Source organism: Dipodomys merriami, unplaced genomic scaffold (genome assembly GCF_024711535.1).
Source record: "Dipodomys merriami isolate MVZ:Mamm:240054 unplaced genomic scaffold, mDipMer1.0.p SCAF_345, whole genome shotgun sequence".
Lineage (NCBI taxonomy): Eukaryota > Metazoa > Chordata > Mammalia > Rodentia > Heteromyidae > Dipodomys > Dipodomys merriami.
In genome coordinates this window covers 824,228-885,175 of record NW_027204993.1, presented here as the reverse complement: position 1 = coordinate 885,175, position 60,948 = coordinate 824,228, and the positions used below count along the sequence as shown (strand labels likewise).

The window sequence follows — 60,948 nt, the reverse complement described above, 5'->3', positions numbered from 1 at the left end:
ACACACACACACACACACACGTTAATGTGCATTTCCTTATTGCTCTTACACCTTTTTCCTGAATCAATCTTATCCAATTCAGGCCGTACATCCTCTGAGTTTCAGTTTCGTCTTCCGGAACAAGGCGGGGCCCTGCTTGGTTTTGAACTGCTTTGTCTCCAGATATGCAAATGCTCCCTGACTGTCCGCCCCTCCTCTCTCCCCACAACTGAGGGTGAGTCACCCTACCTCCAAGCCGGTGGCACCCCTGGGGTACAAAAGTTCAGAGGCTGCTGGCAGCAGTCTTCAGATCACTCAGCGCCAGCAGGAGAGAGAGGAGTCTGGAGAGAGCGAGAGAGAGCAACATGGCTGCGGGACCAGGTAGAGGGGGGCCCTGGGTCCCGAGAGACCCCATTTTCTTTGGGGTTCCATTTTGGTCTTTCCTTGTGGTGTGTGCTTGCTTTAGGAGACTCACTTTTTGCTCTGTGGTCTCCAACTCCTGGCCCGAGATGACTCTCTTCCTGCTTCTTGGAGTAGCTGGGATTAAAGGTGTATGCAACCACACCTGGTCTGCTGCATATTCTGTGTGTGTGTGTGTGTGTGTGTGTGTGTGTGTGTGTGCTGATCCTGGTGGGGCTTGAACTCACAGCCTGGGCGCTGTCCCTGACCTTCTTTTGCTCGAGGCTGGCGCTCTACCCCTTCAGCCACAGCTTGACTTCTGACTTTTTGGTAGTTAGTTAATTGGAGATCAGGGTTTCCTGGACTTTCTGCTCGGGTGGGCCTCAAACTGCCATCCTCGGCTCTCAGCCTCCAGAGTGGCTGAGATTAGGGGAGTGAGCTGCTGCTGGGGGCATTTTTCTCAACACTTGGAGTGTGGTCTAACAGCCATTTCTTGGTCAACAGCTCCTGCGTCTGGAGATGACACTCTAAGGTAAGACAAATACTGGCTCAGGCCATGGAACAGAAGCAAGAGGAAATGGATTTATTTAAACATAAATTGAGGAGGCTGGGCAGGTGGCTCAGTGGTAGAGTGCTCGCCTCGCATGCGTGAGGCCCTGGGTTCGAGTCCTCAGCACCACATAAGCAGAAAAAGCCAGAAGTGGCACTGTGGTTCAAGTGGTAGAGCACTAGCTTTGAGCTGAAGAGCTGAGGGACAGCGCCCAGGCCCAGAGTTCAAGACCCACAACCAACAAAAATAAATAATAATATAATTCTTCTTTCCTTCTATGCCCTGTTACCATTCTTTCGTTTTGTCTTTCCAAATTAATTTTGTAAGATGATTGTGATTTATCTCTGCTCCTGTGCCCTCTGAATTCTTCCTTCCTTCCTTCCTTCCTTCCTTTCTTTCTTTCTTTCCCTTTTGTCGGTCGTGGGGCTTGAACTCTGGGCCTGGGCGCTGTCCCTCAGCTCTTCAGCTCAAAGTGAGTGCTCTACCACTTGAGCCACAGCGCCACTTCTGGCTTTTTCTGCATATGTGGTGTTGAGGACTCGAACCCAGGTCCTCATGCATGCGAGCGAGCACTCTAACACTGAGCCACCTGCCCAGCCCTCCCTCCCTCCCTCCCTCCTCTCTCTCTCTCTCTCTCTCTCTCTCTCTCTCTCTCTCTCTCTCTCTCTCTCTCTCTCTCTCTCTCTCTCTCTCTTTTGTTCCTTTTATGCTGGTCCTGGGGCTTGAACTCAGGGCCTGCGCACGGTCCCTGAGCTTTTTCACTCAAGGGTGTGAATGACTACAGGAACCACAGCTCCACTTCTGCTTTTTGCTGGTTCATGGGAGATCAGAGTCTCAAAGACTTTCCTGCCCGGGCTGGCTTTGAACCACAACCCTCAGATCTCAGCCTCCTGAGTCGCTGGGATGACAGGCGGGAGCCACTGGTACCTGGCAAAAACACACCGCTAGCTGAATTGGAGGCTGGAACCCTGTGGTTCCAGAATAATCTTCAAACATCCTGACTACAAGATGCATCTCTGGCTCTGTGTGGGAGAGAGACGCCGACCATTCGAACAGACCCATGCCCATAAGCCGGAGATGGAACAGAAAAACCACCGATGCCGGGCACCGGCGCTCACGCCTGCCATCCCAGCCACTCAGGAGGCTGAGATCTGAGGATCGTGGTTCAAAGCCAGCCCAGGCAGGAAAGTCTGTGAGACTCTGATCTCCCATGAACCACCAGAAAACCAGAAGTGGTGCTGTGGCTCAAGGGGTAGAGCGCCAGCCTGGAGCTGAAGAGCTCAGGGACAGCGCCCAGGCCCCGAGTTCAAGACCCAGGACTGACAAAACAAACCAATGAAAGAGAGAAGAGACAAAGCTCCTGAGGTCTCATGTTTGGGGTCAGCCGTGTGGGGGAGGGGGGCATGGATTCCAGGTGTGCGCAGCGAGGGGTGTACCTGGTGTGTTCCAGGAGGCGGATCGAGCCCTGGGAGTTCGAAGCGTTCTTCAACCCGCAGGAGCTGCGCAGGGAGGCGTGTCTGCTGTACCAGATCACCTGGAGCAGCCACAAGGTGTGGAGGGAGACCGCCAAGAACACGGCGGACAGTCACGTGGAAGTGAACTTCATCAAAAACCTGACCGCAGGGCGGTACTGCCGACCATCCACCCGCTGCTCCATTCTCTGGTTCCTGTCCTGGAGCCCCTGTTCCTCCTGTTCGAAGGCCATCAGGCTGTTCCTCAGCCAGCACCCCGGTGTGTCTCTGGTCATCTATGTCGCCCGGCTTTTCCAGCACATGGATCCTCAAAATCGCCAAGGGCTCCGGGAACTCCTTCACAGTGGGGTCACCATCCAGGTGATGAGGCCCCAAGGTAACAGCCAGGGGTGGGGACAGGGAAGAGGGACAGAGGAGAACGGAGGGAAGCGTAAGCTCAGAAGAGATTGCAAGCCGGGCTCTGTGGCTCACGCCTGTAATCCCCGCTCCTCAGGAGGCTGAGGTCTGAGGATCACGGTTCAAAGCCAGCCTGAGCAAGGAAAGTCTGGGAGACTGTTAGCTCCAATGAACTACCAGAAAACCAGAGGTGGCGCTGTGGCTCAAGTGGTAGAGCACCCGCCTTGAGCAAAAAGGAAACAACAAAAAAAAAAGTGAAGTGAGATTTTGGATTCCTGAGTTCGAACCCCAGCAATGGTTCAAAAACACACCACCACCACCAACAGCAAAATCAAACTGATTCCTTTCTCTGCTCGTACCCCTGCAGCCTCTTTAGCTTTTGTAGGAACTGTAAAGCATCTTGTCAAACCAACGGGACTTGTTTTGTCAGACCTGGGGCTTGAACTCGGGGCCTGGGCGTTGTCCCTGAGCTCTTTCACTCAAGGTGGGTGCTCTACCCCTTGAGCCACAGCGCCACTTCTGGTTTTCTGGTGATTCATGGGAGATCAGAGACTCACTGACTTTCCTGCCCAGGCTGGCTTTGAACCGGGATCCTCAGCTCTCAGCCTCCTGAGTAGCTGGGATGATAGGCGGGAGCTACTGGTGTCTGGCTTACACAAGCTGTGTGTTTCCTTAGAGTATGATTACTGCTGGAAGAATTTTGTCAACTACCCCCCTGGGCAGGAAGAGCACTGGCCAAGATACCCCATCCAGTGCATGGCGCTTTACAATTTGGAACTCTACTGCATTATTCATGTGAGTTTCCTGGAAAGACAAAGATTCTCACTGCACAAATTCTCCTCCTTCAAACTCCTCTTCTGCTGTTCTGGTGTATAACCATCTGTCTGTCTCCTTTTGTCTTCTATATTGTTATTAACTTACTTAAGTATTGATCCATCTGTTTTGTGCCGGTCCTGGGACTCGAACTCAGGGCCTAGATGCTGTCTGTCCCTGATCTTCTTTTGCTCAAAGCTTGGTGTTCTACCACTTGAGCCACAGCTCCACGTCTGGTTTTCTGGTAGTGCATGGGAGATAAAGAGTCTTATGGACTTTTCCTGCCCTGGGCTGGCTTCAAACCTGGATCCTCAGATCTCAGCCTCCTGAGTAGCTGGGATTACAGGGGTGAGCCACCAGCGCCTGGCTATGCGATCTTCTTTGAGTTCTAGGTCAAATACTGACTTATGGCAATAATTACATTAATTAAAATACTTATGCTGGGTGCTGGTGGCTCCCCCCTGTCATCCTAGCTACCCAGGAGATCTGAGGATCGCGGTTCAAAGCCAGCCCAAGCAGGAAAAGTCCAGGAGAGATTCTTCAATGAGCCACCAAAAAGCTGGAAGTGGTGGCGTGGCTCAAATGGTAGAGCACCAGCTTTGAGTGGGAAAAGTTCAGGGACAACGTGCACAGGTCCTGAGTTCAAGCCTCAGGATGGACACAAACCAAAGTACTGATCCTAAGATGAAAGGAATCTATCTTTCTGTTTTGTTCTAGAATCTTCCACCCTGTGTACGGATTTCAAAACAACGTCAAAACCAGCTTACATTTTTCTCACTTCGGCTTGAGAATGTCCACTATCAGAGGATCCCACCTCCGCTTCTTTTGCCGACGGGGTTGGTGTTTGTGTTTCCGTGGAGATGAAGATGATATTGTCACGTGTGGACCATTTCCACAGCAAAAGAGATCTTCTTTTCTGTCAGTCCTGGGGTTCGAACTCAGGGCCTGGGTGCTGTCCCTGAGCTTCTTTGGCTCAAGGCTGGTGCTCTACCACTTGAGCCATAGCGCCACTTCTGGCTTTTTTTGGGTGCTTCATTGGAGATCCGAGTCTCATGGACTTTCCTGCTTGGGCTGGCTTCGAACAGTGATCCTCAGATCTCAGCCTCCTGGTTGGCTGGGATGATTGGGGCCTGGCTTTCATTGAGAGTTTTTAGACTCTGGGCTGGGCATGGTGCTACACCTCTATAATCTTGGCTCTCCAGGAGAACACTTAGTTCTGGGTCTGAACCATCTACAGAGACTTGGTTTTTTTTTTTTGTCTTTTCTTGGTGCTAGTCCTGGGGCTTGAACTCAGGGCCTTGTGTGCTGTCTCTGAGCTTTTTTTTGGGTCAAGGCTGGTGCTCTACCACTTGAGCCACAGCTCTATTTCTAGCTTTTTTTTTTCCAGTGGTCTATTGGAGATAAGAGTTTCATGGAGTTTCCTGCCTGGGCTGGCTTTGAACCAGGATCTGCGTCTCTCAGGATCCTGAGGAGCTGAGATTACAGGCGGGAGCTACCAAGCTCTTGTGTCAAAACAAACAAACAAACAAATAGAAAAGTTCCTCTCCAGCCATATCCCCGATTGTATCATTTCCTGCCATCTCTCCTAATTACCCCACAGCTTCCCGTCTGAAAATAATAAATATTTATTATGGTGTGCAGTGTGTCGGGCAGCCGGGTGCCGGTGGTCACTAGCTCTAACGGAGTAACTTGGCGCCTTGGTTGATAGAAGCTGGGTACTTGTGCACAGTACTTGGTGTCTCTGCAGGGTGCTGACAGGCTGAGTGCTCTGTCTGTTGGAGCCAAGAGGGAAGCTTCTGATCCCCGGCTTTGGATGCTCCTGTTGGGGTTTTCTGTGTGTGTGTGTGTCTGTGTGTGTGTGTGTGTGTTAGTACTGAGATGTGCACTCAGGGCCTGCGCTTTTGGCTCAAGGCTGGCGTTCTACCACTTGAACCACACCTCTAGTTGCAGCTTTTCGCTGATTCAGAGGTGACCAGAGTTCCACGAACTTTTCCTGCATCCGGCTGGCTACACATCACCAGCTTCTGATCTCAGCCTCCCTGAGTAGCTAGGATTACAGTGTATACATTTTCCTTCCTTCCTTCCTCCCTCCCTCCCTCCTTCCCTCCGTCCCTTCTTTCCTTCCTCCCTCCTTTCTTCCCTCCTTCCCTTGCTTCTTTCCTTCCTCTCTCTTTTCTCTTTCCCAGTCCTGGGACTTGAACTCAGGGCCTGGGCGCTGTCCCTCAGCTCTTCAGCTCAAGGCTGGCGCTCTACCACTTGAGCCACAGCGCCCTTTCCGGCTTTTTCTGTGTATGTGGTGCTGAGGAATCGAACCCAGGGCTTCCTGCACGTTAAGCAAGCACTCTACCACGGAGCCCCCTTCCCAGCCACATTTTTCTTTCTTTGTGCCAGTACCCAGGCTTGAACCCACGGCCCAGGTGTTTTCCCTGAGCTGATAAGGGGTGAGCCTTGAGGTTTTAGCAGGTTTAAGAAGCTCTGAGTCCTTCTGGGCCGGCAGCCTCCTCTCCACCGCTATCTACTACTTGTAGATACAGCATACAGCTTAGTCCGCCATGATGAAGCCCGCCTGTCATCCCAGCGACTCAGGAGGCTGAGAGCTGAGGATCGTGGTTCGAGGCCAGCCTGGGCAGGAAAGTCCGTGGGGCTCTGATCTTCAAGGAACCAGCAAAATGCTGCATGCGAAGCTGTGGCTCACGTGGTAAGAGCGCTAGCTTTGGGCCTACAAGCACTAGGCCCTGAGTTCAAGACCCAGGACCAACTCACACACACACACACACACATGCTAACTTCAGCGTCATGGATCTTTAGCAGGCTTTTGCCAACTCCTACAATTCACCAACTTCAATGTCTTTTGTTTCCTCTCCGCTTGGTTTAATTTTTTGTTTTGGGGTCAGTTTTGAACTCAGGGCCTGAGCATTTTTTGCTCAAGGCTGGTGCTCTACCCCTTGAGCCACAGCACCACTTGTGTTTTTTTGGTGGTTCATGGGAGATCAGAGTCTCACGGCCTTTCCTGCCCAGGCTGGCTTTGAACCGAGATCCTCAGATCTCAGCCTCCTGAGTAGCTTGGATTACAGGCGTGTGCTACCAGCCTCGGGCTCAGTTATGGGCTTCTCTAGAACTAACCAACCTCTCCTTGGGGAGTCTTGAGAGTCCTGTGTCCATTTTCTGCTCCTTTATTAAGGTCGCCTGGAGGTGACTGTGCATAGCACCCCCATCCTCTATGTACAAATATACAAGCATGCTGCACACGAAGAAAACACCCCGCTCAGTGCGGGCCCAGGGGCAGGATGGGACAGAGGCCAGGAGCTCCAGGAGACGGTGGTGTGGCACTCACCAGCCCACCAGGCTTCTGCCCTGCTGGGTGTATGTGTGTGTGTGCACGTGCGTGTGCGCACACGCATCAGTACTGGGGCTTGCACACGCAGGGCCTGGGCACTGGCCCTCAGCTTTTCTGCTCTTTGTGTGTGATTCACTGGAGGTAAGAGTCTCCCGGATGTTCCTGCCCGGGCTGGCCTTGAACTGGGATCCTCCCCGCTCAGCCTCCTGGGTGGCTGGGATGACAGGCGTGCGCTATGGGTGTCCAACTCCTTCTCTGTTTCTCTGCAGGTGTTGCGCTTCTTTGAGAGTCACATACGTGTGTATGTACATGTATCAGCTATGTGTGTAACATACACACACAGATGTGTGTATCGCGTGTTCTCCTCCGCGCGGGAAGGACGTCGGCGTGGGGGGAGCCCCGCGCAGCCGGCGTGCAGGGGGCTCGCTGCGTCCGCTCTCGGAGGGGACAGGCCGCGGTGTCCCCGCCGCTCCTGTCAGAGCCCCAAAGTGCGGAAGGCGTCGCGCAAGTCGTCCACCTCGTACAGAGGCTGTGGGGGGAGAGGGACAGGATGAAATCCTGCACGCACACGCGGGACTCAGACAGCCCGGGACAGACGGAGGCAGACGGAGAAAGAAGCCCTGGGGAGAGACCATCGCCAACCGAGCAGCAAAAAGCCAGACTGGAGGCGTGGTTCAAAGGGTGGAGCGCCCGCTGGGGTGGAAGCAAAGGCAGGAAGGCCTGGGGAGGGAGAGGATTCTGACGGGAGGGAGAATCACCCGTCCAGTAGGAAAAAGTACAATCACCTGCCACATGCATCGGTATCAGCTAAACAAATGCCAGGTAGTATATGATGACAGGTGACATTACACAGTACGCATGTGGTTTACATGTCACAAACATGCGGCCGCATACAATGTGTAATGTAAATTATACCACTTATATAATATGAATTATGCATGTATAACAATCTAAATTATATGCAGAGTATAAAATGTTATAGGTATATTAGCCAAAGTGTAATCTGTAAACTAGTAATTATAGTCTAGAAAATAACATAGACCACAGCATAAACTATATGTATAATATGGATTATAAGTATAATATGTATATATTATATGTATAATATGTATGACGTGTATAATACGTATATATTATATGTATATGTATGATGTGTATAATATGTATACATTATATGTATAATATGACATGTATAATACGTGTATATGTATAATATGTGCAATACATATATGTATATAGTATGTATTATAAGCATAATACGTATATATTATATGTATAATATGTATGATATGTATATAAACTATATGTATAATAGGAAATATAATCTATAAAATAAGTTATATGCATAAGTCTATGTGATACATGAATATAAATCATATAATAGAAAATACTATAAAGTAGTGTCAGCGATATGTGTAATAGGAAAGATGCCATACGTAAGATGATACAAGGCCTGTGCCACGTGACATGTCAACGCCGCACGCCAGAGGGCACATCTGGCACGGACCCCTCCCCCTCCCCCCTCCTCCCCCTCCCCCTCCCCCGCCTCCCCCCCCACGCGTCCTGGCGCGCATGCGCGCGGCCTACCAGGAGGATGCGCCGCAGCTGTCTGGAGAGACGCACCGAGTTCTCGTGCAGCCCATCCCAGGGCTTGAACGCGCGCTCGTGGTTCTCCACGAAGGTGTTCCAGCAGTAGAAGTAATCTGCGCACACGACGCACGACACGGGACACAGGAAGGGGCGGGGCCGGCAGACGCCCGCGGTTACCAGGGGAACGGGAGCCACCCGCCCTCCCCCCCCCAGCTCCTCAGGAGGCTGAGCTCCGAGGCCCCGCGTGGCACACGGCGCAGGCGCGGGCGGGGCGGGGCGCGGGGGCCGCGTGGGCGTGGGCGTGGCGCATGGCGCAGGCGCGGGCGGGGCGGGGGGGCCGCGTGGGCGTGGCGCATGGCGCAGGCGCGGGCGGGGCGTGGCGGGGGCCGCGTGGGCGTGGCGCAGGGCGCAGGCGCGGGCGGGGCGTGGCGTGGGCCGCGTGGGCGTGGCGCAGGCGCGGGCGGGGCGGGGCGCGGGGGCCGCGTGGGCGTGGCGCATGGCGCAGGCGCGGGCGGGGGCCGCGTGGGCGTGGCGCATGGCGCAGGCGCGGGCGGGGCGTGGCAGGGGCCGCGTGGGCGTGGGCGTGGCGCACGCGCAGGCGTGGGCGGGGCGCGGGGGCCGCGGGGGCGTGGGCGGGGCGCAGGGCGCAGGCGCGGCGGCGCAGGCGCGGGCGGGGCGGAGCGGGCCGGGGGCGTGGGGGCGCGCGTGGGCCGCGTGGGCGTGGCGCACGGCGCAGGCGCAGGCGCGGCGGGGCGTGGCGCACCTTTGAAGGTCATGACGGCGATGCGCGCGCCGGCGCGGTGCAGGCGGCGCAGGCCCTCGGGCTCGGCCTTGTGCTCCTCGCAGAAGTAGAGGCGCGCGGTGAAGATGCGCAGGCGCAGGTTGGGGTTCCCGCGCAGGAAGGCGGCCACGTGCCGCGCGCAGTCGTAGCACGGGCTCCACGACGTGAACCACGTCACGCGGTAGCAGCGCGCCGGGTCCAGGTCCCAGTCGGACACGTAGCGCAGGAACAGCAGCTCCACGTGGCAGCCGTCCTGCGGCGGGAGCCGGTTGGGGCTGAGGGGCTCGGGGCCGTCCCTGCCCGGGCCGGCTTCCTGCGCGCCCGGGGGCTGTAGGTGCACGCGCATGCGCGGCTGGGAGGTGGGGGGGGGGTGTTCCAGGCGCACGCGCATGCGCGGCTGAGGCACTGTGGCGGGGGTGGAGGGTGGAGTGCTCCATGCGCACGCGCGTGGCCGGGGTTGTGGGCACGCGGCTCTCCCGTGGCCCGGGGCTTTAGGTGCACGCACATGCGCGGCTGGGGGAGAGAGGGATGTTCCTGGTGCATGCGCATGCGCGGCCGAGGCACTGTGGTGGGAGGGTGGGGGGCGCAGAGTGCTCCACGCACATGCGCGTGGCCGGGGTTCTGGGGGGGGGGGGCAGGTGTGCGCGCATGCGCGTGGCCGGGGTTCTGGGGGGGGGGGCCAGGTGCGCGCGCATGCGCGTGGCCCGGGTTCCCGGCGCGCGCCCTCGCCCGGCCGGAGCTCGGGCCCAGGCGCTCGCGCATGCGCAGTCCCGCCCCGCCGCACCTTGTTGCGCAGGTGGCCGAAGTCGAGCGAGGTGGAGGTGGCGCTGTCGCGCCGCTTGACCACGTAGCACAGGTAGGTCTCGTGCCGGCCGCGCGCCCAGCGCACGTTCTTGAAGTGGTAGATGAACTTCCTCTGCTTCATCAGGAGGCTGCGGGGCGGGCGGAGGCTCGGGGTGGAGGCCGCGACCTCCACTGCCACCCTCACCACCATCACCATCACCACCACCATCACCACCATCACCATCACCACCCTCACCACCATCATCATCACCACCATCACCATCACCACCCTCACCACCATCATCACCATCACCATTACCACCACCACCACCCTCACCACCATCATCATCATCATCATCACCATCATCACCATCACCATCACCATTACCACCATCATCATCATCATCATCACCATCACCATCACCATCACCATTACCACCATCATCATCACCACCACCATCATCATCATCATCACCATCACCATTACCACCATCATCATCATCATCACCACCACCATCATCATCATCATCATCATCACCATCATCATCATCACCATCATCATCATCATCATCATCACCATCATCATCACCACCACCACCATCATCACTATCATCATCATCATCATCACCATCATCATCATCACCACCACCACCATCATCACTATCATCATCATTACCACCATCATCATAACCATTACCACCATCATCATCATCACCACCACCACCACCATCATCATCATCATCACCATCATCACCATCACCATCACCATTACCACCATCATCATCATCATCACCACCATCATCATCATCATCATCACCATCATCATCATCACCACCATCATCATCACCATCATCATCATCATCATCATCATCATCACCATCATCATCATCACCACCACCACCATCATCACCATCACCATCATCATCACCATCATCATCATCACCATCATCATCATCATCACCATCATCATCATCACCATCATCATCATCACCATCATCATCATCATCATCATCATCATCATCACCATCATCATCATCACCATCATCATCATCACCATCATCATCATCATCACCACCACCACCATCACCACCCTCACCACCATCATCACCATCACCATCACCATTACCACCACCACCACCCTCACCACCATCATCACCATCATCATCACCATCACCATTACCACCATCATCATCATCATCATCACCATCACCATCACCATTACCACCATCATCATCATCACCACCACCACCACCACCATCATCATCATCACCATCATCATCATCACCATCATCATCATCATCATCATTACCATCACCATCATCATCATCATCATCACCACCATCATCATCATCATCATCATTACCATCACCACCATCATCATCATCATCATCACCATCATCATCGTCACCATCATCATCACCATCATCATCATCACCATCATCATCATCATCACCATCATCATCATCATTATCACCATCATCATCACCATCATCATCATCACCATCATCATCATCACCATCATCATCACCACCACAGTCAGCATCTTCCCGGCCTGGCCCAGCTGGCTTTGAACCGTGATCTTCAGCTCTCAGCCTCCTGAGCAGCTGGGATGACAGGCGGGAGCCACTAGCGCCCATCTAAGATGCGCTTAGGTCTTTGGCAGCACTGGCCTCTGACCTTTATGACCTTCTGCCCGGGCTGGGCAGGTGGCTCCGTGGTAGAGCGCTCACCTTGCATGCATGAGGCCCTGGGTTCGATTCCTCAGCACCACAGACACAGAAAAAAGCCAGAAGTGGCGCTGTGGCTCAAGTGGTAGAGCACCAGCCTTGAGCTGAAGAGCTGAGGGCCCTGAGTTTAAGCCCTAGGACTAGTAATAAATAAATGAATAAACAGATAGATAGATAGATAGATAGATGAATGGATGGACAGACAGGCTGACAGACTGGCAGATAGATAGATGGATATATAGATAGATGAATGGATGGACAGGCAGACGGATGGATGGATAGATAGATAGATGGATGAATGGATGGACAGGCCGACAGATAGATGGATGGATAGATAGATAGATGAATGGATGGACGGACAGACTGGCAGACAGATGGATAGATGATAGACAGATGATTTATCTTCTCTCAGTATCTGCGCCTCCCGCGGGTGCGCTGGTGCTGCCACCCAGTGGCGGCGCGGGGAAGTGCGGGGACCGGGTGGCGCTCAGCCCTCTCCCCCCCAGTTAACACGTCCACCAGACAGCTCCAGACGGGCCCTGTGGCTCCCGCCTGGCATCCCTGCTTCTCCGGAGGCTGGAATGGTTGGAAGCCAACCAGGGGCCAAAGGAGAGCCCGTGACAATCTTATCTCCAACCCCAGCAAAAAGCTGCAGGTGGAGGTGTGGTTCAAGCGGAAGAGCACCCACCTCGAGCAAAAAAAAAAAAATGGCGAAGGGACCGTGCTCAAGCCCTGAATTCAAACCCCAGTCCTGGCACACACACAGGAACCTCCCCCCCAAAGGCCACCCCCAAACCCAAACCAACAAAACCCTGAACTGTATTTTTCTTTTAGTTGGTTGTAGGACTTGAACTCAGGGCCTGGGCGCTGCCCCTCAGCTCTTCAGCTCCAGGCTGGCGCTCTACCCCTTGACCCACAGCGCCACTTCTGGTTTTCTGAGTGGTTCATGGGAGATCAGAGTCTCATGGACTCTCCTGCCCGGGCTGGCTTTGAACCACGATCCTCTGATCTCAGCCTCCTGAGGGGCTGGGATTACAGGCGTGCGCTGCTAGCATGGCTCTTGACAGCCTGGTGTCTCACTGGTGTAGGAAGGACTTTGCCCGGGCACTGTGCCAGGCTGGCACGGTGACAGTTGCTCAAACAGCTGTGTTCTCTGAGGCAGAACGCCCCATGCGTCACTGACAATGCAAACCAGAGACACACGGGCTAAAAATAATCCTCAGCTCCAAAGAGCGACTGGTCCCTGTGGCTCCCGCCTGGCATCCCAGCTACCCAGGAGGCTGAGATCGGAGGATCGCGCTTCAACGCCAGCCCGGGCAGGAAAGGCCGTGAGACTCTTGATTTCCAGTGTTCTAGCAAAAAGCCAGAAAGTGTAGCTGTGGCTCAAGTGGTAGAGCGCCAGCCTTGAGTGAAAAAAGCCAAGCAAGAAGGTGAGGTGCTGAGTTCAAATCCTAGTGCCGGCACACACACACACACACACACACACACACACACACAGAGCAATGCAACACACATAGCAAACTATGAATTTCCATAGCACAGTGAATAGTTTCAGCAAAGTCTCCTAGGAACATTTGTTTTTGAGTCTTTCTCTCTCTTTTTCTCTTTCTCATTCTCTCTCTGCCAGGATTCAAACTCTGGGCTTTGTACTTCTAGCTCCCCCCCCCCCCCCAATGCTCTACCATTTAAGCCACAGCTCTACTTTCTGGCTTTGTATCATTGCTTTATTGGAGATCAGAGTCTCATGGACTTTCCTGCCCGGGCTGGCCTTGAACCATGATCCTCAGATCTCAGCCTCCTGAGGAGCTGGGATGCCAGGCGGGAGCCACCGGCCATCGTTATGATGAGGATGAGGATGAGGATTATTAGGTAACATTTCCCTGCGACCATTTCAGGATCTGAGTCTTTATCAAGACTGGCCGGGCTCCGCGACGGTCTGTGGAGAAAACCTTTTGCAGCTGAGGTGCAGGAACCAGCACCGTCGCGCAGCACATTAATTTCGGAGTACAGAACAGAGAGCAAAAGCCCCACGGAGACCCAGCAAGCGGCCGGGGGGTGGCCCGTCCTACCTAAAGCCAGGGCTGCGAGACATTTCTAGAACAGAAAACGGAAAGCCTGCAGCCTCTTCCGACGAGAAAGTGACAGGAGAGAAAGTCACGTCGAGGGGCTGGAGAATCAGAGCACCTGCTCCCCAGGCGGACCCCCCTTACCTGTCCATGGTGTGTGCCGCGTGCGCCCCGCTGTAGTCCCGGACAGGAGTGAAGCTGGGGATGCCAGCCTCCAGCTATATCCCTGCTCAAGCATGGGGCCCCCACATTCAAATTTGGGGCTCCTCCCCCTGTCCCCTCAAGGTCTCCGAGCCGTGGGGCTGGGCCAGGTGTCCCGGGCATGGCTGACTGACAGCGCAGTCACTGGGTTTATTTTTTATTTGTTTTTCGTGTCAGTCCCGGGGCTTGAACTCAGGGCCTGGGCGCTGTCCCTGAGCTTTTTCACTCCAGGCTGGCGCTCTACCACCTGAACCACGGCCCACCGCTTCTGGCAGTTTGGGCAGTTCATTGGAGAGTGTCACCCATTTGTCTTCTTGCCTGTCTTCCAACTGCGATCCTCAGATCTCAGCCTCCTGCGTAGCTGGGATTACAGGCGTGAGCCACCAGTGCCTGACTGCTATGCTCATGAGTCTGAAGCAACAGATTCAGCTCTTCAGCTCGAGGCTGGCGCTCTACCACCTGAGCCACAGCGCCACTTCTGGCTTTTTCTGTGTCTGTGGTACTGAGGAATGGAACCCAGGGCTTCATGCATGCGAGGCGAGCGCTCTACCCCTGAGCCACCTGCCCAGCCCCCTCATTTTAGTTTTATTTATAGAGCACTTGGATGAGAATCAATGTTTAGCTGATTTTCTAGAAAGCATGACTGCTCAAAAAAAAAAAATGTATATCAGGGCACTGGTGCACACGCCTGTAATCCCAGCTACTCAGGAGACTGAGATCTGAGGATCATGGTTCGAGGCCAGCCCGGGCAGGACAGTCCATGAGACTCTGATCTCCAAGGACCCACCAAAGAGCCGGAAGTGGCGCTGTGGCTCAAAGTGGTGGAGCAAAATAATAAAAATCTCAAGGACGGCGCCCAGGCTCCGAGTTCAAGTCCCACCACTGACCCCAAAAACGAAACAACTGAATGCAGCGCAGTCTGTTTAGTTGATTCCTTTTTGTGTCTTCTCCATCCAGAGTGGTTCTCTTTTGAATGGCACAGTAGAATCACCTTGGGAAGAGTACAGAATACATCGATGGGAATACTATACAGCGATGAAAAAGGAGCGAGCCTGAGGACGGAAGTCCGGAGCCCCGGGGTTAAAGCCGCCTTCGTCTCTGTGGATTCTTCACCGGAGAAGCACGTGATTTGGACAATGGGCCCAGTTGTTTTCCACATCTGGATTTTACTCCTGAATATTCATCCTGAGAAGGCCAGGTGAGGTTTTGTTGTGGCCAGGGCAGGGTGGTGGGGTGAGGCGGGCGGAGGCCCAGAGCCCCCTGGGAAATCTCCAGGACCTTTGGGCCCTGTGCCCAGGGGCGGGGGGCCCAACCCCTCCACAGCTCCTCCCAGGCCTCTATTTTTGGTCCCCCAATTCCATTGCTCAACCTGATACTTGGTTGTTTTTAAGAGAACTCCCCCCCCCCCCAAAAATAAGGGGCCGGCGTGGGTGAAAGTGTGGTTTTGGGATTGCTTCAACTTCTCCATTCCCCGATTTTTGTTTTTCTCACTTAGCTGCCAAACAGGTTACTGAATTTTCTCGGGGGGTCTAAAAACAGTTGAGGGACCCTAGTGACAAACATACAGGAATTACTCAGCTTCTGCCCCGCAGAGGCCGCGGCCTCCTTGCTCCAGAGAGAGACCTAACTGGGGTCGAACAAAAGTGTTTAGCTCCAAGGCCCAGTGCTGGTGCGCACGCCTGTAATCCCAGCTACTCAGAAGGCCGAGAGCGGGAGGCCAGCCCGGGCAGGGAAGTCCCTGGGATTCTTATCCCCAGTGAAGCAGCAAAAAGCTGCCAGTGGATGGAGCTGTGGCTCAAATGGTAGAACGCCAGCCTGGAGTGAAAGAGCTAAGGATCAGCACCTAGGCCCTGAGTTCAAGCCCCGGGACTGGCACAAAAGAAAGAAAGAAAGAAAAGAAAGAAAAGAAAGATAAGAAAGAAAGAAAGAAAGAAAGAAAGAAAGAAAGAAAGAAAGAAAGGAAGGAAGGAAGGGAGGAAGGGAAGAAAGAAAAGAAAAAGATCTTACAAAGAGCTCAAGAAACAGGTTTTCTTGCCTATGGTCTTACTTGACTTTTTTTTTTTAGCCCGTGGTAGGGCTTGAACTCAGGGCTGGGCGCTGTCCCTGAGCTCTTCTTGCTCAAGGCTGGCGCTCTACCCCTTGAGCCACAGCACCACTCCTGGTTTTCTAGTGATTCATTGGAGATCAGAGTCTCACAGACTTTCCTGCCCAGGCTGGCCTTGAACTGCGATCCTCAGATCTCAGCCTCCTGAGGAGCTGGGATTCTAGGTGGGAGCCACCAGCACCCCGGACTCCACCATAGTGTGAGTTCTGTCTCATGGCCCATATTTCAGTTGGTCCATATACAAAAGGTGAACAAATAATACTCACAATCTTTTTCATGGCTGTATACTATTCCCGAAGCCCAAAGCTGTAGGATCCCATTGATACCCGTGGGGTAGGAAATACGGCCCTCACTTTGCAGACAGGAATGTCTAGGCAGTTACCTGGCAGGAGCCGAAAACAAGCAGGTGATTCTACACTCAGACTCACGGGAGACAGAAGCAAGACTCACGTGAAGTATCGTCTGCTGCGGTTGTCATATGGAGAAGTCAAGTGATTGCAAGGGGGAAAAAAAAAAGTTGATCCAGGTATGATGGGGTATACCAGGGGTGTCAGCACTTGGGAAACTGAGGCAGGGAGGTTTCAAGTAACACAGTGAGTCCCTATCTAGGAGAAAAAGAGAGACGGGGGAGGAAAGAGACAGAGAGAAAAGGAGGGAGGGAGGGAGAAAGAAGGAGAGAGGGGGGGAGACAAATAAAACAACAGTTGTCTGCTCCCACGAGTGACAGTTTTCTGATTAAATGACATGTGAAGCCGGGCACCAGTGGCTCACGCCTGTAATCCCAGCCACTCAGGAGGCTGAGGTCTGAGGATCCAGGTTGGAAGCCAGTCCAGGAGGGGAAGTCTTCATAAGACTCTTATCTCCAAAGTAGCCAGAAAAATCATGCTGAAAAGTGGAGCTGTGGTTCAACAGGTAGAGCGCCAGCCTTGAACAAAAAAAGCTCAGGGACAGCACCCAGGCCCTGAGTTCAAGTCCTGATACCAACACACACACACACACACTCAAATGACCAAGAAATCAAGGCAGAGAGAAAAGAGAAAAGTACTAGAGATAAGGAAAAGAAAGAGAAAACGTGGGAAATCAATAAACTGAAGTGATCAGACATTGAAAAAAACAAGAAAAAGAAAACCGACCAAAAAAACAAGAAACCACAGTGAGGGTTTGAAAGCGAAGCGAGTCTCGCTTTGAGAGCCACAGACGCCAGCGCCCGGCCTATTTATATACACAATATTTGCTTTTACCTCCTGCCTTCTGCCCAGAACTGCTCATACTTCATGGCTGGATGGTTTGGGGTTTTTTTTTTTTTTTTTTTTTTAAGAGAAAAGAAAAAAAATCAAAATAGAAAAGAAAATAATAGGAAAAAAAAGAAATCAGGGAAAAAAGGAAAAAAAAATCCACCGAATAATAGAGAAAAACACAAAAGAGAACATGAGAGAAAAACTCAGAAAGAAAAGAATACAAAAGAGAAAAATAATAGCAAAAAAAGAATGTAAAGGAAATAGTAGAAAAACAATAGAAAAAAGGAGGAAAAAATAGCAGGAAAAAGAATAGAAAAAAAATAACAAAGGAAAAAGAATAGAAAAAATAATAAAGGAAAAAGAATAGAAAAAATAATAAAGGAAAAAGAATAGAAAAAAAATCGGAATAGAAAAGCAAAAGTAATGGGAAAATAGAAACGCCAAAATACTAGAAAAATCATAGAAACAATCGACAAAAGGAAAATTCGTGGAAAAAATAATAAAAAATAATAGAAAAGAAAAACAATAGGAAATAATAATAATAATAATAATAATAGTTCCTCCAGCATGGAGAAACTCAGAACATACTTTCTCTGGTGTTTCCTTTGTGAATTATGTGAACAGATATAAGGCCATGTATTTTGTTTCTGTGTGTCTCTGCCTGTCTGTTCTGTCTGTCTGTCTGTCTCTTTCTTTCTTGTCCTGAGGCTTTTTCTTTTTTCCTTTGGTCGGTTGTGGGGCTTGAACTCAGGGCCTGGGCGCTGTCCCTCAGCTCTTCAGCTCAAGGGTGGTGCTCTACCACTTGAGCCACACCTCCACTTCTGGTTTTTTCGTGGTTCATTGGAGATAAGAGTCTCTAGGACTTTCCTGCCCGGGCTGGCTTTGAACCAGGATCCTCAGATCTCAGCCTCCTGAGCAGCTGGGATGACAGGAGGGAGCCACTGGCGGCGCCCAGCTCTGGGGCTTGAACTCAGGTCCCTGAGCTTTTGTGCTCAAGGCTGGTGCTCTACCACTTGAACCACACCTCAACTTCCAACTTTTTGGCGGTTCGTTGGAGGTAAGGGTCTCCCAGGTTTTCCGGCGCCGCCCATTGCTCCATTTCCTAATCTGCCATCTGCTTCTGGCAGGTTTCATCCTTCCTTCCCCGTAACACAGCCCTCGCAGAGCCAAAACAAGAACTGCATGCTAGGAGTCTGTGAGATTCCATCTCCACCAGAACCAGCAAAAAGCTAGGCTGGAGACCTGTCTCAAGTGGTTGAGCACCAGCCTTGAGGGAAAAATTAATGAAGAGGTAGCACCCAGGCCTCAAGTTCAAGCCCTAGGCCTGAAGAAAGAGAAGAAGAAAAGGAGGAGGAGGAGGAAGGGGGGGAGGAGGAGGAGCCTTGAAGTTCCCATGCTGTGTGCACTCCGGGCAGCTGCACACTGTTTAGTTGAACACCTACTTACTCGCCAAGAGACAAAGCAGAGAGGAACTTGTGGCTAGCAACTTAGGCTGCTTGAAGTAATCAGAGGACCCAGGGGAAGGAGAGTGGAAATCGACTGGGGTTTGCACCATGTTCTCTGGTGTTAAACAAACAAAAAGCCAAGCACGGTGGCTCCCGCCTGTCATCCCAGCCACTCAGGAGGCTGAGATCTGAGGATTGTGGTTCAAAGCCAGCAGACGCAGGATAAAGTCTTTGGAGATGCCATCTGTGAAATAATGAGCGAAAAGCTGGGCTGGAGGCGTGGCTCAAGTGGTAGAGCGCCAGCCTTGAGCAAAAGAAGCTCAGGGACAGTGCTGCCCAGGCCCTGAGTTCAAGTCCCAGGACTGGCACCCCAACACACAAAATGATATTGACTGAAATGGAACTCCAGGAAATGGAAACAAGGGCTTTGTTGTTTTCTTTGCTCTGTGTGTGTGTGTGAATTGTGGGTCTTGAACCCAGGGCCTGGGCGCTGTCCCTCAGCTCTTCAGCTCAAGGCGGGCGCTCTACCCCTTGAGCCACAGCGCCACGCCTGGTTTTCTGGTGGATCACACGAGATCAGAGTCTCACGGCCTTTCCTGGCCAGGCGGGCCTTGAACCGCGATCCTCAGATCTCAGCCTCCCGAGTAGCTGGGATGACAGGCGTGAACACCGGCGCCCAACTGCAGAATTCCTAACCTCGGGGTGCGGGAGAGACCTTGCGCCCCATCTCTGGAGCTGACAGCAGACGACCCCATAAAAAGATGACGCAGGTTTATTGTGTCGTCCACTCTGTGACCATTGAGGAAGCAGTGGGAAGTCATGCAGGAGTCCAGATCAAGAGAAGCAGCAGCGGGGCTGGGCACGGGTGTGAGATGGGGTTAGGTCAGCCTGGTGTCTGTGGGCGGGCTGGGCCGGGGGCTCTCCCCTCCTTGCTCCCCGGGGGCGATCACAGGCCGCGGGCCCCGGGCAGGTCCGCGTCTTCACAGGGAGGGAGACGGAAGTAGTTGGAGCGGCGGAGGCGCCGGGGAGGGAGGCCGGCCATCTGTCTGCACAGCTCATCTGGAAGAGAGAAGCAGAGGCCACGGGCCTCAGCTCCGGCTGGGCGGGCGGCTCCCGCCTGTCACCCCAGCCCCTCGGGAGGCTGGGGTCTGAGGATCGCTGCTGGAGGCCGGCCCAGGGCCAGGATCGTGGTTCAAAGCCAGCCCGGGCCAGGAAAGGCCGTGAGACTCTGATCTCCCACGAACCACCAAAAAGCCAGACGTGGCGCTGTGGCTCAAGTGGTAGAGCGCCAGCCTTGCGTGAAATCGCTCAGGGGCAGCGGCCAGGCCCCGAGTTCAAGTCCCTAGCATGGGGGGGGCGGCCTGGGTCTGTGTCCTGGCTGCACCCCCATTCCTTCTCTGTCTCCCTGTCTTCAGGTCTGTCCGCTTGGAGATCAGAGGCCGGCAGCTCAGTGTGGTGAAATCCCCCAAGCTTCTAGAGAGTTCCCCCTCGCAGGTGGCCCCCCCCCCCGTTCTTTCTGCGAGGTTCACTCCAGCTCTGACTCAGCCGCAGCCGCGCGGCCAGCTGAGTCAGAAGAGCCCGCGCCCCATGCCCCAGCACCCCAAGTCACCCCGTTCCTAGAATAACCGACCACGGCCCGAGACCACAGGGCACCCAGTTCCCAGAACCCCGATCTTCATGTCCTGTCCAGATAGCCAGCCGCGGCTAGCCGTCCATCTGTCTGTCTGTCTATCATCCATCCATCTGTCTGTCTATCCACCCATCCTCAATCATCTATCAATCCATGCATCATCCATCTGTCCATCTATTGATCTGTCTATCGTCTGTCCATCCATCCATCTATCTGTCTGTCCATCCATCCATCTATCCATCTATCCATTAATCTATCTATCCATCCATCTATCTAGCCATCCATCCATCTGTCCATCTATCTATATGTCTATCTGTCCATCCATCCATCCATCTGTCTATCCATGTATCCATTAATCTATTTATCCATCCATCATCTATCTACCTATCCATCCATCCATCTGTCCATCTATCCATCCATCCATCTATCTCCATCCAGCATCTAGCCATCGCTCCACTAATCTATCTATCCATCCATCTATCTGCCTATCCATTCATCTGTCCGTCTATCAATCCATCCATCTGTCCATCTATCCATCCATCCATCTGTCCATCTATCCATCCATCCATCTGTCCATCTATCTATATGTCTGTCTATCCATCCATCTATCTATCCATCACCTATTCATCATCTATGTATCTCTCCATGCATTTGTGCATCATCTATCATCCATCTGTTCATCTGTCTATCTATGATCTATGCATCCATCTGTCCATCCATCCATCCATCTATCTGACCATCCATCTGTCTATTTACCTATCTAGCTATCTTTGTGTCTATGTATCTGTCTGTCTATCTATCTATCCATCTATCCATGATCTATCCATTCATCATCTTTCTTTCTTTCTTTCTTTTTTCCTTTCTTTCTTTCTTTCTTTCCATCTATCCATCATCTGTCAATTCATCATCTGTCCATCTATCTATCATTGATTCATCTATCCATCTATCAGTCAATCTACTTATCATCTATCTATTATCTATCCATCATCTATCAATCAATTTATCAATGTATTTGTCATCTATTATCTATCTAGCATTTCTGTCCATCAACTGTCTCCATCTCCATCTCGTATCAATCATCCATCGGTGAAGCATCGATCATCTCTATCTCCATCAACCTATTAATCTATCATCTATCAGTCAGTCAGTCTGTCTGTCTGGCTGGCTTTTGTGCCAGCACTGGGGCTTGAACTTAGGACCTCACGGTTTTGCTTGGCATTGGGCTCAAGGCCAACGCTCTGCCACTTGGGCCACACCTCCCCTTCCCGCTTTTTGCTGATTCCTGGGAGATGAGAATCTCTTAGATGTCTCTGCCTGGGCCTCAGACCTAGATCCTCAGCTCTCAGCCTCCTGAGTAGCTGGGACGCCAGGCGTGAGCACCGGCGCCCGGCTGCTGCTCATTCCCTAGGAGCCCTCTCTGCTGTCTCCGAGTGACTGGGAGTGCGTGTGTGTGCACACGCGTGTTCTTCGTGGCGCTATAAACAGCCCCACACGTAGAGGACTCTGGATTCGTGTGGACACCCCACCCGCCCCACCATTCCCCAGTTGATTGTTCAAAGGCCCAAGCTGGGGCAGAGGAGAAGCTCCGATCTGGCTGGAACCCAGCATCGAGGGGGGCCTGTGAACCCCAACATTAACTGGGCATTGCTGATTTACTGAGATGTCTGGGGTAACTCGTAGCAGGAGATAATGGGAGCCAAGAGGCTCCCAACCAAGCTGCTGGGCCATTCACGGCAGGATCCCATGTCATTGTGTGGGAACCGACCATGCATCCCTCCTTTAATCCCGGACACCGACTCACCTTTCATCGCTTCGTGTTCTTTACACACCAGGCGGGAGCAGATCTCGTTGTTGATGATGTACATGCGACGCAGACTGCCCAGACCCCGAGGTCACCACAAAGACAGAGACAGGAAAAAGTCTTTCATTGTTGTTGTTGTTGTTGTTTGTGGCGGGGCTTGAACTCAGGATCTGGGCACTCTGCCTGAGCTCTTCTGCTCAAGGCTGGTGCTCTACCGCTTGAGCCACAGCGCCATTTCCATCTTTTCCCACGGCTCATTGGAGATAAGAGCCTCATGGACTTTTCTGCCCCGGGTGGGTTTCGAACCACTATCTTCAGATCTCAACTTTGTGACCAGCTGGGGTTACAGGCGTGAGCCACTGGAGCCTGGCTGGTGACTCTTCCTGGCAATTTATGCATTCCAGGGAGAGTCACACTGCTGCGACTTTCCAGCACTTTCTGCCTGAAGAGCTGAATCTGTTGCTTCAGACTCATGAGCATAGCAGTCAGGCACTGGTGGCTCCCGCCTGTCATCCCAGCTACTCAGGAGGCTGAGATCTGAGGATCATGGTTCAAAGCCAGCCTGGGCAGGCTAGTCTGTGAGACTCTGATCTCCAATGAACCACAAAAAAAGCCAGAGGTAGAACAGTGGCTTAAAGCGGTAGAGAGTTAGCTTTGAGCGGTAGAGAGCTAGCCTTGGATGTAAAAAACGGTAGAGAGTTAGCCTTGAGCACAAAAGCTCAGGGACAGTGCCCAGGCCCTTAGGTAAAGCTTAGTGTACACACACACACACACACACACACACACACACACACACACACACACACACACACACACACACACACACACACACACTACCTTGGTCCTTGTGTGTCTTGGATCGCTTACCTGGTAAAGCAAACCTGGTGGACACATTGCTTGACTGGCCGATGGACCGAGTAGAGTCTTGTACAAGCAAATTTCTCGTCTCTGCACTCTAGAGAGCCCAACACAAAAATCAGAGAGGCCCAGAGAGAAGGAAATGAACACAGGATTTCAGGGCAAGAGAGGGAGGATAGAATAGAAAAAATATGTATATCTATATCTATATATACAGAAGCTGGGCACCGTGGCTCACGCCTGTAATCCCAGTGACTCAAGAGGCTGAGATCTGAGGATCGCAGTTCAAAGCCAGCCCAGGCTGCAAAGTTTGGTGAGACCTTTGTTTTGTAAATCTCCAATGAGTCGGCAAAAAGCCAGAATTGTGGCTCAAGTGGTAGAGCACCAGACCGTGAGCAAAAAAGCACCCAGGTCCTGAGTTCAAGCCGCAGGATGGGTGCACACATGCACAAACACACACACACACACACACACACACATCAATAAAACCCTGAAAACACAGAGTAGTCTTTTCAGGACATGGTTTTTCTGCTTGCTAAATACAGAGCCGGAGAAACTGACTCATGTAAAATTTAGGTGCTTTCCAACCCAGAAGCAGAAATAGAGACATTAATCTCCAAGGACGCTCCAATAATGACTTTCTAGGACTCTGGGTGTTGATATGAAATATCGCATTGACACACTGATAGAGAATACAAAGGTCTCCGTTTCTCTATTCTAGGTCAGAATCGCCGGTACGATTGGGAAAGGTGTGTGTGTGTGTGTGCACGTGTGTGTGTGTGTGTGTGTGTGTAATTGAGGCTTGAACTCAGGTCCACCATTTTCTTGCTTAGCCTTTTCTGCTCAAGGCTGGTGCTCTACCACTTGAGCCACGCCTCCACCTCTGACTTTTTGGTGAACTCGAGACCACAGTCCCCCAGCCTGGGCTGGCTTTGAACCTTAGCGCCCATCTGGGAAAGCGATTTTAATGCTGAGGTCTAGGCTGGTATGGATTCCTGTAGTCCCAATCCAAACAGCCTGAACCCAGCCAGGTGGACAGTAGCACACGCCTGTAATCCCAGCTACTCAGGAGGCTGAGATCTGACGATCACAGCTCAAAGCCAGCCCAGGCAGGAAAGTCTGTGAGACTCTTTATCTCCAGTGAATCACCAAAAAGCCAAAATCTAGCTATGGCTCAAGTGGTAGAGCACTAGCTTGGAGCAAAAGAAGCTACAGGTCAGCACCCAGGCCCTGAGTTCAAGCCTCAGGACCAGCATATAAAAAAAGAAAAACAAAAATGGGAAACAGCTTAAGGAGAAGATACAGAGGAAGTAGCCATACCTGCTGTGGTGTTTCGGTCATTGGTTGAGGCTGGAAGAGAGAAATTATTGTTATTATTATTACTGTTATTATTATTGTTATTATTATTTGGCCAGTCCTGGGACTTGAACTCAGGACCTGGCTGCTGTCCCTGAGCTTCATTTTGCTCAAGGCTGGCGCTTTACCACTTGAGCCACAGCGCCACTTCTGGCTTTCTGGTGGTTCATTGGAGATCAGAGTCTCATGGACTTTCCTGCCCAGGCTGGCTTTGAACCACGATCCTCAGATCTCAGCCTCCTGAGTAGCTATGATGACAGATGTGAGCCACTGGTGCCTGGCTTGGTTGTATCGTGAGTGTGTGTGTGTGTGTGTGTGTGTGTGTGTGTGTGTGTGTGTGTTAGTGATCAAAGCTAAAACAAACAGGCATGAGCCTAGTGGCTCCCGCCTGCCATCCCAGCCACTCAGGAGGCTGAGATCTGAGGATCGCGGTTCAAAGCCAGCCCGGGCAGGAAAGTCCGTGAGACTCTGATCTCCAATGAACCAGCAAAAAGCCAGAAGCGGAGCTGGGACTAAGTGGTAGAGCACCACTTTGGCCTAGGACAGCGCCCAGGCCCTGAGTTCCAGCCCCAGGACTGGCGCATGTGTGTGTGTGTGTGTGTGTGTGTGTGTGTGCATGCACATGCGTGCGCATGCGTGCATGTACACACCATTCACATTGAACTACTGGAGGAAGGTGCCCCTCATCCGTAACCCTGTCTACTTCGGGTATTGCAACCGCTGGCCACCCTGCATTTCAGATGTAAACTCACCCAGCTCGTCCATAGAAGGTTGGATGTCTGCCAGAACTGAAAGGCACAAAGTGGTAACATGAGGATGTGTGTGTGTTTAAGGTTAATGCTCTACCACTTGAGTCACAACTGCACATCTAGCTTAGTTTGGTTTTGGCTTTGATTCTCAGGAGATAAATGTCTCTTGAAAACTTTCCTTCCCCGGGCTGGCTTTGAACCACGATCCTCCGATTTCAGCCTCCTGAGTAGCTGGGATTACAGGCGTGCACCACAGCGCCCAGCTCCTGAGCAGGGATGTGAATTCCAAGTAGGACTAGGGGTGACATCTTTGTCAGGACAAGACTACTGGTGGCTGATCCTGAAATCCCAGCTACTCAGGAGGCTGAGACGTGAGGATCTCAGTTCAAAGCCAGCCAGGGCAGGAAAGTCCGTGAGACTCTGATCTCCAAGGAACCAGCAAAAAGCTGGAGTGGGGGTGTGGCTCAAGTGGTAGAGCACCAGCCTTGAGCTAAAAAGCCAAGGAAAAGTATGACATTCCGAGTTCAGTTCTCAGTACTGGCACACACACACACACACACAGAGAAAACACACACACACACACACACACACAGAGAAAACCCCAAAAGCCCAAACACCAAAGTTTCTGGAAAACCTACCAGTTTCATCTGTATTAAGTTCACTGAACAGATCTGCAAAGAGGCAAAATATGGAATGAAAATTCAGGTGGGAAAGCCGGGTACCGTGGCTCCTGCCTGCCATCCCAGCTACGCAGGAGGCTGAGATCGGAGGATCACGGTTCAAAGCCAGCCCGGGCAGGAAAGTCCATGAGTCTGATCTCCAATGAACTACCAGAAAACCAGAAGTGGCGCTGTGGCTCATGTGGTAGAGCGCCAGCCTTGAGCTGAAGAGCTGAGGGACAGCGCCCAGGCCCTGAGTTCAAGCCCCAGCATCAAGATAATAGAAGGCGAGCTGTATATGCATCAAAGATGGACGAATAGACTCAGTGGGAATTCACTGCCCACCCTTTCCCCATCTCTACTGATAGCCAGCCTCTAAAAGGCCATTAAACAAAGAAACAACAGCAGAGAAACAGGAGCTTACTCGGGTCATCTGTGAACGTTTCTTGGCTCATATCATCTGGAAGAATGAGAAAACACATGGTCAGTATTCACCGCCTCACCCCACCCCTGCACCCCCCCTCATGAGCCCGGACAGCCCTGCAGACAATGATGCTGAGGAGCTACCTGGCCTGTCTGCGATCATTCACACACGCTTGTTGCACTAGCCACGTCTTAGTATTTAAATCAACGTACGCCTGTCATCCCAGCGACTCCGGAGGCTGAGATCGGAGGATCGTGGTTGAAGGCCAGCCTGGGCAGGAAAGTCTGAGACTCTTTTTTTTTTTTTTTTTGGTTGGTGGTGGGTCTTGAACTCATGGCCTGGGTGCTGTCCCTGAGCTCTTCAGCTCCAGGTGAGCGCTCTACCCCTTGAGCCACAGCGCCACTTCTGGTTTTCTGAGTGGTTTATTGGAGATCAGAGTCTCACGGACTTTTCCTGCCCGGGGTGGCTTTGAACCGAGATCCTCAGATCTCAGCCTCCTGAGTCGCTGGGATGCCAGGCGGGAGCTATTGATGCCCGGCTCCAAGAGACTCATCTCCGATGAACCACCAAAAAGCCAGAAGTGGAGTGTGTGGCTCAAGTGGTAGAGCGCCAGCCTTGAGGGAAATAGGCTACGAGAAAGTGCTCAGGGTGGAGTTCGAGCCCGGGACTGGCATAATCACAGTTAAATTGCCTTTCTTGGCTAAGAACATTTAATACTCCCCGTCATGACCCAGGGCGACCACGAGAGGGCAGCACACTCGCGGTTTGCTTTGACATTACTATTACTGTCATTGCTGTGGTCGTTGAGATTGTTATTTTAAAAGCTGATTCCAAGTTGCAGATGGAATCAGTGTATTTCTAAAGCACCTCTGGAGTCGTCCGTGGTTGTTAAGGAAGAAGCATTGCATGCATTTTGTAGGCGTGTTCTGTTCTTCTCTACCTCTTAATTCCAATGGAACAAACAGAGCAAATCCCAAAGATTCCTATGTCCAGTGACCCAGTAAAAAGGCAGAGACCCGGAGGCGTGGCTGGGGTGTTTTCGGGCCGCTCTGGAGTCCAAGGCCAAGCATTGAGAGTAAACAGGATCCTGAGTTCAAGTCCTCTCCTCCCCAACCCATGCACAAAGTAGTAGCTAACTTTTTCTTCTACCACTCGATCCACACCTCTCCCTTCCTGCCTTTTGCTGGGGAATGGGACATGAGGAGTCTCGTGGGACTTCCCTGCCGGCGGGGCTGGCCTCCAACCTCGATCCTCCGAGCTCAGCCTCCCGAGGAGCTGGGCCGACCGGCCGCGAGCCACCAGTCCCTGGGCCTTCTCGAGAACTTTGATGCCCCGACTGGCCTCCAACCTCGATCCTCCCCCCTCTGCCTCCCAGGCGCAGGCTGGATTCCCTGCTCCCAGCTCGGGGCCCGCTGGGCGACCAAGGCCTCCACGTCCCCCCTCCCAGCCTCCTGGGCGAAATCCAGGAATGGTTTCAGGCGGGTGGGGAGGGTGGAGGAGGGATCTGCCCTCCCTCCTGAGACCCGGCCGCATTCCTGGGCAGCCACGCCAGCCAGGCAGGGGTGACGTCAGCCGGGGGACACCCCAGGGCCTGGGGCTGTGTGGGGAGGGTCTGCTCAGAACCCCATTGTGCATGTGCGTGTGTGCGTGCGTGTGCGTGTGCGTGTGTGTGTTCTCTTTTCCTGCTCCCATGTGCCACGCTCAGACCGCAGCGGGAAGACCCCGCGCTCACCTCCGCGCTGGCCCTCGACCCTTCCCAGGGTGATCCAGTCTGTAGCAAAGGAAAAAAAGAAGAACATGAGTGGCCCAGGCCGGGCGCCGGTGCGCACGCCTGTCATCCCAGCGACGGGAGGCTGAGGCCTGAGGATCGCAGTTCGAGGCCGGCCCGGGCAGGAACGTCGGTGAGACTCTGACCTCCAATGACCCAACCCCAAAGTCAGACGTGGAGCTGTGGCTCAAGTGGTAAAGCACCAGCTTTGAGATAAAAACAAACCTTCAGGCCAGGGCTTAGGCCCGGGGTGGGGGGGAAGGGGGGCACAGGGGGGACACCTCTCCCCTCCCCCACCAGAAATGGGGGCCACCCACAGAGGGGACCAGGCAGAGCGAGTCTTCTCTGTATCCATAAGAGAGAGACGGGGAGGGGGACAGAGAAACAGAGAGACACAGACATATAGAGATAGGCAAATAGATGGCAGAGACAGACAGACAAAGACAGAGATACAAACAGAGACAGAGACACAGGCAGAGACAGACAGAGACAGATAGACAGAGATACAGAGACAGACAGAGACACAGAGACCGAGACAGACAGAGACACAGACAGACAGACAGATAGATGGATAGATAGACTGGGATAGAGTCAGAGAGACAGAGAGAGACACACAGAAACACAGGGTTATAGAGAGACAGGCAACTAGATGGCAGAGACGGACAGACAGACAGACAGATGAAACTGGGGAGAGTCAGAGAGAGAGAGACAATTAGAGAGAGACAGAGAGACAGACACAAAAAGAGAGGAAGACACACACAGAGACACAGATATAGACATAGATGGCTAGATAGACAGACAGATGATGGCAGAAAGACAGACAGACAAGACTGGGAATCAGAGAGACAGACTGACAGAGAATTAGAGTCAGAGACAGACAGACAGAGAGAGACAGAGAGACAGAGAGAGACAGAGAGACAGAGCAGGATTCTTTAAGGTTCTATGGCCAGCATTCTAGTAGACTCTATGCGATCCGGAGATTCGCTTTCCGTGCGTGGGGTGGGCGTGTATTTCTTGCACACACGTGAGCATGCTTGTGGGTGCACTTGTGCACGCCTTTGTTGGTTGTGTTTATTTTCCCACCGTGTTCCTTCAGGACTGAAATTTGGTCCTGTCTCCTATTACGCGGCCTCTGTTTGCAGCGATGTATGTCCATTAACCTCTTCTACCTTTAGTTTTAAATTTTAAATTAGAAAATATATATGTATATATTTTTGGGGGGTGCCGGTCCTGGGGCTTGAACTCAGGGCCTGGGCGCTGTCCCTGAGCTTCTTTTGCTCAAGGCTGGCGCTCTACCACTTGAGCCACAGCACCACTTCCAGCTTTTTATGTCTACTGGTTGGTTTGAGAGTTAAAAAGTCTCATGGCCTTTTCCACTTGAGGCTGGAAACCTCCAACCTAGATCCTCCAAACCCTCAGCCTCCCGAATAGCTAGGATGGCAGGCAAGGGCCACCAACCTTCCCCCGCCCCCCCCCCCCAATTCCCCTTGGCTTTTCCTCTGTTGGATCTTGATCTTCTCTCCTTGCCCATACCCTCCCTGGCCCCACTCCCAACACACCTAGAGCTGAAGTACTATACAGGAGAGAAAAAGGATCCCAGGAGGAACGCACTCACCGGAGGAGATGATCACAGCAGCAAGGCACAGCATGGTCTGGGGCGTCAGGAACGGCATCGCTAACGGGGCAGGGAGACAGAGGGTTAGAGCTCAGTGTATGGTCTCCGCAGCCCTGGGGTGGGGGTAGATGGGAGGGGAGGCGTTTTATTCCCAGGCAATGGCCCCCGCCCCTCTTTCCCCCAGGAGCTTCGCCTTAAAACTCCAGCCCTTGATTTTCTTCTGAGTCACCTAGTCCCGTATTTCTCATTTGTTTTCCTGCCAAGTCAGATTGTGAGTGTGTGTGTGTGTGAGTGTGTGTATGTGTGTGAGAGACAGAGACAGAGACAGTGTCCTGGGGCTTCAGCTCGGGGCCTGAGTAGCTTTTTGACGGCTCATTGCAGAGAAGAGTCTCTTGGACTTCCCTGCCCGTCCCGGCCTCCAACCTCGATCCTCCGATCCCAGCCTCCTGACCCCGGGAGATGATGACAGCCCTGAGCCACAGCCCCTGGCAGAGGGAATGTTTTTCCTTTGGGAGCCTGTGGTCTTAGGCTGCTTCTTGAACCTCCTGACTCGCGGGGGCTGCAGGCAGGCACCACCGAGCCCGATTTGGGAGCACACTCTGAATTCTAACTAGCGCGTAGCTGGCCCTGCCCTGTGACCCCTTTTATCTCTAATATCTCCTCCTCGTCCTCCTCTTCTTCCTCTTCCTCCTTCTTCCTCCTGGGTCTTTTTATCTTTTGGTCGGTTGTGGGGCCTGGGCGCTGTCCCTCAGCTCTTCAGCTCCAGGCTGGTGCTCTACCCCTTGAGCCACAGCACCACTTCTGGTTTTCTGGTGGTTCCTGGGAGATCAGAGTCTCACAGACTTAACTGCCCAGGCTGGCCTTGAACCACGATCCTCAGACCTCAGCCTCCCGAGTAGCTGGGATGGCAGGCGTGAACACCGGCGCCCGGCCCTCCTGTGTCTTTCAAGGTCTGATCATGTCTCCTTTGAGTCCCACAGGTCACAGAGAGATCCGCTCAACTCTGAAGTTGAGGGACATTGCCCATCACCCCCCCACCCCTCTAGCACACACGCACACATACATGCACACGCGTGTGCAGCATCACAATCAAACCACTCACTGTGGACCGGGGCACGCGCGCGCGTCCTTCACTGTGGCGTCCGCTGCTTGGTGTGGAGAAAAGAGAGGCTGAACCACACCCTGGAAGGACTGGAGATCTAGCCAGAGAGAGGGGGGAGGAGAGAGAGAGAGAGAGAGAGAGAGAGAAAGGGAGAGAGAGAGGGAGAGGGAGGGAGGGAGAGAGAGAGAGGGAGAGAGAGACAGTGAGAGAGAGAGACAGTGAGAGAGAGAGAGAGAGAGAGAGAGAGAGAGAAAGGGAGAGAGAGAGAGGGAGAGAGGGAGGGAGAGAGGGAGGGAGAGAGGGAGGGAGAGAGAGAGAGAGGGAGAGAGAGAGAGAGAGGGAGAGAAAGAGGGAGAGAGAAAGCTCCAATCAAGAAGCAAAGAACAAGGCTGGAAAGCAAATGGAGATAGGAAAAAAAATGGGACCACTCACACCCTCATTCCAAAGCTGATGATCACATGAGAGAGAGAGAGGGAGAGAGAGAGAGAGGGAGAGAGGGAGAGAGAGAGGGAGAGAGAGAGGGAGAGAGAGAGGGAGAGAGAGGGAGGGAGGGAGGGAGGGAGAGTGTGTCGTTCTCTTGGCTGCTCCCCCGGTTTCTCCCACACTGTCTGGCCTAGCTTTTCCTTTGGAATCGTTGTAATTTTGCCTAGGGTTTGGAACTATTCAACTTGGAATATTCAGATATTCAAATCAACACCACTCTATTCTTTGGCATGCCTGTCTCTCCCTGATCCCTCCCTTCCTCCCTCCCTCCTTTCCTTCCTTCCTTCCTTCCTTGCTTCCTTCCTTGCTTCCTTGCTTCCTTCTTTCCCTCCTTCCTTCCTTCTTTCCTTCCTTCCTTCCTTTGTTCTTCTTCTTTCCTTCCTTTTTTTTGGGGGGGTATAGTTGGTCATTGGACTTGAACTCTGGGCCTGGGCGCTGTCCCTCAGCTCTTCAGCTCAAGGCTGGTGCTCTACCACTTGAGCCACAGCACCACTTCTGGCTTTTTGGTGGTGCATGGGAGAGAAAAGTCTCATGGACTTTCCTGCCCGGGCTGGATTTGAACCTCAATCCTCAGATCTCAGCCTCCTGAGTAGCTGGGATGACAGGCGGGAGCCACCATACCCGGCTGGATGGAGGGACTCTAAACTCTGCTTTTGCTTTTCTTCACGGAGTTGTCGGACTATGAAAACACCTCCGTGTGGGAGTCAGTGAACTCTGATCACAGAAAGTCAAGAGAGAGAAGGTTTGGGCCTTCAGTGCCATAGAAATGGATGAGTCTCCCGTTATCTGCTTGCTCCTGTAGTCTCTTCTGGGCATGTCCATACTTGATACTCTAAACTAGAAAAGGAAAGCCGGGACTGGTGGCTCACGCCTGTCATCCTAGCTACACAAGAGGCTGAAAGCTGAGGATCACGGTTCAAAGCCAGCCTGGGCAGGATAGCCATCTTTCAATCACCCAAAAGCAGAAAATAGAGGTATGGTTTAAGTCAGTAGAGTGCTAGTCTCAAACATAAAAGCTCAGAGACAGCGCCCTGAGTTCAAGCCCTAAGACTGGCAGAAAGAAAGGAAAAGAAAAGAAAAGAAAAAAGCAGAGAAGGCTGGGCAGGTGGCTCAGTGGTGGAGCGCTCGCCTTGCATGCATGAAGCTCTGGGTTCGATTCCTCAGCACCACAGAAGCAGAAAAAGCCATAAGTGGTGCTGTGGCTCAAGTGGTAGAGCACCAGCCTTGAGCCAAAGAAGCTCAGGGACAGCGCCCAGGCCCTGAGTTCAAGTCCCAGGACTGACACAAAATAGAGAGAGAGAAAGAGAGAGGGACACGGAAAGAAAGAAAGAGGGAGAGAAAGAGAGAAAGAAGAAAGAGAGAGATTAAGAAGAAAGGGAAAGAGAAAAAGAGACAGAGAGAAAGAAGAAAACAGAGAGGGAGAGAGGAGAGAGAAGAAAAGAAAGAGAGAGAAGAAAGAGAAAGAAGGAAAGAAAGAAGGAAGAAAGAAACAGAAAGAGCAGGAGAGAAGGGGAGAAAGAGAGAGAGGAGAGAAAGAAGAAGAGAGAAAGAGAGAGGGAGAGAGAGAGCTGGAGAAAGATAGAGCTGGAGCGAGCTGGAGCGAGCTAGAGAGAGCTGGAGAGAGCTGGAGAGAGCTAGAGAGAGCTAGAGCGAGCTAGAGAGAGCTAGAGCGAGCTGGAGAGAGCTGGAGAGAGCTAGAGAGAGCTAGAGCGAGCTAGAGAGAGCTAGAGCAAGCTGGAGAGAGCTGGAGAGAGCTAGAGCGAGCTAGAGAGAACTGGAGAGAGCTGGAGAGAGCTAGAGAGAACTGGAGAGAGCTGGAGAGAGCTAGAGAGAGCTAGAGAGAGCTAGAGAGAACTGGAGTGAGCTGGAGCGAGCTAGAGTGAGCTAGAGCGAGCTGGAGAGAGCTGGAGAGAGCTGGAGAGAGTTAGAGCGAGCTGGAGCGAGCGGGGGTGCTGGGCAGGGCAGAGCAGCCCAGCAGCTGGCCGTGAGCAGCGCTGTGCCGTTGTGTGGTTCACACCGATGGGAACCTGAGCCCCAGCCAGGGCTTGGCCGGGGCTGCGGTGAGCTCAGCGCTGGCTGCAAGGCCGGCGGCGGGCGGGGGCCTCCTGGGGTCTCGGGAAGGGAAAGAGTTTGCAAAGGGCAGAGGAGTTGGGAACAGAAGGTTCATTTCGGGGCCAAGGGAGCGGCCAGCCCGGGGCAGACACAGCGCTGTGGGTTCTCTGGCCTTTCCAGAGTTCTTGCGTAGCCAGCCAGGTGTGGTCACGCAGCTCTGTAGTCCCGGCTACTCGGGCGGTGGAAAGAGGAGGATCGTGGTTTGCGGGAATAAAGACCCTTTGTCCAGAACCGACATGCTGGGTGCAGATGGCTCACACCTGGATGCAACCCTAACTGCTCAAGAGGCCGACATCTGGAGGACTGTGGTTTCGGGGTATCCTAGGTAGAAAAGTCCGAGGACCCGGTCTCCAATTAACCAGCAAAATGCCAGACTGGAAGTGTGGCTCAAGTGGTAGAGTACCAGCCATGAATGAGCACAAAGGAGAGGCTGAGTGAAAGGGAGAGGCCCTGAGTTCAAGTCTCAGTACTGGCACAGTAAAAGAAGGAAGAGGAGGAAGAAGAGGAGGAAGAAGAGGAGAAGGAGGAAGAGGAGGAAGAGGAAAAGGAGGAGGAGGAGGAGGCCAAAACAAAAACATATCAACAAAACACAGAGCTATTGAAATGGCTCACGTGGAGCTACTCAGCAAAACTCTGGAGTTCAAATCCCAGTCCTGCCCAAACCCAAACCCAAACCCGTCAGGTGCTGGTGGCTCCCACCTGTCATCCCAGCTACTCAAGAGGCTGAGATCTGAGGATTGTGGTTCAAAGCCAGCCCAGGCAGGAAAGTCCATGAGACTCTGATCTCCTAAGAACCAACAAAAAGCCAGAAGTTAAAGCCGTGGCTCAAGTGGTAGAGCTCCAGCCTTGAACAAAAGGAGTCTAGGGGCAGCGCCCAGGCCCTGAGTTCAAGCCCCAGGACAGACAAAAGGAAAAACAAAACAAAAAGCATCCCCCAGCCCCCCCAAAAACAACAACAACAACAAAATCCTCAAAACAAAAGGTCTGGCTTGTGAGCTTTGAGTTCGAATTCTACTACTGAAAACAAACACACCACCACCAAACGAGACTACATGGAGATTCTCCCTGTCTGTCTGTCTGTCTGTCTGTCTGTCTCTCTCTCTCTCTCTCTCTCTCTCACACACACACACACACACACACACACACACACACACACACACACACACACACGTGTTTGAAGGCACTCTGGGTATTTTCTCCTGGCACACTTCCTTTTTGGCCTTTAAAGGTTTCCAAGCCCGGGCAGTAATAAAGTGGTTTTATTTCAGGAGAGGCTGTTCCGGTCACGATGGATTTATCGCTTCAGGACATCAAGCGCACACACTCCACTCCAATGGCCACAAATGACCACAGGCTCCGCAGAGATCAACCCTGACCTTTCCTTCCCTTGGGGGCTGCCTTTGAACCTGAGAACCCCAGACTGATTATCACAAAGGCCACCTCCGATCCCACGGATGACCTTCGGGGTGGGGTTTCGGTGGGAACCGCAGCCTGGGCTTTGTCTGCTGGTGCAGGGATCACAGGGTCCGTGGGCTGCAGGATCTTTGATCTCCTTCTCGGAAGCATGGCGGCCCTGTGGAACTGGACGCCGGGCTTTGAAGATGGATAGGTGGATGTGTGGGTGGGTGGGTGGGTGGGTGGATGGATGGGTGGATGGGTGGGTGGATGGGTGGGTGGGGGATGGATGGGTGGATGGATGGATGGGTGGGTGGGTGAGTGGATGGATGGATGGGTGGTTGGATGGATGGATGGATGGGTGGATGGGTGGGTGGGTGGGTGGGTAGATGGATGGGTGGTTGGATGGATGGATGGGTGGGTGGATGGGTGGGTGGGTGGGTGGATGGATGGGTTGATAGATGGGTGGATGGGTGGGTGAATGGTTGGGTAGATGGCTGGATGGGTAGATAGGTGGGTGGGTGGATGGAAGGATGAGTGGGTGGATGGGTGGATGGGTGGATGGATAAGTAGATGGATGGAGGATGGGTGGATGGATAGATGGGTGGGTGGGTGGGTGGGTGGATGGGTGGGTGGATGGATGGATGGGTGGGTGGGTGAATGGAGGGGTAGATGGGTGGATGGATGATGGGTGGGTGGATGGGTGGATGGGTGGATGGGTGGGTGGGTGGATGGGTGGATGGATGGATGAATAGGTGGATGGATCGATGGATGGATGGGTGGATGGGTGGGTGGATGGATGGGTGGGTGGATGGATGGATGGGTGGGTGGATGAGTGGATGGGTGGGTGGATGGGTAGATGGGTGGATGGATGGATGGATGGATGTATGGGTAGATGGATGGGTGGATGATGGATGGATGTATGGATGGATAGATGGATAGATGGATGGATGGGTGGATGGTTGGATGGGTGGATGGATGGGTGGATGGGTGGGTGGATGGATGGGTGGGTGGATGGATGGATGGGTGGGTGGATGAGTGGATGGGTGGGTGGATGGGTGGATGGGTGGATGGATGGATGGATGGATGGATTGGTGGATGGGTAGATGGATGGGTGGATGATGGATGGATATATGGATGGATAGATGGATAGATGGATGGATGGATGGATGGTTGGATGGATGGATGGATGGATGGGTGGGTGGATGGATGGATGGATGGATGGGTGGGTGGATGGATGGATGGGTGGATGGGTGGATGGATGGATGGATGGGTGGGTGGATGGGTGGATGGATGGATGGGTGGGTGGATGAGTGGATGGGTGGGTGGGTGGATGGGTGGATGGGCGGGTGGTGGATGGATGGATGGATGGATGGGTAGATGGATGGGTGGATTATGGATGGATAGATGGATAGATGGATGGATGTATGGATGGGTAGATGGATAGATAGATGGATGGATGGATGGATGGATGGATGGATGGATGGATGGATGGATGGATGGATGGATGGATGGATGGGTAGGTAGACGGGTGGGTGGATGGTGGGTGGATAACACCACAGAATCAACACACTTCCCGGGCTCTGGACCACCTTCACAGCAAACTCCTGCAGGTCGAGCCGATCTGGAAAGCGGTCTTGGAGCACACAGCCGCCCCGCGTCCGAGGAACACGTTTCCAGCTGGTGGCAGAGCTGTGGCAGTGGAGCCGCGGCTCAAGGGGCAGCGCGCCAGCCTCGGACAGAGAAGGCTCAGGGACAGCGTCAGGCCCTGAGTGCAAGTCCCAAGGACCGGCACTAAAGGAAGGAAGGAATGAAAATATACTTCAAGCCACGACCCTCAGATCTCAGCCTCCTGAGTAGCTGGGATTACAGGCGGGAGCCACTAGTGCCTGGCTTTATGTATTCCTTTGGCTAGAGGACAAACCTTTGATTTCAGAAGATGCTGGGGTTTGAACTCAGGGCTTTATGCTTACTAGCCAGTCATTCTAGCAGCTGAATCATGCCCACAGCCCTAGGGTAAAATTTGGACTCAGTGTGTTTGTGCTGGTCCTGGGGCTTGAACTCGGGGCCTTATACTCTTCTTGTTTGTTTATTTGCTCAAGGCTGGTGCTCTACCACTGGAGCCACAACTCCACTTCTGGCTTTTTGCTGGTTCATTGGAGATAAGAGTCTCCTAGGCTTTTCTAGTTGGGCTGGCCTCAAACCTCAATCCTCAGATCTCAGCCTCCTGAGTAGCTGGGATGACAGGTGGGAGCTACTGACCACCAGGCAATGAGCAGGTTTTTTTTTTTTTTTTTTTTTAAGTTGACAGGGAAGCTGGGTGTCAGTGGCTCACGCCTGTCATCCCAGCTACTTGGGAGGCTGAGATCTGAGGATCCTGGTTCAAAGCCAGCCTGGGCAGGAAAGTCCAAGAAACTCTGATCTCCAGTGAACCACCAGAAAACCAGAAGTGGCGCTGTGGCTCAAGTGGTAGAGCACCAGCCTTGAGCTGAAGAGCTGAGGGACAGCGCCCAGGCCCAGAGTTCAAGCCCCACCAACAAAAAAAAGCTGACAGGGTTGGAGATGTGGCCCAGGTGGTCAAGCACCAGCCAATGAGTACCAGTATCAGATACTGAGGGAGTTCCAGTCTGAGAGAAGAAGAAGAAGAAGAAGAAGAAGAGGAGGAGGAGGAGGAGGAGGAGGAGGAGGAGGAGGAGGAGGAGGAGGAGGAGGAGGAGGAGGAGGAGGAGGAGGAGGAGGAGGAGGAGGAGGAGGAGGAAGAAGAGGAAGAAGAAGAGGAAGAAGAAGAAGAAGAAGAAGAAGAAGAAGAAGAAGAAGAAGAAGAAGAAGAAGAAGAAGAAGAAGAAGAAGAAGAAGGAAGAAGAAGAAGAAGAAGAAGAAGAGATTATAAAAACAAACCAAAAACAGGTTCCGGGAGTGGAGGGGACGGGGGGGGGGGGAGGGGGAGAACGGGGGGGGGGGGGTGGGAGAAGGTCGGAGGGAGGGGCCTGCTCTGCCAGACACTGGGAAACAAGCCAGAGTGATCCCCAGTGCCAGTTTCTTCCAGGACAAAAGTCTGCAGGCAAGAAACAGCATCTTTCACATTTGGCTGGTACTACTGTAGTCCGCTACACGCCCCTTCCTCTCCCTCTCCACCACCCACCCTCCTGTCTCTGCTTTCCTTTTATGGGAATCTGTGTGTGTGCGTGTGTGTGTGTGTGTGTGTGTGTGTGTGTGTGTGTGTGTGTGTGTGTGTGTGTGTGTGTGTGTGTGTGTGTGTGTGTGTTTAGTCCCTGGATTTAATTTACTCAGCTTGGACTGCAGTGTTTCTGTACATTTGCCCAATGGCCTTCAGCTAATGGGTGTATTTTTTTTTTACAGGCCAATAAATGATGAATTAAGTCATCCTCTCCCTCCCTTGCTCTTTCTCTCTCCCTCCCATCTCCCCCTTTCTTTCTTTCCTTCTTCCTTCCTTTCTTTCTTTCTTTTTCTTTTTTTCTTTCCTTCTTTTTCTTTCCTTTTCTTTCCTCTCTCTCTCTCCTTCCTTCCTTCATCTCCCACTTTCTCTCTTTCTCTCTTTCTGATCCTGGGGCTTGAACTCAGGGCCTGGGCGCTGTCCCTGAGCTTCTTTTGCTCAAGGCTAGTGCTCTACCCCTTGAGTCACAACGCCATTTCTGGCTTTTTCTGTGTGTGGGGGACTGAGGAGTCGAACCCAGGGCTCCATGCATGCCAGGCGAGCACTCTACCACGGAGCCACCTGCCCAGCCCTCCCTGAGTTTGTTTTGTTTGTTTGCTCCAAGCTAGCAGTCTAGAGCTGGACGCCGGTGGCTCCCGCCTGTCATCCGGGCTACTCAGGAGGCTGAGATCTGAGGCTCAGGGTTCGAGGCCAGCCCAGGCAGGAAAGTCCGTGAGACTCTGATCTCCAATGAACCACCAGAAAACTGAAAATGGAGCTGTGGCTCAAGTGGTAGAGCACCAGCCTGGAGCAAAAGAGCTGAGGGACAGCGCCCAGGCCCTGAGTTCAAGCCCCAGGACTGACCAAAGGAAAAAAAACAAAAAACAAAAAAGACAAATCTTGCCCTCCACCACCTGAGTCCCCGCTCCGCCTGTGCTTTTCCTTTTGTAGTTAATTGGAGACGAGAGTCTCACGGGCTCTCCTGGGATCCAAAGCCCAGGGCTGGCTTTGAACACAATCCTCAGATCTCAGCCTCCCCAGTGGCCGGAACTACAGACGTGAGCCACCAGCACCTGGCTCCTTTTGAGTCTTTTGAGATGGGGTCCCGGCTATTGTGTTGTCCAGACTAGTAGAGGCCCAATCAAAATCCTCCTTCCTTACAACTTCCGGAGGGCTGGGATTACAGGCGGGCAGCACCATGCTTGGCAGAGCTGTTGTTGTTGTTTTTCTTGTGCCTGAATATCTTGGCCCTGAACTTGGGGGGGGGGGTGCTCCCTTTGCTGGGGGGCTTAGTTCCCGCTAATATGATCACACGTTGCACAAATATCTTAACCACGTGACAGACCCGCCCCACCCCCAGCCAGCTTACAAGGTTAAATCTCAGAGGCTCGTTTTGGCTGAAACATTTCTCAAAATGATGGCCGTGACTGTGTGCAGAACTGAGCAGGCCCTGACTCAAAGACAGGCGTAATTACAACACGCCGATCACACGGCTTTTTTTCTTAGTTCTTTTGGTCGGTCGTGGGACTTGAACTCAGAGCCTGGGTGCTGTCCCTCAGCTCCTCAGCTCAAGGCGGGCGCTCTACCCCTTGAGCCACAGTGCCACTTCCGGTTTTCTGGTGGTTCAGTGGAGATCAGAGTCTCACGGACTTTCCTGCCCAGGCTGGCTTTGAACCACGATCCTCAGATCTCAGCCTCCTGAGTCGCTGGGATGCCAGGCGGGAGCCACCAGCGCCTGGCTTCAGGTTATTTTTTTCATGGGGTCTCATTGTCTTCCATCCACAGCCTCTTGCTTGTAGCCGAGATGTCAAACATGTGCTACTACGCCCATCTTGTTAGTTGAGAGAGGGTCTTGATAATTAATTTTTTCTTGGTGGCCCACTCTCCTGGATTAATCCTCATCCCTGCCTGCTTTGTGCCTAGATTAGAGGCGTGAGCTACCACGCCTGGAAATCCAGCCAGTCTTGTTCTTTAATCCTAGACTTTATCCTAGCAGATGACTTTCCTTCCTTCCTTCCTTCCTTCCTTCCTTCCTTTTCTTTCTTTCTTTTCCTGATAGTTTATGACTTTTACAAACATTAGTTATATTTGTAACAGATGATAAAACTGACTGGAGAACAGTGTTTCTTCTTCAAACCGAACTGTGACAATCACTTAATATGGTAAAGAAGCTGGCTACCTGTCACCCAGCTACTCGGGAGGCTGAGATCTGAGGATCGTGGTTCGAAGCCAGCCCACGGCAGGAAAGTCTGGGAGACTCTTTATCTCCAGAAACTCTGGAAGCAGAACTGTAGCTCAAAGTGGTAAAGCACTAGCCTTGGACAAAAGAGCTCAGAGACAGCGCCCAGGCCCTGAGTTCAAGACCCACGATGACCACCAAGAACAAAACAGCGGTTAGTTTTTAGTCTACCTCAAACCAGTCCCAGAATGATCACCCATGGTTGTGAGCCAGTTTGCGAGACACTGGAAGTCACAATTTCTGTGTGTGTGTGTGTGTGTGTGTGTGTGTGTGTGTGTGTGTGTGTGTGTGTGTGTGTGTGTGTGTATGTGAGTACTGGTGCTTGAACCTTGGTCCTGAGCACCGACCCTTAGCTTTTTCACTCAGGCTGGTGCTCTACCATTTGAACCACACCCTCTACCTTTCTGGTGATTCATTGGAGACCAGAGCCTCTTCCCAATTCTTTTCCTGTTCCAGCCGGCCTCCAACAGTGATCCTCAGCTCCCGGCCTCCCTCGAGGTCTGGTATGAGCTACTCAGGGCTTCTTCGCCACCTCTGAGAATTTCTCTGTGGAATCTTCTCCCACCCCAGGGAGGGGTGGGGGGGATCCAGAACTCTCAGCCCACTGTTTCTCTTTGGACCACCAATAAGGCTATGACCTTGGGTGACCTTGATGCTTTATCTGGGCTGGGAATTCTGTGGAGCCCCCCGGTTCCTCAGCAATGACCCCCATCTGGCCGGCGACATCAGACCATTGCTTTCCCTGAATGTCCTGGATATTTGCTTTCTTTCTATTCTTGGTGTTGGTTTGGTTTGGGTTTTGGTGTGTTCAAGCCCTGGGGCTTGAACTCGAGGCCTGGGCGCTGTCCCTGAGCTTTTAGTGTCTAGTGTCAAGGCTGGCGCTCTACCACCTGAGTCACAACACCACCTCCAGCTTTGGGGCGTTGAGAGGAGATCAGAGTCTCTTGGATTTTCCTGCTGGTGCTGGCTTCGAACCCTGATCCTCAGAGCTCAGCCTCTGGAGGAGCTGGAAGCCCCAGGCCCAGACACTGTTTGTGGTGTTTCTTCTTCTCTGCACAACTCCTGAGGCATGCTGGGATTTCCTGTTTCCAGCTGGGAACGAGTTGCCTAAAGGAATCAGCACCTGAGCCTATGCTAATGAGCTGCTCCAAGGGGCGGGCCTGGCCAGCCAGGCCGGGCTGTGATTGGTGGGGCTAGAACTTCAGCCCCGCCCACTGAGCTGCTAGGTGAAGTTCTTATAGAGCTTGGGGATTGTGGAGGGTTGGTGGCTGGCAGGGGGACAGGACCTCAGCTCCAGGGTCGCAGACACTGAGACCTAAGACTGTGACATCGGCTCTGGGCCATCTACCTGGTTGTCTTTGCTCAACTAAACCAGTAAGCCATTTCTATTTAGTCTTTCTTTCTTTGAGTACTGGAAGGAGACTTGAACTTGGGGCTGAGGTGGGAAGGGAAGGGGAGGAGGGGACTGAGTTCTAGATCTCTCAGATCTAGGGCATTGGTGCTGGATTTTAAGACATCCACTTGGAGTCAGAGGTTTGGTGGCTGCACAAGCAAAAATAACTTAAAAATCTGCCTGTCGTATATATCAGAGTGCTCTGGTCAGAGGCCAGTAGCTCACGCCTGTAATCCCGGCTACTCAGGAGGCTGAGATCTGAGGATCATGGTTCAAAGCCAGCCCGAGGCAGACAAAGCTGAGAGACTCTTTATTTCCAATTAACCAACAAAAAGCCAGAAGTGGAGCTGTGGCTTAAGAGGTAGAGCACCAGCCTTGAGTAAAATAAGCTCAGAGACAGCACCCAGGCCCTGAGTTCAAGCCCCAAGATCAGCACAAAACAAAACAAAAAACAACCAAACAAGCTGGGCGCTGGTGGCTCATACCTGTCATCCTAGCTACTCAGGAGGCTGAGATCTGAGGATCTCAGTTCAAAGCCAGCCCAGGCAGGAAAGTCCGTGAGACTCTTATCTCCAGTGAACCACCAGCAAAAAGCCGGAAGTGGCGCTGTGGCTCAAGTGGTAGAGCACCAGCCTGGAGCTGAAGAGCTGAGGGACAGCGCCCAGGCCCTGAGTTCAAGCCCCATGACCGACCAAACAAACAAAAACCAACAGATCTTGGAATTCCTGTGTGAAGAGAAGGCTGTAGTTCTCAAAGACGAACAGCAGAGGGCGATAAGTAACTTCTGTTCCTCCAGCCAGTTTCTAATTCTTGGTAGATCTTTTCCTGACTGGGATTTGAACTCAAGACACTGGGACTTGCTAAGCAGGCCCTCTACTACTTGAACCACGCCACCAGCCTTTTTTACACTCATTATTCTCTTTCTTTGCTGGAGACAAGGACTCTGAAGAAAGAATTCAGTATCTGACACTTTTGCTTGCCCGCTGAATCTCGCCTCCAACTCAGGTTCTTTATTTTTTCTTTCTTGTTTCTTTGTCTTTCTCTTTCTTTTGGTTATTTTCAAGAGAAGGCTCACTTTATGCCTGAGCTGGCCTTTTCTTGTAGCAGGGCAGGCGTGGTTGAGTTTAGGGTTTGGCTCTGTCTCACCTCTAGATTTTTCATACAAGGCTGGCGCTCTACCACTTGAGCCACAGCGCCACTTCTGGCTTTTTCTGTGTCTGTGGTCCTGAGGAATCGAACCCAGGGCTTCATGCATGCTAGGTGAGCGCTCTACCATTAGGCCACATTCCCAGTCCCTACAATTTTTTTATTTTTTGGTACTGGTACCAGGGTTTGAACTCAGGGACTTGAACTCTCAGCTTTCTGATCATAGTTGGTGCCCTACCACTTGAGTCACACCTCCAAGTCCAGCATTTTGCTGGTTTATTGGAGACAAGAGTCTCTCCGACGTTTCTTCCTGGTGCTGGCTTTGAACTGTGATTTCTCAGATCTCAGCCTCTTGAGTAGCTGGGACTACAGGCGTGAGCCACTGGCTCCTTACTTGTGTGGTTGGTTGTTGTTGAGACAGGAGTTTCCTAATATTCAGGTTGGTGCCAGCTCTGTGAGGCTCCTTCCTGCCTCCTGAGGGCTGGGATTATAGGCAGGTGTGACCAGGCTTGGCTTTCTAGGAGTTGCAGTGTTTTGAGGTTTACATACAAGTGCATGAGCCAATCCATTTTGTTTGTTGTAGATGTTGAGGATTATATATGCTATCCTACTCTCTATTCTAGATGTGTGTGTGTGTGTGTGTGTGTGTGTGTGTGTGTGTGTGTGCGCGCGCACACACACCAGTCCTGGGGTTTGAACTCAGGGCCTGGATGCTGTCCCTTAGCTTTTTTACTCAGGGCGGCTGGTGCTCTGCCTCTTGAACCACACCTCTACCTGTGGCTTTTTGCTGCTTCTATGGAGATCAGAGTCTCACAGACTTTCCTGCCCAGGCTGGGTTTGAACCACAACCCCCAGATCTCAGCCTCCTGAGGCGCTGGGATGCTGGGCGTGAGTCACTGGCTCCTGGCAATACGTTTTCTTTAACCATTTGCCGTTATCTATCTTCCTGTTTCTTTTTTCAGGGCTGAGATTTGAACCCAGGGCCGTGCCACAAGGCTGCATCCTCAGCTTTTTGCTTTCTTTTTTCTTTTTCTTTTTGCCAGTCCTGGGATTTGAACTCAGGGCCTGGGCTCTGTCCCTGAGCTTCTTTTGCTTCAGGTTAGCACTCTACCACTTGAGCCACAGCATCGCTTCCGGCTTTTTCTGTGTCTGTGGTACTGAGGAATCGAACCCAGGGCTTCATGCATGCGAGGCGAGCACTCTACCACTGAGCCACCTGCCCAGCCCCAGCATTTTGCTTTCTGAGTAGCTAGGATTACAAGCTTTGCTTGTTTTGTTTTTGTGCTGGTCCTGGGGCTTGAACTCAGGGCCTGAGCACTGTTCCTGAGGTTTGTTTCCTCAAGGTTGGTGCTCTACCACTTGGACCACAGCCCCACTTCTGGCTTTTTGTTGTTGTTGTTGGTTATGTAGAGCCATAGGAGTCTCAGTGACTTTTCATCCTGGGCTGGCTTTGAACCAGGAGCTTTTCCCGTGAGCAGCAAGGATGGCTGGTGTGAGCCACCAGTGCCTGGCTTATTCTAGACGTTTCTTTTGGCATGCTCCTTTAACCAAATGTCAGCTGATCAGAGTAGAGCCAAGATTGAACTTTGAGATCAGTTATTCACTGATGATCTTTGTGACATTAAAAAAAAAATAAAAACAAGATCAAGAGGCTGAGCTCTGAAGATCACAGTTCAAAGCCAGCCCGGGCAGGAAAATTCGTGAGACTCTGATCTCCAATGAACCACCAGAAAACCAGAAGTGGCGCTGTGGCTCAAGTGGTAGAGCGCCCGCCTGGAGCTGAAGAGCTGAGGGACAGCGCCCAGGCCCTGAGTTCGAGACCCACAACTGACGAGAAAAAAAAGTAGCTTTATTTATTTACTCATTTATTTATTTATTTTCCAGTCCTGGGGCTTGAACTCAGGGCCTGGGCGTTGTCTCCGAGCTTCTTTTGCTCAAGGCTGGTGCTCTACCACTTGAGCCACTGCGCCATTTCCGGCTGCTCTGGTCCCAGAGCTTGAACTCAGGGCCTGAGCGCCATCTCTGCACTTTCCCAGCTCAAGCCTGGCCCTGTCCCACTTGCATTTTGCGAAACACTGAACACCCACCTTGGCGCTCTCCCACCTGAGTCACGCCTCCGGCCCAGCTTTTTGCTGGCAACGTTGCAACTCTTCCGCGCCAAAATTTCCCTCCGTAGACCCAAGTTAGGGCACTGGGGACCCGCCTGCAACCTGGGGCCTGCATTCTGTCAGGTTGATAGAGCCAAGTCACCCGGTGAGGGAAGGAAAAGTCTGTGTGTCTCCTTTCAGATGCTGGGTCTGTGCGCGCTGCTGATGGTCTGGGAGCAGCCCTGGATGGTTGCAAATGCTGATGTCTTCGGGGTTTTGCCTTGTGTGTGGTGGTGTGGAATGTGTGATCTGAGTCCTGGCCAAATTCTTCTCTTTCCTGCTTTGATCATTTCAGGGCAGGCGAAGAAAGCCGAGCCTCAGCGAAGTCAGAGTGTGGAAGAAAATACCAGAAGCAAATGGGGGGGTGGGGGGGTACACGGGGAATCTGGTGCAAAGGGAGGGGGGGGAGGAGAATTTAAAGCGGGAGGAATGAGAAAAAGAGAAAAGAAAAGAGCACTAGAAACTTCAAGCTGGGCGCTGGTGGCTCCCGCCTGTCATCCCAGCTGCTCAGGAGGCTGAGATCTGAGGATCGTGGTTTGAGGCCAGCCTGGGCAGGAAAATCTGTGGGACTCTGATCTCTCATGAACCACCAGAAAACTGGAAGTGGCGCTGTGGCTCAAAGTGGTCGAAATGTCTAGAAATAGCTCTAGAAATATATATGGCAGGCAAAGTTTGGTTAGACCAAAATGTTTAAATCATTTAAATATGGTTATTAATATGGTTTAGCTGGGCACCAGTGGCTTACACCTGTCATCCCAGCTACTCAGGAGGCTGAGATTTGAGGATCATGGTTCAAAGCCAGCCTGGGCAGGAAAGTTTGTGCGACTCTGATCTCCAATGAACCACCAAAAAGCTGAGGGATAGTGTCTAGGCCCTGAGTTCAAGTCCCAGGGGTTGCATACACACACACACACACACACACACACACACACACACACACACACACACACACACACACACGCGCGTTCATGGCTTAAAACCTTACCAGTTATTCAGAGAAGAGCATTAGTAGTTATTGGAGGAAACCATCCATCCATCCATTCATTCATTCATGTCAGTACTGGGGCTTGAACTCAGGGCCTGGGTGCTCAGCTGCTTGATTCATCTTAAAAGCTGGTGTGCTGGCCAATACCCGATCTCCACATTCCAAAAATGGCTGTTATGATCAAATCAGTGGGTACAATGTAGATCGGGAGCGACATATTTGAGTCAGCCAGGATGCTTATTTTCTTCTCTATACTCGTGTGTGTGTGTGTGTGTGTGTGTGTGTGTGTGTACTGGGGCTTGAACTCAGGGCCTCATGCTTTGGCTTAGCTTTGTTTGCTCAAGGCTGGTGCTCTATTCTTTTTTTTTTTTTTTTTTTTTTTGGGTCCGGTCATGGAGCCTGAACTCTGGGCCTGGGCGCTGTCCCTCAGCTCTTCAGCTCAAGGCTAGCACTCTACCACTTGAGCCACAGCGCCACTTCCGGCTTTTTTCTTATGTGGTGCTGAGGAATCGAACCCAGGGCCTTAAGCATGCAAGGCAAGCGCTCTACCACAGAGCCACCTTCCCAGCCCCTGGTGCTCTATTCTTGAGCCAAGCAACTCTGAGTAGCAGGGATTATAGGTGTGAGCTATTGGACCCAGCCTGCCTGCCTGCCTTCCTTCTTTCCTTCCTTCCTTCCTTCCTTCCTCCCTTCCTCCCTTCTTCCCTCCCTCCCTCCCTCCTTTTTTTTTTTTTCTCTCTCTCTCTTTCCTTTATCAGTCATGGGACTTGAACTCAGGGCCTGGGCACACTCCCTGAGCTTTTCTGTTCAAGTCTAGCGCTCTACCCCTTGAGCCACAGCTCCACTTCTGGCTTTTTTGAGTCCTTTATTGGAGATCAGAGTCTCACGGACTTTCCTGCCCAGGCTGGCTTCGAACCTTGATCCTCTGAGCTCAGCCTCCTGAGTCGCTGGGCTGACAGGCGGGAGCCACTGGCCCCGGCTTCTATTTTTACTTTTTTCTTTGCATCTTGTGAATTGTGTCTTTTATGTCTTCCCTCATCCTTCTCTGTCTTAGTGTTTCTGGGGTGTCATCTTTCTCCTCCCTTGCTTTCAGGGTGTCTTTCTGGGGGGGGGGGGGCGGGGCACAGGAACGCAGGATGAGGATCAGGTTTGGGCGAAGCAGAGGGGAGGATGCAGCTTTGCCCCTACCTTCTGCTTTCAAAGGGGCTCCCCACTTCTCCTACCCTCCCCCCCCATTCCCCGGGTGATCACATATTTCTCCGCCAGCTGAGACTTGTAGGGTGATGGCCTGCTTTTAGTTAAAAGGCTTTACGCACCGAGTTCCCCACCAACCTGTTTTTCTGCTAAACTCTCTTTGGCTCAGGAAGTCAGAGAGCCCCTTTGTAAAAAGCAGAAGGAGCTGGGCGCCCGAGCTCACACCTATAATCCCAGCTCCTCAGGAGGCTGAGATCTGAGGATCGAGGTTCAAGGCCAGCCCAAGCAGGAAAATCCGTGAGACTCTGATCTCCAATAAACCACTCAGACAATCAGAAGTGGCGCTGTGGCTCAAGTGCTAGAGCCCTTGCCTTGAGCTGAAGAGCTGAGGGACAGCACCCAGGCCCAGAGTTCAAGCCCCACGACTGACAAAAATCAAACAAAAAGAGCAACTTCAACTTAAGAACAACTTGAAAAGCTTCGATCAATTTCATAGTCGTGTGTGTGTGTGTGTGTGTGTGTGTGTGTGTGTGAAGATATTGGGACTTGAACTCATGGCTTGAACTCTCCTCTTGGCTCATTTCGGTCAAGGCTGGTGGTACTCTAATACTTGAACTACACTTCCATTTCCGAATTTTCGGTGGTTCATTAGAGATCAGAGTCTCACAGACTTCCCTGCCAGGGCTGGCCTCGAACTGCGATCCTCAGATCTTAGCCTCCTGAATAGCAACGATGAGCCACCCAAATGTCCAGGAGATTCATCTCCAGCAAACTACTCCGAAAAAGCCAGAAGTGAGTGGCGCTGTGGCTCAAGTGGTAGAGCACCAGCCTTGAGCACAAGAAGCTCAGGGACAGCGCCCAGGCCCTGAGGAGCACAAAACAAGACAAAAAGATCCTTTGTTTCCCCAACCCGGAGATTTCTTTGTGTTCCCTATCAGCAGTCTTAGTGAAGAGGTCAAGTTCAGTGTGTAGAAGTGGAGTTGAGACCAGGGTTGGGAGACATGGATGGGGGGGGGGTGGTGGGAGGCTAGGCCCGTGTTTAGCTGTTCTAAAGAGATCATTGTATTTCAGGCTGGTTTTAGCCGGCTGGCGCAGGCAGGCAGCTAGATTTACAGCTTGGCTTCTTGTGATTCGCTGGTGAAAGTCTTATTCTTAAATGCTCTCCACCTTGTCTCCAGCTGCAAGAATTTCCCTGTCACCAGCATTAGATACTTGGTAAAAACAAAACAAAACAAAAAAACCCCACACTATTTTGTTTTTTGAAACTGATAACCATTCGGAATTCTAAGAGATTACATTCTTCTTCACCATTTTCTTGTCTTTTTTTCCCCTGTGTCAAATCTTTCCATTTTGATCAAATTTCCACCTTGAAACTCAGACAGAAAACAGTTGGGACAGATGAGGTCTAGGGAAAGCACTTTTTAAAAAAGGACTTTTTAAAAATGGATCTCTAAGCTAGAAATTCAACCAACCAACCACAAACCTCTCCATGAGTCCAACGCTGGTGGCTCACGCCTGTAATTCCGGCTGCTTAGGAGGTTCAGATCAGAGGATCAAGGTTCGAAGCCAGCTCAGGCAGAAAAGACTAAGAGACTCTTACTGCCAATGACCCACCAAAAAGAAAGGTAAAAAGCTGCAACCCTTCCAGTGCCATTGCCAGGCTATCCCAATCGATAGCTGTTTTGTCCTATTGAGGATGAGGGCAGGGATGGGACTAGGCACAAGGTCTGGTTACATCTCTTACTATTACAAGCCCCTCTCCATCCACACCGGGACTCTGTGGGCTAGCACTCGGGGATCGATTACAATCACAGTCTGCCTGTCTAACACCACAATCAGCTCTGTCTTCCTGTGGCTCCTACCATTTGTGGGACCCCCCCCCCCGTTCCTGCTCATCCTGGGTCTTCTTGTTGGACCTCTCCCTCTGTTTCCATTTGCCTGCAATTTCTTCCAGAAACATCAGGAAGCTTCCCCCAACCAAACATTTAAATCTGACCCTGTCCCTGGGCTATCAAGAAGCATCTAGATAATGTTTACCCCCCTGCCTCTTATTTGCCAAAACCTATCACATAAAAACCTGTACATGCAGCCAGACGCTGGTGGCTCACGCCTGTCATCCCAGCTACTCAGGAGGCTGAGATCTGAGGATTGTGGTTCAAAGCCAGCCTGGGCAGGAAAGTCTGTGAGACTTTTGTTTTTTGCCAGTCCTGGGGCTTGAACTCAGGGCCTGGGCGCTGTCCCTGAGCTCAAGGCTTGATGCTCTACCACTTTGAGCCACAGCACCACTTCTGGTTTTCGGGTGGTTCATGGGTGATCAGAGTCTCACAGACTTTCCTGCCCAGGCTGGCTTTGAACTGAGATCCTCAGAACTCAGCCTTTTGAGTAGCTAGGATTACAGGCGTGAGCCACTGGTGCTCAGCTCAGAACGCATCTTTACATGGTATCTGTCATACATTAGCTACTGTTAAGTAATCTTAACATTACATACAAATGGGGTCTGTCATTTTTTTTATATCTAGTACTTAAGCATTCCCAGGTTTTGATGTTGCAAGAAAGGTGCTGGAATTTGATCTCTTTTGGATTCAAAGGAATTTATTAACAGGGATGATGATCACAGCTCCACTTCGGGTTTTCTAGTGGTTCATTGGAGATAAGAGTCTCATGGACTTTCCTGCCTGGCTTTGAACAGCGATCCTCAGATCCCAGCCTCCTGAGTAGGTAGGATGACAGGTGGGAGCCACTGGTGCCCAGGGACACTTGTTTTTATTTAAACAATTGAACAGAATAGGAGACAAGGAGGTTAACTTAGATCCCACAGGTGCTGGAAACTATTGACCCAATCTAAGCAAGTTCAAATCCAGCTGGGCTCATCCTAGATCGGTTACTAAATTAGACTCACTTGATCCAGGAGACCAGAAAGTTCTCCATCTTGTCCACCAAAGAATTCAAGGACAGAGCAGTAGACAGGTTTATGAATGTACACAGGAGAATGGGTGTCAAGAAAGGACTGGATTTCTTAAAACCTCAAATGCTTTTTGTTTTTTGGGTCTGGTTGGGCCTGAACTCTGGGCCTGGGCGCTGTCCCTCAGCTCTTCAGCTCAAGGCTGGTGCTCTACCACTTGAGCCACAGCGCCACTTCTGGCTTTTTTCTTTTTGCTTATGTGGTGCTGAGGAATCGAACCCAGGGCCTCAGGCATGCAAGGCAAGCGCTCTACCACTGAGCCACCTTCCCAGCCCCCAAACTTCAAACTCTTATTGAGGTTTGCAGCTCTGATTAGTGGTTAGTCCATGATGAATATTCCTGGAGACTTCTAGAAACTGTATTTTTATGTCTCCATCTCTCCAGAAGCTCTGTGTGTGTGTGTGTGTGTGTGTGTGTGTGTGTGTGTGTGTGTGTGTGTGTGTGTGTGTGTGTGTGTGTGTGTGTGTGTGTGTGTGAAGTGCTTTGGGTTTGTAATGGCCAGAGTAGAGAGATTGTTTTTCTTGGGTCAGCAAGATACTGTTGGTCTCTTATGTGACTCCTTTAATGTCAGCGGACAGGATCTGAGTCTCAGCCTTCCAAATCTCTTTCCTGACCCCCTGGGGCTCAATTCCTCCATCGGGTTATATTACCCTTAGGGAACAAAACTAGTCAGGACATGGTTTTATTTCTAGGCTGAGCTTTGGGGATCGCCGTTGGTTCAAAGCCAGCCTGGGCAGGAAAGTCTATGAGGCTCAACATCAACGAATCAGCAAAAACCGGGAGTGGGGCCGTGGCTCAAGCGGGAGGGCGCCAGGCTTGAGCAGGAAAAAAAGCCAAGCCAGAGAGCAAGGCCCTGAGTTCAAGCCCCAGTGTCCGTGGGAATGGCACGGCACCCAACCGCCTTGCTTTGCTTTTGCTTTTTGGGGGGAGCCTGGAACTGGAGCTTGCTCACTGACCCCACTGCACCGGGCCCTCCACCCCATCCAAGGCTTCCGCTTTGCCTGCAACTTACCAAGTTTACAGTCTCAGAGCCTTCGGGCCCTTTGCTTTTTGGTGGTTTAAACGCGGGGATTAAAAAGAGTCGCATGGCCTTTTCTGCCCAGGCTGGCTTCGAACTTGCCACCCTCACATCTCAACCTCCTTGGGTCGCTCAGCTCCAGCTGGGCTTGGCAGTGCTGGACCGTCCAGCAATCTGGGCCACCAGGTCCTAACCGGTGTCACCCAGGCGGGCCTCGAACTCGCCATCCCAGACAAAGGCCTGGATTGTCTGGGCTGCGGCGGATCGGGATGGGGATCGGCACTCCCGGGGTGGGGTGCGGGGGTGCGGGGCCCAGGCCGGGGTCTCCCCGCCACCCCCCCCCCCAGGGCCGACCGCAGGGGCTGCGGTGGGGGCGGGGAGGGCACAACGGAAGGCAGGGCTCTTCCCGATCGCCCCCCCCGCCCCCCCCACACCGGTTTCCCCTTCTCAGCGAGGACGGTTTGGGGCGGGTGGACAAGCGCGTCCTCGTGGCGCGCGCGCGCGTGCCCGCGCCTCCCAGCGCGCGCCTGCACGGATGGAAGGATGGATGGAAGGATGCAGGCAGGGATGCAGGCAGCGACGCGCGCACGCGCGGGCGCAGGGCTGGGCGGATGCACGCGTGCGGGCACGCGCGGGGGCACGCGTGGACGCAGGCTCGGCGGGGATCCGGGAGGGCGGGGGTCCGCGCCACGCAGGTGTCCGGTCCGCCCCGCGGCCGCGCCCCGCCCTCGTCCCCGCCCCCTGTCCCCACCAACCAACCAATCACCCGACCTCGTTTCCCCGACCCCGCCTCTTGGTCCTCCCTCCCACTCCAACCAACCAACCAGCCTCGCCTGGGACCACGCGCGCCCGCCGGGTGGGCGTGTCGGGAGGGCCGAGGGCGGGGCAGTGCGCGTGCGCGCGCGCCCAGGCGTCGGAGCGCGCGCGGGCGTGGAGGCGGGGGTCGCGCGCGCGCCGCCGCCGCGGTGGGAGGGAGCGCGCGGAGCGGCGTCGCGCGCTGTGTGTGTGTGTGTGTGGGGGGGGTGTGTGTGTGAGAGCGCGCACGCGCGCGAGCGAGCGTGGCGTGTGTGACTGAGCGACAGCGCGGGCGCGGCGGCGGCGGCGCGCACGCGCGCGGGGGAGGGAGCGCGCGCGCGCCGGAGCGTGTGAGGGAGCGAGGAGCGGCCGGGCGGCAGCGCGCGCGCGCGTGTGTGCGTGTGTGAACGTGAGTGTGTGGACGCGTGTGTGTGAGTGTGTGAGGGGGGAGTGTGTGAGGGAGCCGGCGCCCCCCGCTCCCTCCGCGAGGCCGGGAGGCCGTGGAGGACGCGCGGCCTGGCGGGGCCGCCGGCGGCGGAGAAAGGAGGCGGCTCCCGGCGCCCGACCGCTCCCGCCCGCCCCGCCGCCGCCGCCCGCACCCGCGGCCCGCGCTTCCCCGCGGCCGCCGCCCCCCCCAGGTGAGCGACGGGGCCCGGCGGGGCCGGGGCGGCGGGCGGCGGGGCCGGGGGCCGCGGTGACAGCGGCGCGGGCCGGGCCGGCGAGGCCGGAGGGCGGGGCGGGGCGGGGCGGGGGACCCCCGGGACCCCTTCCCTGCCCCCCGATCCGCGTCCTCCCCCCCTCCCCGGACGCCGACCCCCCCCCTCCCGCGGTGGGGTGGGCGCCCCGGGATCGCGGGGAGTGGGGGGGGCCCGCACCCCCTCCCCGCACCCCCTCCCCGCACCCCCTCCCCGCACCCCCTCCCCGCACCCCACGCTTCCCACCGTCCCCCCCCCCCCCGCCTCCCTCCCTTTGCTCCTTTGACAGCCTCGTGGGTGGAAAGAGGGGCGCCCGCGGGGTTCCCCCCGTTTCTTTTGAATTAAAATGGTGATTTTTTTTTTAAACCCTCCCCCCCCCTTTGGATCATGCTGTGGGCATCTTCACCCCCAATGCCAGACAACGGGGTGCAGCGCCCACCCGCTGCCCAGCCCCCCCCCCACCTCCCATGTGCAGCCCCAGCATGTCCCCCCACCCCCGTGTCTGTGTTTCCCCCCAAATACAGATAATACCGGGCTGTGTGTCCCGCTGGCGGATCGCTTTCCAACTAGAATGGGAGAATTCTTCCTCTGGATCGTTACCTGTCAGTGAGTCCTTAGGACACAGACAGACAGACACACACACACAGACAGACACACAGACAGATACAGACACACACAGACAGACACTGATACACATACAAAGACAGACAGACACACAGACAGATACAGACACACACAGACAGACAGACACAGATACACATACAAAGACAGACAGACACAGACACAGACAGATACAGACACACACACAGACACACACAGACAGACAGACACAGACACACATACAAAGACAGACACACAGATACAGACACACAAGCAGACACAGACACACAGACACAGACACACACAGATACACATACAAAGACAGACAGACACACACAGGCAGACACACACACACAGATACACACAGACACACATACAAAGACAGACACACACACACAACCAGCCCCACGTCTTTGTGGAGTTCCCTTTGAACGCCTCACATCTGTGGGAAGTACCCCAGCTTGAGAGACACGAAAATAACATCCATTTCCCCCTCCCTTTTTTTAAAATTTTACTCGCTTGACTTTTTATTTATTCATTTTTTTGGGGGGGGAGGACGTACTTAATTATTTACTATAACCATTAAAATTTCAGTGATATTTAAAGCGTTTCCCTCTCTCTGTCCCCCCCCCTTTGGAAATATCGGGTAACCAAAGGTCATTTCTTTTGTTCTTTCTTTAACACAGTTTATCACAAACAAATGGATTGTCTCCCCCCGCCAAAAAAAAAAAACCCAAAACAAAAAACTACTTTCCCATAAGATACTCATTTGGAATAAAACATTGCAATTCTAATCCTGGCGATGGTGAGGAATATTTGTAGGTATCTTTGCATTTTTTCAAGTGTCGTAGTAACTATTAGGAAAGGAGTTGTTGGAACTATTGGAATAAACTAAGTAGTTACAGTCTGTTATTTGTTAAGGAAGAAGGACGGGTTTGTTCTTGAAGTAATCTTGTTTCTGTCTTATTGCTATGAATTTCTTTCTTTCATGGCTTCTTGGCATTGATTTAATTTAGGCTACATGGCTGTTAATGTTTGTTTTCTCTTTCTCCCTGTTTTTCTTTTTCCCCTCCCTGATGTTACTGAGTCTTGAACTCAGGGACTAGGTACTGGCCCTTAGCTTTTTCTACCCAAGACTGGTGCTCTACCACTTGAGCCACACCTCCACTTCCAGCTTTCCCCTCCCCCCACCCCAGGTTCATTGGAGATAAAAGTCAAATGGACTTTCAAATTCTGGCAGGCTTTCTACCTGGATCCTCAGATCTCAGCCTCCTGAGTAGCTAGGATTACAGGCGGGAGCCACCGATCCCCACCCCTCTTCTTTGCTTACCTCCTCTCCTCTCCATCACCAAGTTAGAATCCTTCCCTCAGTGAAGAGTCCCGTTCCTCTGGCCTCCTTTCTGCTGTAAAGGGGTGTGTGTAACCTTTTGTCCATTGTTTGCAAGCTGTGATTCTATTTATCTTGGTTTATAGTGGAGATAACTTTTTCATTTTTTCCCATCTTTCAGTCCCTGTGGATATATTTAGTTCAGTAGCTGCATCTAGGAGTGAAGAGTCTGGTGATTCTCGCTCTTCCCCTTCCATTCAGCTTCTTTCTCTCCAGAAGAGGATACTGGAAAAAGCTCAGAAATCTTCACCCGTTTCTCAGCAGTGTGGGAAAGAAACACACTGAATTGAGCATTCTTTTTTTTTTTTGGCCAGTTCCTGGGGCTTGAACTCAGGGCCTGGGCGCTGTCCCTGAGCTGCTTTGGCCCAAGGCTGCCCCTCTACCCCGTAAACCACAGCACCACTTCTAGCTTTTTTCTGTGTATGTGGACCTGAGGAATCGAACCCAGGGCTTCATGCATGCTAGGCAAGCACTCTGTCACTAAACCACATTTCCAGCCCTGAATGGGCATTCTTAATTTTCTCTGATCATTGATCCAATACATACTGAGGCTCAGGCATAAATTTTGGGTGTATACAGGGACAAACTGTGTGTGTGCATGTGTTGCATCTGTATGTGCATATGCCAGTACCAGGACTTGAACTCAGGGCCTGGGCACTGTACCTTAGCTTTTGGCTCAAGACTGGCACTTTACCACTTGAGCCATAGCTCCATTTCTAGCTTTCTGTTGTTGTTGGCTAATTAGAGATAGTCTCAGACTTTCCTGTTCAGGACATCCTTGAACCACGATCCTCAGATCTAAGCCTCCTGAGTAGCTAAGGGATTACAGGTGTGAGCCAATCAGCACCCAGCAGACACATCTTTTTTAAATTCTTCCTTGGCCCGCCTTTCAGTTCTCCTGGGAACTGGCTTCGGGCTAACTCAACTAGATTTATTTCTCCAAATTCCTCTTTCTGTGAACAGAATGATGGATGGGTGGAGAGAAAGAAACAGGGCAGATAGAATTGTTCTAAATGTCGGGGAGCAGGTGTAGCTTTTTATCTGTCTTCTGGAAGGCAAGTATAAGCATGAATGGAAAATTGAGGGGGGTGGGAACTCTACCCCACATGTTTGTGAACTGAGAGAGAAACGAGATATAAAGTATAGAGGGGAAGTTCTTTTTTCTTTTTTGTATGATGCTTGCTGTCAGTTTTTGGAGGGGATATTTTGGAGATGTGAACTCTTAGACTCTTAGGTGATTTTTTTTTTTTTTTTGGCCAAGAGTAGTTCACAAGTGACAGTATTAGGTCATAAGCATGAAAGAACTTTCAGAAATTCCAGTTAGTTACATTATTTTTAAATCCCAGGGGGAAAATTATAATGGGAGCTGTAAGATAGATAATGTTTTAAAATGTTACCTTGTAGCAGGGCACCAGTGGCTCATGCCTGTAATCCCAGCTACTCAGGAGGCTGCAGTCTGAGGATTGTGGTTAAAAGTGAGCCCTTGCAGGAAAGTTGGTGACATTTTTTTTGTTGTTGTTGGTCATGGGGCTTGAACTCTGGGCTTGGATGCCCTGCACTCTTCAGTTCAAGGCAAGCGCTCTACCACTTGAGCCACAGCGCCACTTCTGGTTTTCTAGTTGGTAATTGGAGATCAGAGTCTCATGGACTTTTCTGCCTGGGCTGGCTTCGAACTGTGATCCTCAGATCTCAGCCTCCTCAGTAGCTAGGATTACAGGCGTGAGCTACTGGCGCCTGGTGGTTTGTGAGACTCTTGTCTCCAGTTAATCACCAAAATAACCAGAAGTGGTTCTGTGGCTCAAATGGTAGACCACTAGCTAGTCTTGAACACAAAAGCTCAGGGACAGTGCCCAGGCCCTGAGTTCAAGCCCCAGGACTGGCACACAGAAACATGCCTTTGTTCATTCTCTGTGCATTGCTTTAAGACATTGGTTAGATAGTTTAGGTGTAGATGCTGGGAAAATGGTCCTTCATTATTGGGGCATTTTCTTGCTTGTCATACTAAACATTGTTAAGAAATAATATACTACCTCCAAAAATATCTGTACACATGTATTTTAAATTCTTGTGCCATATGTGTGTTGTACGCTAGGATTGCAGACAAGGACTGATTTTTTTTTTCTGGCTTTATACTAACTAATGCCATGCTGTTATTTTTAATTTTCCACTCCCCTCTCCCCCCCTCAGTTTCCAATTTGGCTTAGAGGACAAAGCCACAAAGCTAGTTACCTCTCTTGGAAACAACTTCTATAGAACCCATCTGCTGACATCTTTTTTTTTTTCTTCTTAACTGCCATTTTCTTTCCTCCTCCTAACATGAGTGATTTTTCACATCATTGGGATGATAAAATGGCCTTAGATTGGTTGGTTGGTTGGTTTTTGCTGGGCTCGAACTCTGGGCCTGGGCTCTTTTGTTCAAGGCTAGCGCTCTACCACTTGAGCCACAGCTGTGGTTCGTTGGCGATAAGGACTCCCCTGCCCGGGCTGGCTTTGAACTTTGATCCTCAGATCTCAAGCCTCCTGAGTAGCTGGGATTACAGGCATGAGCCACCAGTGCCAGACTTCTATTTAGATCTACAGGGGATGTCTGGTATTTAATCCTGATTTGTCACAGTCTACTCTTCCTTTAGCTTGTCAGTGTGGCTTGTGTTTTGTGTTGCGACTGGGAATAGCAGCAAAGACTAGAGCAGGTACACGTTCTGTTTTCATAGAGTTTTTGGTCTACTTTTATCACTGTGCTTTTTTTGTTGTTGTTTGAAACTGGAACACTTCATCTGACACTTGAGCTCAGTGGCTGGTGCTCTACCACCTGAGCCACGCCTCCAGCCCTAGGCTGTCAATCCGTTTCTCCCAGCAGTGTCTGGAGGAGGGAAAAAAAGTCCCACGAGATGTGTACCAACTTGTGAATCAGTCCTTTGGGTAAGCAAAATCCATGGTTGTCAGACTCAAACATGAGCTTGTAATGTTCCTTTTTTTTGCTTTTTTTTTTGTCAGTCTTGGGGCCTGAACTCTGGGCCTGGGTGTTGTCCCTCAGCTCTTCAGTTCAAGGCTGGCGATCTACCACTTGAGCCACAGCACCACATTTTTTTGCTTCTGTGGTGCTGAGGACTCGAACCCAGGGCCTCATGCATGCGAGGCAAGCGCTCTACCACTGAGCCACCTTCCCAGCCCCTAATGTTCCATTTCTTTCTGGCTCAGTGTCATGCTCTTTCAGATTTTGGCAGAAGGTCTTAAGTACAACCCGGCATTGCTCTGTAAGATCAAACAGCGCTCGACTCTGCTCTCCCACTTGGGCAAATATTTAGTTGGTACTTTGGGCCACATTTGGTATTTCAGCAAAAACTACATCTTGAAAGTTCTTATTTGGCTAGGTGCTGGCGACTGAAGCCTATCCCAGCTACTCAGGAGGCTGAGACCGGAGGATCACACTTCAAAGCCATCCTAGACAGGAAAGTCTGTGAGACTTGTTTTGGTGTTTTTTGCTGGTCCTGGGGCTTGAACTCTAGGCCTGGTCAATGTTCCTAAGCTGCTTTTGCTCAAGGCGAGCGCTCTACCACTTGAGCCACAGCGCCACCTCTGGCTTTTTTGGGAGTAGATTTTTGGAGTTAGAGTCTCAGGGACTTTCTGGCTTCAAACCAGGATCCTCACATCTCAGCTTCCTGAGTAATTAGGATTACAGGCGTGAGCCACTGGTGCCCGGCTGTGATTCTTATCTCCAGTAAACTGCCAAAAAAAGCCAGAAGTGGTGCTGTGGCTCAAGTGGTAGAGCGCTCGTGTTAAGCAAAAGCGCTTAGTGTGGTCCAGAGTCATTTTGTCATATTTCCTCCATGAATAGGAGCACTGTACATTCTGTTTGAATTTCAGAGAATTCCCAGCCAGTGTTTTAAAAACTAATATTTGAAGGTATTGTCTATTATAGACAATTTGGGGGAATTTAGGAACTAAGCAACATGTGTTTTGGGGAAAAAGCAACCGTTTTTTTAATCTGCTTTGAAGTGTGTAAAAATGTGCAGTGAACAGGATTTTTTTTTTCTCTTTTACGATTCTTATTGTGAGAAAATACACCACATCACCATTACAGTCATTTTTAGGTGTGAAATTCAGGGGCATTAAGTACATTTATGTTGTATAAGCCTCTATTTCTAAAACTCTTGTGGGTCTTGTGAAATGGGACCACTTACCCATTGAACAATAAATCTCCATTTCCCCAAGCATCTGCCAACCACCAGACTACCACTTTTTCCTTTTCCTCCTCCTCCTCTTCCTCTTCCTCCTCTGTTGCTCTTCCCCCCTCCCCCCTTCTTTCTTTTCTTTCAGTTTGTTGTAGGGCTTGAACTCTGGGCCTGAACGCCATCCCTGAGCTCTTTTTACTCTACCACTTTGAAACACAGGTTTGGGTGGTTCATTGGAGATCAGAGTCTCATGGACTTTTCTGCCCTGGCTGGCCTTGAACTGCGATCCTCAGATTTCAGCCTCCTGAGCAGCTGAGATGATAGTTGTGAGCCACCGCGCTCGGCTGCTCTTGTGGGTATTTGGTTGTGTTTTGAGGTTAGGTCAGGCCTTGTAACCCAGGCTGGCTTGAGATGGAAGATGAAGCCATCGTGATTTTGGATTGGCATCTCTTTAACATGTGATGTTAAATTTCTTACCCATTACGTTTTTATTCTCTTTAAGTAGTTGTAAAAAAAAAAGGGGGGGGTCAATTTATTAGTACCATGCATCTTGATATCCATTTTACTATCAAAATCTTCTCATTTCTATGTACACTAACATCCTTTTTTTATTTTATTTTAACCTTGTGGTATCTTTAGATTCTGTGTATCGTAGGTGCTTGAATAGTAAATAGTTACATAACTGAATAGTCTTGTATTCTTAATGGTTTCCATATCTGTTTATTTAGTCTGGGCCCCGGGGCTGGAATTCAGTATCTGACGCTTTCTCTCACTGTCTGGTGCTCTTCCGCCTGAACCACGCTTTCAGCCCCTGGCTTTTATATTTTTATCTGACCTGGAGTTGTGACTAATTCTTGACTTAGCACAGTTGGCTAACGTCTTGGTTTTGTGGTTGTTTGTAGTTGTGGGGCTTTAAGCTCGGGGCCTGGGCGCTGTCCCCTGAGCTCTGTTGCTCAAGGCTTTTCTGTCCAGACTGGCCTCGAACTGCGATCCTCAGCAGTCAGCCTCCTGAGTAGCTGGAGAGCAGGCGTGAGCCACTGGCGCCTGGCTTGGACCTCTTGCTCCCTCCTGCCCCAGGTGTGTGGGATGGCTGGGATTAGGCTCAACCATGGGTAACAAAGAATGGCTAAGTGTGGATTGGTTTCTCTCTGATTTTAGGGTACCTGCCGCTCAGCTGCGTCGCCCCTGGCTCTGACCTGCGAACTCGGCTTGTTAGAGCTTACTCAATCTCAGCTGGGTTGCGGGCCTAGGCTAAAAGAAAAGCCAAGGGAGCGCCTATCTCTGAAGCCTCGCTTCTGGAAGTTTCGATCTCTTAGCTGACCACATCTAGCTGCAAGAGATTCAGTGGCATTAGGGTACGAATGGACCCATGAGCAACGAAGTGGTAGAAAGGGCTGGGCAGGTGGCTCAGTGGTAGAGCGCGCGCCCAGCAGGCATGAAGCCCTGGGTTCGAGTCCTCACTACCACAGAGAGCAGAAAAAAGCCGGAAGTGGCGCTGTGGCTCAAGTGGTTAGGGCACCAGCCTTGAGCCAAAGAAGCTCAGGGACAGCGCCCAGGCCTTGAGTTCAAGCCCCAGAAAAAACAGAAGTGCTAGAAAATGCTTTTCAGGAGATAGATGGGTGTCGGCCTGCATCACAGAAAGCTGTGGATTCGGGAGTCGCTGCGACTGTCACTAATTGTGACTTGAGTCCCCCATCCTGTCAGGACGCTTCTTGGCTAGAGACAGGCAGAGCGGCTTCTGAGCGCCGACAGGAATCACATGGTGCTTGCTTTCTGGCACCCCTCAACCTGTGAGTGTCTCCTCTTCACCCCACTTTCCTTTGGCCTTCAGCGTGTGGTAGGAAAGTAGAGAGCAAAGCAAAGCCTCGTTCTGGCTGGCTGCAGTGGCATCTGTTTAAAATGCTGACGTTTGCCTGCGTTCTGCACATCATTTCGATGATAATGATGATTTTTTTCTTCTTCTGTGTGCGCTAGATTGGGGGGCTTCAATTCTTGGTCTGAGGACATCTCTTGGAGCTTGTTGGCGATAAGAGTCTCGTGGACTTTTACTGCCTGGGCTGGCTTTGAACTTAATTCCTCAGGTATCAGTCTCCTGAGTGGCTGGGATTACAGGCGTGAGCCACAGGTGCTTGGCCTCTATGTCGATTGAGAAAATGTATGTGGAAAGCATCTTGTCATGTAAACACACCTGTGTGTATTCTGAATTTGTCCTGTTCTCTGTGAAGAGG

General features: G+C 52.1%; 4 protein-coding genes across 11 annotated transcripts in view; 2 read left to right on the top strand and 2 right to left on the bottom strand.

The window, feature by feature from the left end:
• Window positions 1-255: 255 nt before the first annotated feature.
• Window positions 256-5,245, top strand: LOC138803641 (C->U-editing enzyme APOBEC-1-like). The gene is made up of 5 exons (XM_069987687.1): window positions 256-360; window positions 883-910; window positions 2,379-2,776; window positions 3,473-3,591; window positions 4,327-5,245. Exons 1-5 carry the CDS (start codon window positions 345-347, stop codon window positions 4,471-4,473), a joined length of 708 nt encoding a protein of 235 aa, XP_069843788.1. The 5' UTR covers window positions 256-344; the 3' UTR covers window positions 4,474-5,245.
• A 1,209-nt stretch (window positions 5,246-6,454) lies between these two features.
• Window positions 6,455-14,110, bottom strand: LOC138803639 (single-stranded DNA cytosine deaminase). 2 transcript variants are annotated; one of them, XM_069987685.1, is made up of 5 exons: window positions 14,038-14,110; window positions 10,102-10,249; window positions 9,300-9,570; window positions 8,534-8,649; window positions 6,455-7,475 (listed from the first exon to the last, which is right to left on the bottom strand). In XM_069987685.1, the coding sequence occupies exons 1-5, from the start codon at window positions 14,043-14,045 to the stop codon at window positions 7,422-7,424; spliced, it is 597 nt and encodes a 198-aa protein (XP_069843786.1). In that variant the 5' UTR covers window positions 14,046-14,110; the 3' UTR covers window positions 6,455-7,421. The 2 variants fall into 2 exon arrangements, with proteins under 2 accessions (XP_069843786.1, XP_069843787.1); XM_069987686.1 differs by having other exon boundaries at window positions 8,570-8,649.
• Window positions 14,111-19,635: 5,525 nt separating this feature from the next.
• LOC138803638 (microfibrillar-associated protein 5-like) lies at window positions 19,636-31,042 on the bottom strand. Of its 2 annotated transcripts, XM_069987683.1 has the most exons (10): window positions 30,844-31,035; window positions 29,742-29,801; window positions 28,091-28,129; window positions 26,359-26,394; window positions 25,914-25,946; window positions 25,279-25,314; window positions 24,491-24,520; window positions 23,180-23,267; window positions 22,313-22,386; window positions 19,636-19,940 (listed from the first exon to the last, which is right to left on the bottom strand). In XM_069987683.1, the coding sequence occupies exons 2-10, from the start codon at window positions 29,797-29,799 to the stop codon at window positions 19,828-19,830; spliced, it is 507 nt and encodes a 168-aa protein (XP_069843784.1). In that variant the 5' UTR covers window positions 29,800-29,801; window positions 30,844-31,035; the 3' UTR covers window positions 19,636-19,827. The 2 variants fall into 2 exon arrangements, with proteins under 2 accessions (XP_069843784.1, XP_069843785.1); XM_069987684.1 differs by lacking the exon at window positions 25,279-25,314 and having other exon boundaries at window positions 30,844-31,042.
• Window positions 31,043-41,516: 10,474 nt separating this feature from the next.
• LOC138803654 (beta-citrylglutamate synthase B) overlaps window positions 41,517-60,948 on the top strand; it is a 46,786-nt gene continuing 27,354 nt past the window's right edge. For 5 of the 6 annotated variants that reach the window (XR_011364999.1, XM_069987704.1, XM_069987706.1 and 2 more), the window contains exon 1: window positions 52,195-52,504. The gene's annotated coding sequence lies outside the window, so the exon portion shown is untranslated. Of the gene's footprint in view, window positions 41,601-52,194; window positions 52,505-60,948 lie in introns of those variants that run through there. The other variant, XM_069987703.1, reaches the window with a different exon arrangement.

What these genes read in the sequence shown, in the direction of transcription:
- LOC138803638 (XM_069987683.1), bottom strand. Translation starts at nt 29,799, where the DNA reads ATGCCGTTCCTGACGCCCCAGACCATGCTGTGCCTTGCTGCTGTGATC. An exon ending in TGACCGAAACACCACAGCAG is followed by an intron (nt 23,268 to 24,490) that starts GTATGGCTACTT and finishes TGGGCTCTCTAG; the next exon opens with AGTGCAGAGACGAGAAATTT. An exon ending in CACCAGGTTTGCTTTACCAG is followed by an intron (nt 22,387 to 23,179) that starts GTAAGCGATCCA and finishes GGGTCTGGGCAG; the next exon opens with TCTGCGTCGCATGTACATCA.
- LOC138803641 (XM_069987687.1), top strand. An exon ending in TCTGGAGATGACACTCTAAG is followed by an intron (nt 911 to 2,378) that starts GTAAGACAAATA and finishes GGTGTGTTCCAG; the next exon opens with GAGGCGGATCGAGCCCTGGG. An exon ending in AACTCTACTGCATTATTCAT is followed by an intron (nt 3,592 to 4,326) that starts GTGAGTTTCCTG and finishes GTTTTGTTCTAG; the next exon opens with AATCTTCCACCCTGTGTACG.
- LOC138803639 (XM_069987685.1), bottom strand. An exon ending in CGCCGTCATGACCTTCAAAG is followed by an intron (nt 8,650 to 9,299) that starts GTGCGCCACGCC and finishes TCGTGTGCGCAG; the next exon opens with ATTACTTCTACTGCTGGAAC. An exon ending in AGCTGCGGCGCATCCTCCTG is followed by an intron (nt 7,476 to 8,533) that starts GTAGGCCGCGCG and finishes CTCCCCCCACAG; the next exon opens with CCTCTGTACGAGGTGGACGA.